Source organism: Pezoporus wallicus, unplaced genomic scaffold (genome assembly GCF_028554395.1).
Source record: "Pezoporus wallicus isolate ANWC-B61680 ecotype Strahan unplaced genomic scaffold, APGP_CSIRO_Pwel_v1 contig_2870, whole genome shotgun sequence".
NCBI lineage: Eukaryota > Metazoa > Chordata > Aves > Psittaciformes > Psittacidae > Pezoporus > Pezoporus wallicus.
The window spans coordinates 1,078,998-1,150,703 of NW_026636990.1; the positions used below are offsets into that span (position 1 = coordinate 1,078,998).

Here is a 71,706-nt window from a genome sequence, read left to right on the forward strand (position 1 = left end):
ACTTTCCCCGACACCTCGCCTCAACCCAGGTGCACCGTTGCGGCCGCTCAGCGCGCTGCCAGTGCCGCTGTCGACAGGGCCAGCGCCGCGCTAGGCCGCGCAGCTACACTGTTAATTACGGCGGCGGTGGCGGCAGCGCCGGGGACTCCCGCGGGCGGGGCGCGCTTGGGGGATTCCCAGCCTCCCGCGGAACGTTCGGGATCGTTCCGTGACGTCACGGCCGGGGGGCTCCCCGCGGCGGGGCGGTGTCGCGGCAGGCAGGCCCCGCCCCAGGGTCGTGCGGAGGCTCTCGCGAGGCCTGCGCGCGAGGCCTGCGCGCGAGGAGCACTGAGGCTCGGAGCGGCGCCATTTTAAGAGCGAGGCGAGCGGGGTGTGTGTGTGTGTGAACGCGTATGGTGTGTGCGCTGCGCTCTTGCGCCCGCGTGTTCTCCTCCTCCTCCGGTTCTCCGGGTGCCACAGCCGCCAGGCCCAGGGCACCACCCCCCCCCTCCCCGGGGGGCTCCGGTGGCGCCGAGCAGAGGGCGGCTGGGTGGGCACCGGCAGTGCCGTGCGGGGCGCCCCATCCCGTCCCCTTCCCTGCCGCGCGGCCAGGCCCGCCCCCGGGGCCCCGGTGAGGCAGGACGAGCGCGGGCCGACGAGTCCAGCTCACCCCCGCCCCATGCCCGTCGCGGCCCCGCCGCGGAGAGGCCGGGGGTAGCGGTGGAGCAGAGGGTCTGCCCGCGCATTGAGGAGGCGGGCCCCGCCGGGGCTTCCCCCGGGCGCGCTGGGGCTTCCCCAACGGCTCCCGCCGCTCCCTAGGCTCGTTCTGTGCTTCTGCTCAGTGTCCCTGGCGCAGGTCAGCGCCTCGCTCTCGGCTGCGTTGTATGGAGACGTCCATCCTTCCCAATAAAACGAGAAATGCCCTTTCCCCCGCGTCCCCTCCTGTCCTTCCTGTTTTCCTTCCCTTCTCTAGGGAGCTGGAGGCAGCGTTCCCCATGATCGTGATTGTTCCGTTCTCCGGGATGAATGAAGGTTTAACTGAGGCAGCTGTACCCCCGTTTGGCCCCCTGGTTGCATGTGTTTGCTTTGCTAGACTCAGGCATCTGTGTGTGTAACACCAGGTTTCAGAAGGAAGAGCTGATTGTTCTGGTTCTTTTTACCGTAGGCAGTTCGGATTACAGCTAGAGTCCTGGATTTTCGCAGCCTTTTGCTTCAGCTCCTGGGCAGGAAAAGAGGTGGAAACCGACCTGCTGCAATTGCGTCCTGTGAAAGGGGAGGAATACCGAACACTGCCCTGGGATAATTTGGCAAAGTGCTTCCTCCTGAAAAGGCTTCTGAAACAATCACCAGACATCTGGGAAGCGAATTGGAAGTTGAAGTCGTGAGGTTTTTCTTTCTAGCGGTGCTGAGCATTTCACCCATGGACACTGTTGTCCACATGGCATGGATGTATACCTAAACTCACTACGTGCTCCGTATTCCAGCTGCCAAAATAAAGTGCTTGCTTTCTTTTAAATACTTTTTTTCTTCTGGGCAGTATTTTGTCTTGAGTCATCGGTATAACCGGTTTTGGTAACTGGTTCCACATTAAATGCAGCCTGAGCCACTGTGTAGACAGTGCTGAGAAGTTTCATGGCAGATATTTTTATCCCTACCTTACTTTTCAGATTTTCTGACATAGCCTTCCATCATTTTGTAATGAGACCTATTTTCTAAATGAAGACTCTAATAGACGCTTGTTTATCATTTTTTCTTTTATATTTTATTTAGTATTTTTGTTAAAAAATGTTGCCAATAAGCAATATGGAGGTATCCAGATAGCTCCTGTTTACAAATGCCTGTTATGTGAAGCTAGAAAGTGTTCCACAGTTCAGATGTGAAATCTGGATTTTCAACTTCACAGGTTGTGTGTAAAAAGTGTATTTATTTCACCTGGAGCTCATGCTTCTTACAGTGATATGTACATGGAATAGACGAGAGAAGAAGCTGCCAGAGGAGAACAAAAAGCTTTTTAAAACAGAATTGGCAAATTTTGGAAATAGCCTTGCAGAATCTGTAAGCAGGAAGGATGGGTAGCTGATTTCTGTGAGGTCAAATCTATGTCAAACAGCTACGAATGTAGTATCAACGAGAACTGGGGATATTATCTCAAGGAAAACAAACTGGAAAAATATAAACCACGCAGTACTAACACCTTGTGTGGTCCTCTTGGGTTAGGTAAGTGGTGTGGTATTCATAAATAAGTTTACACTCGAATAAATATCACTAGGATGGTTAAACCAGTAACATTTACTGCCTAGAGGTTGTTGGTTTTTTTGAGAATCTTGAAATGTGCTTGCAGAATCTAAGTTTTACTTGCTGTTTTTAATAATTGACAGAATAATTCTTTAATATTTGATGAACACAGGTACAGGGAGAAATGTGTGGGTAGGAGTGTGGCTTTTCTGGGAGATTGAAAAATAGGTACATCAAGACTGTATCTGTAGGTAACAACCTTCATGCTAATATTGTGATCTCAGCAGTGAGCTATTATGCTTACTGAACAAGTCTGCTGGATGGCTTGCACATCTCAGTCTTCAAATTTGTATTAGATTTTTTTGCAGTATGATAGTACTAATGCAGATTTTGTTTCTCCCCTTTTCTGTACTTTGTCACTTATGGAAGCCAGGTATTTTTTACCATAAATTAGTTTACTGCCTATGCAAACTATTTTTTAATGTGTTGATACTCTAAGGTTAGGTTCAGAGTAATTTCCTATTCTGTAATGGGAGTGAATGAGTCTGGTCTGCAAGTATAATATTACGAAAAACCTCTACCTTTTTGGAAGGATTCAAAACAAAATCTAGTGGTGAAATAACTGAACTTGCATGCTGTTTTTAGATGTATTGCTGTTCCCTTCCTCCCGTAGTGTTTAAATGTTTCTGAAGATAGATACAGTTTAAATGTTGAAATTAATATGTTCACATTTGGTTTTCCTTGTAGATTTGTGTTCAGCTGAACTGCTGTTTCGAAGAAAATTAAGATGGACAGAGCAACGTAATTCAAAAGTTAGTGTTATTTTCCCTTGAGCTCTTTTCCCCTTACCCCACCTTGGTTATTCATAAAGCTTTAAATAATTAAAGCATTACTGGATAAACTTTAAACTATCTGGTGAAGATGACACATTTACCATAGTTGCCACCTCTTTAATTTTTTTTTTTTTCAGAGCTTCTGCAATACTGAATTATTACTAGTAGTGAGCTAGCAAAACAAAAATGTCCTTCTCTAAGGGCAGTGCAGAGGTACTTGGGAAGATGGCATATGTGAAAGCCTTGTAGAAAAAGTAAAGTTTTATGTGCTTATGTGAAGCTGTATCTAAAGATTACTGGGGTGTTTCCTCCCTGTAATTTGTTATTTTGACCGCAGATGAAAGACTTCCATATAAGTTTTACAAATTTTGAGGCTCACTGAAGTATTTCTGTGTCTTGTCTTGTCAGTGTCTAAAAGTTGATACAGCTTCAGTATTTTGCTTTCTTTGGGTAGCTCTGCTGTTTTGTTATGTAACTTCTGTTTCAGTTTTGATGTTTTGAAAACATGGGAAGTGTGGAATGTGAACAGGAGGTGGTTTCTGTACTCTCTTGTGTTTCTGGCTTTGTGGCTCTTCTGTATTGAGTTCAGTGTGGCTGGGGATTGACTGAATGAACTGAGCCACAGGTGAAGGAAGGAAACCAACAGAGAAGAATGATCTTCTCATTCCTTTGTCTGGGTTAATCTGTGTTTTGTTTGGAAGCATTTGGTAAATGGAAAGAGTTCAGTAAGTGGCCATTTCTTTCATTTTTTTTTTTTTTTATCTATTGTATAGTCACAATAGTAATACAAGTACTTGCTTCTTAACTCACAAAGTGATGTCTCGTTTTTCAAGCTATTGACTTTCAGTGCTGTGAGATACTTCTTCAGTAGAGGCTCTCAGTGAAATTAAGGAGCTGCATCCCCACTTACTATTTTGGGTGATATCTCTATCTGGACTCTTGTGGATATTGCAAAGAGTTCGCATTTTTGAGCTTCATTAAATTAACTTTGTCTTTACATCTCTGTTTGCTGGTAGGATCTTTTTTTTTTTTTCTTTTCACCAAGTTTGCACCTTGGGAAGTCCAGTTGTTCTTATTGTGTGCCTATTCATTCATGTTTTAAAGGTGTCCTTGTACTGTAAGTAAAATTCATACTTGGGTGAGTCCCTCTGAGCAGAAAATGCCTTGCATGCTAGGCCATTTTAATTCCTTCTTTAGGTTTTTATTTGTGTAGTGATGACAGTTTGTTAAGTGGTTTGCAGACAACTATGAAGATAAGGTCCTTGTCTCCAAGAGCTTATGCTTTAAGCCTGCATGTAAACATAGCTTTTGTACTGGAATAACTGTCAGCAGCTTCACTCTTTTACTGATGAGGTTATTCTGGTAGAAATCCTAAAAAGGTACATTTGTGTTGAGAAGTTCTCTTGAATGGTGTAGGCTGCTCTGCTGCGTGAAAAATGTGTTGGTGGAAGCTTGTAAGATTAAGCAGAGTTTACACTTACAGCAAAGCTTAAGTGGAATTACATGGTTAAAATGATACAGGGAGATCATGTAGATATTTAGGTTTGTTAGTACTTAACAAGTTAATGTATTTTAGGCTCCTTTGTTTTTCTCCTTTCTAATAAGATTCTTCTGATTAAAATATGTGGATAAAGCGATGTGACAGAGTTCATCAGTAAGTTTTGGGGAAGTAGCTTTTATTTATTTTTTTAGTACTAGGAATAGATTGTCTCTTGCAAGGAGAACTGTTTGCAGACCTTATTATAAATGAGCTTGAATGAGACTTGGCATGCTTTTTGTTTGGGTTTTTGTTACTGTGTGTGTTTCGGCAGTGGTATTACACAGAAAATGATGATAAAGCCCTGTGTGGTGCTAACAGCTCTTCCACAATTGCCTCCTTCCCTCCCTTCAGCTGTTTAGCTGAAATAGCGTTTTTCTGGTTTCTGTGCTCAGGATGTCAAACCTGCTACTATTTTCAACTACTTTTTCTTCAGATCCTTGTGAAGACCGCAAAGTGCAGAAGAATTCCTGGTGAATTTGTTACATGATGTGTGCTGAATGGGGTGGTGATGTTATTGCACCACCACTTCAGGTTTTTTGGACTTTGAGCCTTGTGAACAGCAAGCGATTAGCCTTTACCTAGCTTTCTGCTAAATGGTGCTGCAGGTGTGTTAGGTTTCAAGCAGAAGGAACCTGGTTGTAGTTTACCTTCCAGTATGAAGTCTCTCTGTGTTCCAAAATACATTTTATGTTTAAATTTACATTTTGGTACAGTGCAAGAAATAAAAAATAAAAGGCAACTTGTAGAACTGATGATTAAGTTATTTGAAGCACTCTCATTAACTTTGGCTGTTTCTAAAACACCTTGTAAAAGGTGTTTTGATTGTTGTTGTCGTCATTGTCCTGAACTCGGTATATATACGTCATTGTGACATTAATATATGTTTCACAAAGTGATGTAAACCCTGTTGCTTGTGGACCATATCTGTATACAGAAAGGAGAGTACATGATAAAGAACAGTGGTTGGGATTTTTAGAGCAGTGTCCACCTAGGCCCATTGGCATTCTTATGCAAAGCAAAGCATGGTTCTGTTTATTTTTCTCACATAAGGAGGTTGATCCCTAAGTAGAAATGAAGGTGGGTTTTTCTTGTTTGTTTGTTTGTTTTTTGCTAAGGCACTGCAAAGCTAGGTTTTAGGGCTGTGGCTGTACTGGAGAATGTGTTTTCTTTCAGTGGTTAAAAAATGGACTGTTACAGTGTGACTCTCTGCAGTCCTCGTACCTGGATGTTTCATCAGACTTCTGGAAGTGTTCAAATTTGAGAGAGGACCTTGTTCCTTCCTCGGTGTTCTTCAGGAAGCCCTGGTTCTCATACCTCATTTTAAAAGATGAGGCAAGAGGGTAAATGAAAAAAAAAAAAATCTGGATGTTTTATTTTATTTTTCCTTATTGTCCAGTGCTAGAACACTCATCAGAAGAGTTCTGTATTGGATGGTGAGGACAGCAAGGCTAAAACTGGAGATTTTACTTGCTCTTCAGTAGCAGCATTGAAAAAGAAGAGGTTTCACTGAGTTATCAAGATCTGTTTAGTATTTGTTGAAGCAGTGGGAGAGAAGACCTTTAAAGGTTCAGCTCCCTATCGTTTTATTGGAGGTGTGAGTCTGACAATAAATTTCAGAGAATCAAGGAACTTGAGAGAGTTACCATAACCAAACTTAACTTTGTGTGTAAATTATGTGTCTGTAAACAGTCTTCTGCACTGAAATGTGGTGGTGAGTGTGGCAGGCACACTTTCCTTTCAAAGTGTTAAAAAGTTCATTGTAAAGATTTAAGCTTATTCTGTTGTTGTGGCTATGCATTTACATAGAAAAGAAAGGAAATAATCATCAGTTGAAGTAGTTGTCATGTTTTTGCAGTGATACATGATCACTGGAAATGCTTCCATTTTTGCAAACTTAGTAAAGCTTATGTTAGGTTTTGAATATTAATTCCTGTTTTATTAACAGGAAAATTTTGGATAGCAGAAAAAACTCGGATTTAGCTTATTTTGCTTTGCTCAAACTAAATAAATCTCAGAGTTAGGAAGATCTCTGTGTTTAAAAGGGTAATGAAAATTGAGATTTATAGGCTTTAAACAAAAGTACTGTTTAAAGCTTACATTTAACAACTTCAAATTAGTGCTGCTCTTGACTCTTGGTAACAGGGAAGAATCTGTTATCACAACTTTTTTTTTTTCTCATTAAGTGAGTTGTGGCAGAAAGAAAAATGTTTGATGGACTGGATTATTTTAAAGGCCTGTTAAGTTTGAGAATAGCCCTCAACATTTCTGTTTATGAAGAAGAGGGACTATAGTCTATTTAGTCTATTGTTTTTAATTCTGATGACTTGCAGCCTTCTTTTATAGAATCATAGAATGGTTTGGGTTAGAAAGGACCTTAAAATCATCTAGTTTCAATCTCCTGCCATAGGCAGGGACGCCTCACACTAAACCATGTTGCCCAAGGCTCTGTCCAGCCTGGCCTTGAACACTGCCAGGGATGGAGCATTTACCATTTCTTTGGGCAACCTGTTCCAGTGCCTCACCACCCTCATAGTAAAGAACTTCCTTATATCTAACCTGAACTTCGCCTGTTTAAGTTTAAACCCATTACCCGTTGTCCTGTCACTACAATCCCTGATGAAGAGTCCCTCTCCAGCTTCCTTGTAGGCCCCCCTTCTGATTCTGGAAGGTGGCTCTGAGGTCTCCACACAGCCTTTGCCCCGTTTATAAATATTACACTAAAACTTCTGTGACAAGGAGAGGGTAGGTTGTCAAACAAGTGTGTAGCTGGAGCCAAGGTTCCCATGAGTATTTTGTGGTGTGCTGCACTTACGACAGTAATAATCTGTGAGGCATTAGGTAAAAGTTCGTGGGTATGTGACACTTAGATATGCACACATGCTAATCTCAGACTTTCCTGAAAATTATGAATGCGCATATATCCATGTGCTTTTAACATCCTGTTTGTGGGTTTCTCTATGCAAATCAATAGGCTGAATTTCTAAACTGGTCTTCAGGGAGCATCAAGAAATCTGAATCTGTATCTTACTTCTAACTTCAGGAATTTGTGGCTTGAAGCTCTTTTTCCCTGTTAATAATTCTGCAATTCCACTCTCAAGCTTCAAGTATTCCTAGCTGTTGCGTATTGCCTTTTATTTTAATTGCTTTCTGACAACCTCTTAATTACCCAGAGGCACAGAAACTACTTCCTGAAAAATAATGTAGGCTGTTGGGAGAGCGTGAGAAGTACAGAAGTTGAAAACGCAGAACTATTTTTCCTTGTCTTTAGCTTCTGGTGAGATGGGTTCAGCTGTTCTTGTTCCTCCCCATCTTCCCCCAGTTCTAGCATTTTTTTTTTTTTCCTCCCCGCTATAAAATTTTGGTTAGCTCCACTTAAATTTGATATATTTCTTAATTAGTTAAATTCACAAGATGGCCAAAAGCATGCGAATTAATACAAATACAAAGTAAATTAAGTTTTTAGATTGTAGGTGTTTTGTCTGTTTTACTGTTATAATGACCAGCTTTTTTCATACTGTAGTGATGTCACCATTTTTTATCTGTTTCTTCATGCTAGGACATTATGGAAAAGCAAAATTGTTTTTATTATTCTGGTACTTCAGACAAATAGGGCTACCAAAGGTATCTTGCCAACAGTAATGAAACCCGTCTTCAGTATTTAAGGCATCTTTCTAGGCTAGAAAAGTACTTTAATTTTGTACACTTGAAGAAACCTCTCTGAAGTTGGATCTCTTCCATACCAGTGGGACTGTCTTTCCTCTGGCAGCTAAATACTGGTTAGACAAGTTAAGCAACATGCCCTTAAAAATGGGTGGTGATGATCTCTGATCTCTGTGCTTTTTTTTCTCCACCCTCAGTGGAGAAAGGATCAGGTTAGGGAACACTTAAATAAGGTATACATAAATCTGTGGTCTTGACAGGATGCTCCCATGAGTGCAGCGGGAGCCAGCTGGTGTCATTGCAAGGCTGTTCCATATGATCTTTGAGAAGTCTTATGGTCACCCCACTGTGAGAGGTACTAGAAGACAGCAGATGTCAATCTTATCATCAGGAAGGATAAGAAGGAAGATCCAGGGAACTACAGGCCAATCAGCCTCACTTCAGTTCATGGGAAGGTGGTACAGCAACTTACCCTGGAAACACAAACACATGAAGGACAGGAAGGTGAGTGGAAGGGAAAACCATGCTAAACCAAGCTGGTAGTCCTCTACAATGAGGTGACTAGTTTGGGAGAGCAATTGATGGTGGTTGTCCTGACTTCAGTAAGGCTTTTGACATTGTCTTGCATGACATTCTTATGGAAAAGCTGACAAAGTATGTGTAGAAAAGTGAATGATGAGGTTTAGCAAAAACTGTCTTAATGGCTAGGCCCAAGTGTGCAGGATTGTGATCAGTGCCACAAAAGTCATTTGGAGGAAGCCATTATTGTATCCTGGGCTTCAGTACTAGAGGCTGAACTATGTAACATCTTCATAAAAGTCCTGAACAATGAGCAGAATTTACCCTCAGCAAGTTTGCAAATGATACAAAGTGGGGAGGAGTGGCTGATAGGCTTGATGTTTGTGCTGCTGTAAAGAGGAGCCTGGAAAGGCTCAAGAGCTGAACAGAGGATCCTCATGAAGCTCGGCAAAGGGAAAATGTGAAATCCTACCTCTGGGTAGGAGCAGTGGCATGTGCAAGTAAATGCTGGGGGCTGACTAGCTGCTAAGCAGCTCTGCAGAGAAGGACCTGGCAGTCCAGTTGGACAGCAAGCCAACTGTGAACCAGCAGTGCATCTTCATAATAAATATGCCTACGATCTCCCTGGTCTACATTAGAAAGACTGTTGCCAGCAGGTCGAGGGGAGTTAATAATCTTTCTCCTCTCCTCAGCCCTGTTGAGCCCACATTTGGAGTCCTGTTTCCTATTATAGGCTGCTGGTACAGGAAATATGTTGACTTAGTGGAGTGAGTTCTGCGAAGGACCACAAAGATAATTAAGGGACTAGAGCATCTTTTCTGTCTGGAGAAGCTGATACTCCATCCGATCCTTAAAGGAAGTGTGAGTTGGACCTCAGTCTTTTAGAACGTTCTTTGGACGTTTTATTTTTTTCAGAAGATAGTTTCCAGATTTTTAATTAGTAATCCATTAAACCAGTTTTTCTCATGTAAGGTTATGTGAAGGTGAAAATGGTGGGGGAGACTGTCTTTGTTAATGTTGTTGATGGGACTACAAACAGTTGGGACAGGAGCAGACAGTATGCCCTCAGAAGGATGTTACAAGTGTCATGGTTTAACCCGAGATGGTATCTAAGTGCCATGCAGCTGCTTGCTCATTTCCCCCCCTTAGTGCGATGGGGAGAAGAGTCAGAAAAACTGTAAACCCCCAGGGGTTGAGATAGCAGTTTAATAATGAAATAAAATAATAATAGAAAATGGAGAGAGAGGGGAAGGAATAAACCCTGCTCCCACTCCAAAAAACAAAACCCACAAGTGGTGCACAGTACAACTACTCACCAACCCCTGACAAGTGTCTAGCTTGTCCCAAAGCAGTGACCTGGCCTTCCCAGACATCTCCACCCAGTTTATATACTGAGCATGATGTTCCATGGTATGGAATATCCCTTTGCGTAGTGGGGCTCAGCTCTCCTGGCTGTGATCTCCGGGGTTCATGTGTCCCTTCCTCACTGGGAGAACACGAGAGACTGGAAAGCGCTCACCAGAGTTAGCACATTCCAGTAACTTTTGGGCAAGCTTTTTGTGAGCAGCCACTAAAATACCAGTGTGTATCAACGTTATTCTCAGATTAAAGCCAAAACACAGCGCTGCACCAAACAAAACAAACACAAGGTAACGCTGCCATGTTACAATGTCATAAAAAGTTGTAAATTCTGTCTGTCGTAAGTTGAAGAGTTGAGGCATTCCTGCTATCATCTGCAGTGGGTACAGACCTGTGAAAAGATAGGTTATGCATTTTACACTTAGTTCTTACGAGTAGCAGAATTGTTACAGAATTTATAGTTAAATACATTAAAATACAATACTGAATGCATTTGCTCTTGTTGGAACTACCTAAACCAAATAATGAAAATAGTCTTCCAATATCACAGCAGTTAAATGTGAATGCATATTACCTTGTATGCCATAGTCCTTTCAGGATTCTCCTTTCTGGATTCTGTACTTTAATAATAAGGCTAATTTTTTCTTATTTGGCCTGTTTATAGAAAGCAAAACATGGAACTAATACTCAGAATGCTTTGATTATATCTGCTTGCTCTGTTCTTTGCGCTTGCAATATCCCAGAAGATATTTTGTCCCTGTGACTGTGGGCTCTCATGTCCACCTTTGTAGCCAGTGCAGAGATACTCTTGAGATGTGTTTTCATGAGAGTCACTTTCCCAGCTCTAAGAATATTTTGCAGTTCCAGAGATGCTGTATTTTCATATTGTAGAAGTAGACAAGTAGAGAGAGGGTTTCTGTTGCTGGAAAGATTTTATGAACAGAAGTGAAGCTAGAATAATTCTGGATAAAGGATCAATCATCTTTATAAAGGAGTAGGAATGATCACTTACTTTTTTTTTTTTTTGTGTAACCAGTTTATTCCAGTGCTCAGTAGCCTTTGCTTTCTTGATACATTTAAGGTTAGGTTGAAGACATGTGTAAAGGAAATGACTGTTCCTCCATTGTGTTAGCGGGAGTAGTGCAGGAAATACGATTTTCTAGCATATGAAGGAAGTCAGGTTAGATTATAAGTGTTTGAGCTGGAGACTTTTGAAGTTTATTTTAAGGCTTTGTCAGGTGTAATTGTTTCCAGCATTTTACATATGCCTGGCATGGGGAATTAAAAAGTGAAAGTCTGTATCCTTGCCATACTCTTTTGCTCCATAACTTCTGGCAGCGCAACTGCTTCCTGGCTTAGCACTGCAGCAAAGTTGAGTTAATAAATCTACCCTATTCTGTCTGTAGTAACTCTACAGTTACGCTGTAATGAGTCTGATACGTGACTGCACTGTATTACTGTATTCCCATTTTTGATGTGCTGGACTAACAGATGGTAGGGTTCTGTGCTATGTTTAGCTGGTAATGCTCTCACACTTCGCTTACCTGTTAGAAGCTGCTGCCATGTATTGCCAGTCTGCCTACCTTTCAGCAGTGAAGGAGGGTGACATCTGTAAGTGCTGGTAGCGGTGGCAGAAGTCCCTCGTTTAGGTCAGACAGTGTAAGAATGAGAGCTACTTTGTAAATAGAGGGGGAAAAGAGTTTGGTGTTTTTTTTTTTATTAATAAGTTTTACTGGAAGAAATTACACAAATTTTATTAAAATGTGAGAAAAAAATACTGCTTACCTTTCTAGAATTGTGCAGCCTTGTTTCGGTAATAGGCAACCTGATAGTTAGCTTTTATGACACTTTTGTTAAATAATGGTGGGTCTATTTTGAGTTTGTGCTGGTAGGGAATGATGACTTAAACATTCAGTGTTAAATTTTGGGCCTACTCTTTTGTTACCAAGAGAGTTTCTGAAAGGGATGGAATCATGTTTGGATCTGTGGTTTTTATCTTGATAAGCTTTCTTCTGATAACATTATTAATGCAGGGAGTACATAGCTGGTTTATCAGTGTTAATGAATAGCAGTTGATCCTTTGTGTGGTGTGTACCTAAAAGAAGATTCGCTAGCAGACAAATGGGTTCTTCACATCTGTTATAATTAAAGCAGTTCCTTGTAAATGCTTGTGTGAGTGCATACTGACTACAATTCTGTTAAAGTACTTCAGATGTTTTTGGTTTTAATTTAGAAGTAGTTCTATGTTTCTGAAAGGCAGAAATGCTCTTCCAAAGTAAATTGCTGATCAGTGTTACCTCTTTGCCTTAGTGGGTCCTCAATTTCTGTAAAGGCAGCTCTTGTTTGATCTAGCTCTTGTCAAGCTAGAAGGATGTATCAGTAAATTCCTAGAGAAGTCTCTCCAGTATTTTTATTGATAACTTCAGTTATGAAATAGAGTGGTTGCTTATTAAATTTATAGATAGTACAAATCTGCATAGAGGTTGCAAGTGCTTTGGTGGACACGGAATGCAGAAAGTCTCTGACTGCTGAGGGCAGCTTAGGTAATGGACCTAAATAGCAGGAAAAAAGACCTGGTAGAAGGAACTTCCTAGTGGGGTGACGTGTTGCAGAATAATGTGGTAGTTTCAGTTGTTGGTCTAACTTATGTTGGAAAGCAAGCAAGGAAGGAACAAACTGGTATTTGGCAACCAAGCTGATAATGAAGTGTTCAAGCATAGTAAATCCCGCCTGTGGCAGTGGAGCAGTCTTGCTGGCATCCTGTTCTCACTTTCTGTGATCTGTTTTCAATTTACCAAGAATATCTTCCGGAGAAGGAAGAGTATCTTAGAGCTGTCAGTCATCAAAACAGAGCTCATGCTTGTAATTAAAATGTTTTTATATTAAAATACATTCTAGGACAAACTCATTGGCAACATGAGAAAGGAGCATCTGTAAGCATTTGTATGGAACATGGAACCAGCAACTTAAAGCTGGGAGGGCTATGTACTCTAAGATAAGAGTTTTAAAAAAAATGCTATTATTTGTCCTTTCCTGATCTGCTGACTGTTTTCCAACTTAATTGTGGCTAGGGTGTTTCTCCTTATTAGTAAGGTTGAATAGTGAAAATAGTTGATTTTCCCATGTCCAATTGCCAGACCAATAATATGTACAATCAGATGGGAGAAAGTGTTTTTTTTTTTACTTCTGTGGTGTGGAGATCAGTATCCTCAATGGTTGTTTTTTTTTGCTAATCTTTAGCTGTAGACCTGTGAAATTGGTCAGATTTCTAAAAATACATCTGTGCTTTTATTACCACTGCTCTTTTATCATAATCAGTTGGAAGAATTAGGCCTAAAAGACTTTTTGTTTTATGCCCTTACTGAAATTTACAGATATTCTGCTACTGCCTTTATGCTCTGAGTATTGTGCAGTTTTTCCCCAGGCCCCTGTCTTTACCACTTCATTATATGGCGTTGTAGGAAAGGGATTGACTCACATGATAGAGCAGCACCATTAAAAACCTTTTCTAGAGTTTTTAGCTGAAGAACTGAGAACATGACAAAGACTTGACTCTGCTTCTAGAATAATTTTTGCAGTAAGAAATATACACCCAATATCAGTGGGCTGTGGACAAAGCTCAGTTGAAAACAACTTTCCAGTCCTCAGATGCTTGGTGATCACCAAATCTTGCCTGAGCCTGTGATTTGTAAGGAAAAGGTAAAAGGTAGGAGTGTTAATGAGTAAGAATAAGCTCTCTTCATGGCAGTTGGATATATAGTGGAAGCTTGAATAGTTTTCTAAAAACAGTAATGACTGTAATGACCAGTGGATATATTTGGAAGCTTGACTAGTTTTCTAAAAACAGTAAGTTGAGTTTATTAAGAAATAACATTGTTGGTGCCTTTTTTGTCTCGTACATAATGGCCAATTCACCAATAACTTGGTGAACTTATATCCTTCGTTTTGTTCTTATTTGGTATAAACCCAATCTCTCCCCTTGTTTTTCAGACTGTAAGTACTTTGGAATGAAGGTTCTGTTCTTGTTATGCTTATCTTCCAGTGTTAATACCTGTCTTGATCCTTTCTAAAGATTTCATGATTCTCCTGCTTAATACCTGTCTTGATCCTTTCTAAAGATTTCATGATTCTCCTGCTTGGATAGGAGGACTGTATCGGAGGGAAGGAGAAAAAAGTTATGAGTTGCATTCTGCTCACATTTAATTTGCTGTTTCTTAATGTAGCATCTCTTGTGTTCATTCATCTGTAAACACACACCCATTTCTGCTTATATACTACTGTTGAAGATGAAAGTGAACTGGGCTCCTGTTAGAAAGACAAGCCATTTTTTGTGTTGGTTCTGTGACTAGATCTTTTCTTCATTTGTGTTTTAGTAGTCTGACACAGTTGCATTCTTTAGAAAATTTCTCTGAAATTTTTGTTGAGATTAATTTAGAAGAGAGTGTTGGATGATTTCACAAGAATAATTTGAAATGTTATTTGGGTGAGATACCTTTACACTTGTGTCTGTTTTGTACATCTCACCTTACGGTTTAACTCTGGTATTAAGAGACACCTAAAAAACCTATGTATGAGCTCACAGCATAAAGAAGAACTGGCAGCTCAAGTAAATGCAGTTTAATGCTTACAGATGTGTTAGGCTTCCATTTAGAAGCTGGAACATTCTCATCTGTCACTGGAAATCTGCATTAGCCTGGTTCATGCCAGAATACAACAGTTATGAGTTACCAAGTTCAGATTACACAGCTCATGCTAATACGTTACAGCAGCCTTAAAGTGAACTATGTTAGTTCTCACTTAACAGATATGTACTCTTGAGCAGAGATGTGGAATACGTGTTTATTTGGGTTTCCCTATGAAATGCATGTGGGTGTTCGTTATGTTTTTATTAGCTGTATTTCAAGTAGTATGTATATCATACTTAAAATATTTTTGCATCATTGGCAATATTTCAGTCTCCAGCAGGCAGTGTTTCATCCATTTCTTTCCTTTCTGTGCTATAGCTCAGCTTCAGGTAATACAGTTCATATTATCTTGCATTCTCTTGCTTATTGAGAGATGTTTTCCTACCTGTGGGGTAAGCGTGGGGTAGAAAAAGTATTCTTATGTTTTAATCTTAAGCCATTGCTTCCTCTTGCCCATTTTCAAACTAGAGAATTTTACTGGATTTGACAGTGTTTTTTTGACACATAGACTGTTTCTGTTGATTCCAGAGATAATACGGGATTTGTGGTGGCCCTGAGCATCTATTTTTTTCATAAGGAAACTTAATATAGCCTTTAAGACTAACTTTCAGGGGCTAGTTACATCAGCTTCTTCTAGTAAACTGATTAAATACCTCCTGAAATCCATTCTAGATAGTACCAGAAAGTATTTCAACAAGGTAGTTCTGCCACAGTTTTCTGGATCAGACCTTACACAAGACGTTCCATTCCATTTATAAGAGGAAATAAAGGATTAAATGTTACAGCTGTATTTTCATGATACCTATGATATATTTCATTAGTGTGACACTTTGGTAGTAAAAGCACAAATGTGGTGCAATAAATGAGATGAGGATACTTAGATTCTAAACCAGATCTGTGTGAGAAAATCGTAACAGAAAGCAGAACGGAAATAATAATTGAAACACCACAAGTGTAATCCTTTTGTAACATAAGCATCTGAAGAGTATTTATTTCTTGTTTGTACAACTACAGGAACTTGCCATGAGGTGTTGAAGCCTTGTTTCATTGATTCGAAGAGACTGGACCTAAATGGCGCAGCATGACTTTGCTCCAGCCTGGCTTAATTTTCCTACTCCACCATCATCAACAAAGGTATGTTCTCCATTGCTCTTTTCAAGAGGCACTCTCATTATTAGAGAGGTCTAAGTGTCATAACCTCAATCATAGTGAAAAATGCAAATTTCCTTGTGAATAGGATGACAACAGATATTACTTGGCAAGTCTTCTTGTTGGGATTTAAGTAGCTGTGCTGTGCTTGTAAAGCTCATACTCAGAGATTTTTGCTTGAGCAGCTGAATGGAAAGAACTGTGTGCCTGGCTGTATTATCAAAGCTGTTACTGAATTAAGATTGCCTTCATTAGGACTTTAAAATTAATTATTTTGTGCTAGAAGTACCAAGGCAGAGACATGTGCTTGATGTTCTTGCTTCTGATTTTGCTCTGTGTCCTAAAGTTTTACAGATGTGTTATCCTGTCATCTAAGTGACTAAAAAACCAGCTTTTGAAATAGACCATGACCTTCTGAAATGGCTTCTCATTTGCTGGTGGGATGCTTCTTACTGCAGGTGGAGTGTAGAGCTTAAAACTAGTTATGTATCTTCACTCCGGTTGTTTCATCTAGATTACTGTTTCGTTATACAATGGGACAGTTAGTTTGGAAAGAGGAAATAGCAATCTCTGAATCTTTAGGATTTGTAAATATTCTAGGATGTCATCAGTATATCTTATCTCATAAATGTTTTTTTTTTTTCTGGCCTATCCTGATCTTTCTTAATTTGTGTGAATGCAGAAGGAGAAGGCAGCACTGGATATTCAAACTGTCATCTATTTCCTTGTTTGTAGACCTTTTTTCATTGTAATCTTTTGAATCTAATATCCATACCTGCAGCTATGAAGGTGGCGTTGCCTTACTTTAATGTATTCATACAAGTTTCTTTCTGTCTTTCATGTTCATGGGAAAAGTTCAGCTTTTATAAATTTACAGAAATAGGCTTCTTGTGCTATTGTTAATTGCACAGTTAGCTGTGTTACTTCAGTTAGCTATCAGTATTACTTATGATCCCATTGCTTTGCTTACGTATGTCTACACACATGTGCGTACGTGTGTGCATTTTCTTTAGTCAGGTCGTTGAATGTCCTTATTCATATTGCTCTACTTACATTTCTTCTACACTGACCTAGTTAGCTTCTTGCAGCTTTCCTGTAGTCTGTCAGCAACCCAGTTGCTGTTCTGGGAATATTGAGCCCATCTCGTTACAATTGGTTCCTGTGATCTGTTTTTGTTCCACTTGATTTCTGATATGTTCAGCTATTGTGGTTGGCTTTTTACAACTTAATACATTTTCAACTGGAAAAGTAATCAGAGCTTAGTTAAATATGGTGTCACAGTTACAAAGCAATCTTCACCATGTATCTTAAGAGTCTGCTGGAAAAGCATAACCTGCATGCTTAAAGTGTAAATACAGCCGGAAAAAGTTCCAGAGCTACTCCAGTACCTCTCAACTGTATCTGAGTTATGGGTTGTATTTGACACCTCATTCCTGAATTGTGTGAAATACCATTGAAAGCATATGTTGTGTATCCTTTTCCATGACACTTCAGCTCAAGAAATTCAGATAGATTTTCTTTAACCTCTTCCAAAATCTCGAGTTTTATGCTTTCTCCATTATATTCTTTGTACTTCACCTGTTTGAAATGCAGCTTATTTGCCTGTGTCACTGCCTTACTTAGTGACCAGCATTCTGTGGTACGCAGCATGTTTGGCTATTAAATGCTTGCTGTCTTTTGGTCCTACCCATTGTGTAGCCACTCTTAGTTTACAGAATAAAGCATTTCCTGTCATTCCTCTACCAGACAGGTCTTAAATATTGTGGCCCCTTCTCCTCTCCATTTCCTAAAACAGATGTTTATTTCTATTTCCCATACATATCAACAAAGCATCTGAAGAACAGATAATAGGGATGGAGATGAAGAGGAAAAATGGGGTGAGGAAGGCAAGGTGTTTCATGTTTCATGCAGAATGGAGCTGGGGTGAGGCTGTGGTATCAATGATGTTCAGACTTGAGAAATGAAACTGCTCTGTCAGTTTTTATTTCTCTGAAGAGGCACTTAGAGAAATTGCATCTTTAGGAGTTTGGTTTCCCCCTCAATCCTGGATAGCTGGGGCTTTTCCTTACATAGGTAAAAGCTAGCATTAGAAAAAATGTGATGCCAGGAAGCTGGGATTGTGAATGAGCTTTCTTAATGTGACAGGTACAGATTACAGCTTGACTGAAATCCATCTCGCCTATTGCTAATGATTTCCTTTTAAGGATAAGCTTTTATAATGTCATCTCCCCAACACTTACATAACAAAGTCCACTTACAGCTGGGTATCCATTGCTAAGTAGCTTTTGTTCAGGTCTGGAACTATTTGTGTCCGTGCAGTATTGCAGTTGGGCAGAGGTAAATGGGAAGGCGTTGTGAATAGTGAAACCACCGTGGGACACAGACAAAGCTTTTCAGAGAGGACTGCTGTAAGATATGTATGGGAAGATTGTAGATGGACTGGTAAACTCGTTTTTTGCAAACTTCTACTATATGTTCAGCAATAAGAAGACTACTTTTTTATATTTCAGGAATGTGTGTTGCTTGTTTACTTCCTTGTCTGACTGAAACTAGATAATTTCTCAACTTCCAGAAACTGCCAGTAGGTTGGGTTCCTGTTGGTGACAAAGTGTATGGTAATCTCTGCCACAAGAGGCTTGATAGGCTAATACCTCCACCGTGTGGGGAAAGTGCAAACTGCACTGTCTTTGCGCAAAATGCAGAGACTTCAGATTCGTTATGTCTTGTGCAACACAAACACTACGTATAAAATGCTGTCAGTTATACTTCGGGAAAATTTGATCGTTCTTCAGAGTTCATAAAAAATATCTGAACTACAAAGGCAGTGTTAGAAGGTTGTTGCATGTAAACAAACACATGAAGTTATCTTCAAAAATGCCATCATGATCAAGAGATCTGGAGCTTTCTGAAACTTTGGGAAAGCTTATTCAAAACATATTATAAGGATTTTTTTCTTTTTTTTTTACATAAATATTTGAGATTCATTGTCATAATTTTTCAACTACTTAGATCTTTTGATAGTTTCTTGTGGTTTTCTGTTTTTTGTCTCTCTTGAAGTTTGTCAAGGAAATAATTTGCTTCCCAGGTCTCAAATTGAGAGGGCAGCCCCTCATTTGAGCAGTGAATTTTGAATAGCACCTTGAGCTCTGGTAGGGCATTGTCGTGGTTTAAACCCAGTCAGGTAACTTGTTCACTCACTCCCAGAGAGTGGTGCCGAGCTGACAACAATCGAGGTCCGTGTCCCCCCCCCCCCCCCCGGGGTTCTCCCCTTCCCCGCTCCCTGAGGAACAAGGAGGAGGATCAAAAAAAGTGCAACTCCCACGGGTTGAGACAAGAACAGTCCAGCAACCAGTGTACACAAATCACCACCGCTACTATCAACTACAACAATGATATGGGAAAATAACAAGGGAAGAGAATACGATACCACCGGCCAAGAAAACGAGTTCCACCCGGAAGCCCGTGTCCTTCAGGGTAACTCCCAGTCACCCCCCACCCCGGCCATGACGTGCTGTGGTATGGAATACCTCCCTGGCTAGCTCGGGTCAGGCGCCCCGCGTCTGTGTTTCCTCCCGGCTTCCCCTCCCTGGCAGAGCATGAGCCTCACAAAGTCCTTGGTCAGGGTAAACATCACTTAGCAACAACTGAAAACATCGACTTCACCAACACTGTTCTCAGGCTGGAAGTCAAAACACAGCACTGTACCAGCTACCACAAAGGAAAAAAAAAACATGACTGCCACTGCTGAACCCAGGACAGGCATTGTCAGTAGAACTTGGCTATCTTTTTTAATTTGACTGAATATTTTTCCCAAAGTAATTCAACTTACTAATGTGATTTCCTTCCTCACTCCCCTTTCCCCCTCACTGTGATCAGTGCAGTACTTCAGATATTAGTAAAGCTCAATTAGATGTTAATGGATAATAACTGTTGAAATAAAGTTGGGGCTTATATTCTCAGGCATATACCATTACTGCTATACTTTTTGTCCTGAGTGTTATTTAGTCTGGAAAGGGAGTGAGCTTCAGGCAGTGAAGTTGATACTTTGAGTGCAGTGAAGTTCATACTTCTTCATTAAGCTTAATTTGCTGACACAGTACATTTCCACAAAGCTGTGTGTTTATGCATTTGTATCCCTTAATGCCCTGGATTGTGTTGATCCCGTGTGCATGTTGACATACATGTGCATGGTGAGTCTGCTTGGAAGGAAGGGGGCTTTGCTTCATGTTCACCGAAGGCTGGCTGCGTGGCAGGGAGATGCCGGATAACACAGCCCTCCGCTGTCACTCACTGGGAGATGTGTTGTGTGAACAGCAGTAAGACTAAGCACTGCTTTTGCAGAATGAAAATATTTTCTTGAATTTTTAAGATGGAACAGGGAAAGAGATACATTACAGTATTAAAGGAATAAAGCCAGAAGTAGCAGGGAGCACAGCTGCCATAAGACATGGTCTTTTTTGGTTTAATCCTCTCAGGTATGAGTTTGAATCAGGATGTGTCAGTGCTGTTCTCAATATAAGGTTTTTTAAGTTTCCAAAGTACTTCCTACCGATGTATTAAATACTTTAAATTTCTACCATGCCTACTTACAAGCTGATAATTTGAAGTATACTTGTATACTTTAATTTGATCAGCATGCTGCTGACTCTAGGTTTTATTTGTATTTCATAACTAGTTGCATGTGCCTTATTAAGTTATAATGACAAGATTAATAAATTGGGCCTTTTTTGGGTGGAAGTGACTTCTTGCTTTCTGTGGAACGCATATGTGTAGCCTCTGACCAAAATTATGATCTCAGACTTCTTTTCTGCTCTCCAAGCTGTGATGTGCTCTCCTTTCTTACCTTTTTTTTTTTTTTTATTATTTTTTCTCTGCTGCAGCACATATCAGTTGTGCTCTGTCCTGCTGCCAAAACAAAACAGACACTTGGATTTTTTACCTTGTGTCAGAAGCGTGGTCCTTGACGCTGTGTCAGTGTCCTGGGGCAGAAGGTACAGCTTCCACTTTCTGGTGTGGGAGATGTTGACATAGCTCTGAACATAGGTATCCCTTATGGCTGCTGCACTGCCTGTCATTAAAGGTCATTTTAAAAATGAATTGCATGTATACTATGAGTAATGTGCATGTTATGGTTCTGATAGTTCAGTTTTGTTATTAATCAGATGTCTCAGGTCTACTGCTTGTGCTCCTTTACAGTCAACACTGAATTTTGAGAAACATTCTGAAAATTTTTCGTGCACAGAGAATCGTTATGAAGCAAATCGCAGAAGACACAACTCTTCAGATGGGTTCGATCCTAACGTTGGACGGGCTAGTGGAGGTATAATTTAGTTTTCATGGAACTTTTTGAATACTTAATATTGCTTTGTAGCAACTTTAGACAGAAAAAAATCTGATGACGAGGTTGTACAAGGACAAATATAAGATTTTGCAGCTCTGTAAACACAATCCAGGGGTGCAGCACAGGCTGGGATTTACCTGTCTGGGGAACAGCACTGTGGAAAGGGACCTGAGGTTCTTCATGGGCAGTTAAGGGCAATGTAAGCGTACAGTGTACTGCTGTGGCAAAGAAAACCAACAGGATGCTAGTTTGTATCAACAAGGGGATCACCAGCAGAGGTAGATGACATTATCCCACTCTACTCTGCACTTGTCCGGTCACACCTGGAATACTGTGTTCAGTTTTGGTCCCTGCTATACAAAACATATGTGGACAGGCTGGAGAGGATCCAAAGGGCCGCCGAGATGATCCAAGGACTGGGAAGCCTGGCGTATGAGGACAGACTGAGAGAAGTGGGTTTGTTCAGCCTTGAGAAAAGAAATCTCAGGGGAGACCTTACCACCATATTCCAGTATTTAAAGGGTGTCTGCAAAAAAGATGGAGACTCCCTTTTTACAAGGAGTCACATGGCAAAGACAAGGGATAATGGGTACAAGATACTCTTGAGAAGATTCTGACTCGACAGGAGGAAATTTTTTCACAGTGAGGACAATCAGCCACTGGAATAATCTTCCTAGGGAGGTAGTGGGTTCCCCAGCGTTGGACACTGTTAAGATTCAACTGGACGGGGTGCTGGGCTGTCTTATCTAAACGGTGCTTTTGCTGAGAAAGGTTGGACCAGATGATCCTTGAGATGGATTCCAACCGGGTATTCTGTGATTCTGTGATAGCTCTCCTATGCTAAATTATTATTCTGTAGTATAATAGAGGTAATGGGAAGACTGATCTTTTGGGGGAGGATGTGAGGACTAGGGCTGGTTAAAAGTAGTGCGCTTCCACGTGTATTTCTCTCTTAAGAAGAAAAGTATCAAGTTAATACTCTAGCCACCAGTATGTGAACGAACAGCTATCACTCATCAAGGAGAATGACTTGGTTTGCAATTGAATTACTGTTTTCTTTCTCTGGAACTGTTTTGTAAGATTTTTCCCTGCTGCTCATAAGAATATCTCATCCCAGAGTACACAGCTGCTGACTTAGCTTCTTTAATAATTTTGGAAGAGTAGAATATTATTCTGAATTGTTTGTAATTACATTTCTATAAAATCTAAGGTTATTTTGGAAGAAAAGAGAAGACTGGTTGGCGTTCACAAGGCAGAAATTTTACTGAAAATTTAAACCATCACGGAGGGTACTATGGTGGAAGTTCCCGGGCTTGTACCAGCGCTTTCCACTGTGGCAAAGGCCAAGGACTGCATGAGAACAATGTACCTGATAACAAAACTGGAAAAAAGGAAGACAGAGGAGTACCCAAGCAGTTTGAGCCTGAGGATTTTGTAAGTTAATTGTAATTATAATTTTAATTTTAATAAACAAGGTTTCATTGTTTCTGCAAGTGCCATTTTGTCCATTACAAGCTGTTTCTTGAGATTTAACCAGTTTCAGATCATCATACAAGGGATCACCCTACCCATAGGTGGGAGGGTGCTAGTCATTTGTCCGTTAACTTGTTCGTCCTTTTATATCCAGCTTTTATCATATGCTTTTTATTGTCACTTAAGTGTTCAAGTGAAACTACAGTAGGGTTCCACTTTACTGTGGTATGTGTATGTATTAAATGCTACACAGTTACCTTACTGGAAATCTGAAGTACTAACAAAGTGATGTTTCTGCCAGGGGCTATTTGAGATGCCGTGCTTCAATGTAAAATTGTAGAATGTAAGAGGAACATGAACCTCCTCTTTGAAGTACATCACTGTTTTTTGCTTTCTCTAGGCAGTTCATGTAATGGTATTGACTGCTGCCTGAGATGTTTTGTTGGGGATGAGAAATAAGTGAGCACTGACCTATTTGGATCACAGGGAGAAGTGTCTAGTCTGTTTCCATTTAAAAATCTTTGACAGCAGAGGTCATACTGCTGTTATCATTGTGATTCTTTATTTCATTGGTCCCAGAATTCAGTACTTATTTAATAATGATAACTTTCTTTCAGCCATCTTTGAACCCTAAATATGAGAGGGAACCAAACCAGAATAAATCTTTTGCAGCAGGTGTATGGGGTGAGTATTTTTTATGTTTTTAAATATAAAAATGTAGTGGAAATGTGAAGTTGTTTTATTTGAAACAGGATTTTTTTTTTCTTAAAATTATAAAGTTACAGCTTTAAATTACAAAGCTATAGGTTGAATTTGAGGAAACATCTATATTATTACAGTGTAAGTATCTTTTAGTATGTTAGAGGTAACAGTTCTATTTGGATGTCAGTCTGTTGGTGTGTAGATGCAGCCACAGCTAGGATTCTTTCCCAGGACAAGTATACATCTTTTTTTGTAAAGCTGTCAAGAGTTTTTTCTTCACTTTGTTTTCAAGAGGAAATGCAGTGAAGGTGGGTTACCTAAAGTAGTGATGTGATTGTAGTTGAAGACTGTGAAAGAATGCTTCATGACCGATTAGAGCTGTTGAAAGAGTTTGGAGAGGAACCTGGGAGGTTTGGGAAAAGCATGTTAGCTTGCAGAGATTTAAAGTCACTTCCTGAAAGTAAGTATCTTAAGCTGTTGGTTGTGCTTATGAATTACTTGTACAAATCCAGTCCTGAGAACTGAAGTGTAGTCTGGATTGCCTTCTCATTTCACTTGATTAAGTTTGCTACCACTTTACAATTCTGTGGGCTTAATGTAGTTTATTTTTCATTCTTCAGAAGGTGGCAGCTTAAACTGCACAGATTTTAAAGTAATAAACCTACTGAAAATAAGCAGCTTTTTCTTTAGGAAGAAATAACTTTAATTAAACAAAAAAGCTACTACCTAAACTGTTGCCAATGCTGAGATCTTAAATGATACTTTTGTTTGCTGATTCTTTTTCTCATACTTCTCCAGTATGTTTTGCACTCTTAGATAGTACTAGGTGTAGATCAGCCCCTCAATATAAATATCTAACTGCTAAGAACTTTTTCTGAAGCCTGAAAATTGGACTGATTTCCAGTTCTGTGTGTTTAGCAGTTTTCTTGTGAAAACTGGGGAGGACAGCTACCCCTTTAAAAAAGAGCGACAATGACTAAATTGTTTCCTAACCAAGTTGGGAATAATTACAGACCAATTTGAGAGGTTTGCAACCTTTGCAGCACTCTGGCTGTGCTGCTGCATGATGTGGCATAGCTTGACCTGCAGGAGGGCAAGCTTTCCAAGCTTTTTGGATCTCACTGTTCACAAGCAAAGGAAGGAACATTTCTGTTAGCTAAATAAAATAAAGAGAATGGTTTACTTCGAAAGGCACCTTTAAGGACCATACAGTCGAACCTGTAAGCTACAGTGCGGTGCTTTGTTACGTCTTAGAGCTTGGTATCTTGCTATATTACAGCTCTGCGATTGCAAATCTTGTTTTGTAATTGAAAAACTTAAGGCTACTATTCCCTTTTAAAGGCAGCAGTAGGACAGGAGAGATGTTAACATCCCCTTCTAATACCTGTTAAAAATGTGTGCTTCTATTAGATTTCATTTTACATTGTATATATGTGATGGCAGCATGCAAGTATTATGGAAAATGCTCCATTTAACATGGAAATGTAAGCTTCACATGTTCTGTTTCATTTATCTGAGGTGTGGAGATAGAGAAACTGGTCATTACTGTCGTCTACAGTAGTGCACATACTTATCTCTCATTTATGGAGCCTCAGAGGGGAGCATTTGGCTCTAAACTGACCTGTTAATATTTAAGTAATGTTTCTTGTAGTAACCTTAAAGAGCAATATGAAAACCATAATCTCTTTTAAATACTGTATAACTAGCAACAAATAGTAGTATTTGGATTTTAGATTTGCAAACAAGAACTGTGTAGCTGGCTACTGTGAAGAATATCTTTACTTTCTGAAAGTCAAATTGCAGCCTTGCTAAGTAAAATATTTTAGAAGTATGATTTAGCGTAAGGTGTCCCTGCCTACGGCAGGGGGGTTGGAACTAGATGATCTTAAGGTCCTTTCCAAGCCTAACTGTTTTATGATTCTATGAAATGCTGGTTGTAGAAAACGGAACAGAATCTGCCTTTATCCTGGTTTGCAGAGTGTGTCATTTGTGGAACTAATACTGGACTACGTTCTTGATTTATGTCTGTTTCCTTTGGACCATATGGCTACAGTACCTAATGAAGTAGAAATTTAAAACCATATACAGAAGCATGCACACACATGCAAACATATATATATATATATATATATATATATATTTTTTTTTTTCCAGAATACCCTTTGAATCCTAAATCTAGATGTCAGAGAATGCTGGTCATTAAAAAGGGCACTACAAAAGAAGTGCAGATAACTGGATTCCCAGTAGTAGGAAATCTTCATTCACAACCAGTAAAAAATGGAACTGGCACAAGTGTTTACAAAGGATTAGTCCCTAAGCCTGTCACTCCAGCTGTAAAGGTGAGTCTTGGATATATGGATACATTCATGGATACATGAACAGCATACTGAAACAAATGATTCTTTAGTTCCGAATGTGCTTATTTCACCCTAAGAGTACTGTTCCGGAGTACTATGCTTCTGGCTCTTGGTAAGTTCAGCACACCCTAAAAGTGAACGGAAACAACTTTTTGTCACTTCTCTTTTTAAACTTTACTGTACTTTGCTCTTTCTTTGTTTCTCATTTACCTTTTTTGAGAAGTGCAAAAGCTGTACAAGTGAGAGCGAAAAGGCTGTTTTTAATTTATGGAATAGCAATGTCTTTCATTTATACAATTTTTAACAGAATAGACAGTTACTGGAAAGAGATAGCCAGCATAAAAATATCTTCAGAATTTTAATTTATCCCAATTATTGATAGATATATTGCAACCTGTTAGTGTCATTCTGGTCCCTTGCTAAATGCAACTTTCCATGTTCATCTTTAGATTGTTTCAGGAATTTTTCTGTGCTCCTGAGAGCGTATAGAATCATAAGAGTCATAGAATAGTTAGGGTTGGAAAGGACCTTAAGATCATCTAGTTCCAACCCCCCTGACATGGGCAGGGACACCTCACACTAAAACATATCACCCAAGGCCTCGTCCAGCCTGGTCTTGAACTCTGCCAGGGATGGAGCAGTCACAACCTCCTTGGGCAACCTATTCCAGTACCTCACCACCCTAGCAGGAAAAAATTTCCTCCTTATATCCAATCTAAACTTCCCCTGTTTAAGTTTTAACCCGTTACCCCTTGTCCTGTCATTACAGTCCCTAATGAAGAGTCCCTCCCCAGCATCCCTATAGGCCCCCTTCAGATACTGGAAGGCTGCTATGAGGTCTCCATGCAGCCTTCTCTTCTCCAGGCTGAACAGCCCCAACTTCCTCAACCTATCTTCATATGAGAGGTGCTCCAGTCCCCTGATCATCCTCGTGGCCCTCCTCTGGACTTGTTCCAACAGTTCCATGTCCTTTTTATGTTGAGGACACCAGAACTGCACACAATACTCCAGATGAGGTCTCACGAGAGCAGAGTAAAGGGGCAGGATCACCTCCTTCCACCTGCTGGTCATGCTCCTTTTGATGCAGCCCAGGATACAGTTGGCTTTCTGGGCTGCAAGTGCACGCTGCCTGCTCATGTTCATTTTCTCATTGACCAACACCCCCAAGTCCTTCTCTGCAGGGCTGCTCTGAATCTCTTCTCTGCCCAACCTGTAGCTGTGCCTGGGGTTGCTCCCACCCAGGTGTAGGACCTTGCACTTGGCATGGTTAAACTTCATGAGGTTGGCATCAGCCCACCTCACAAGCATGTCAAGGTCCCTCTGGATGGCATTCCTTCCCTCCAGCATATCAACTGAACCACACAGCTTGGTGTCATCGGCAAACTTGCTGAGGGCGCACTCAATCCCACTGTCCATGTCAGCGACAAAGATGTTAAACAAGACCGGTCCCAACACTGATCCCTGAGGGACACCACTCGTTACTGGTCTCCAGCCGGACATTGAGCCATGGACCACAACTCTTTGCGTGCGGCCATCCAGCCAGTTCTTTATCCACTGAGTGGTCCATCCATCAAATTGATGTCGCTCCAATTTAGAGACAAGGATGTCATGTGGGACAGTGTCGAACGCTTTGCACAAGTCCAGGTAGATGACATCAACTGCTCCACCCCTGTCCATCAGTTCAGGATTTCCCCTTAGTGAAGCCATGCTGGCTGTCACCAAGCACCTTGTTGTTTTTCATGTGCCTTAGCATGCCTTCCAGGAGAATCTGCCCCAAGATTTTGCCAGGCACAGAGGTGAGACTGACTGGTCTGTAACTCCCCAGGTCATCCATTTTCCCCTTCTTGAAAATGGGGGTTATATTTCCCTTTTTCCAGTCATCGGGAACTTCACCTGACTGCCATGATTTCTCAAATATGGTGGCCAGTGGCTTAGCAACTTCATTCGCCAGCTCCTTCAGGACTCGCAGATGGATTTCATCAGGACCCATGGACTTGTGCACATTCAGATTTTTAAGATGGTCTCGAACCAGTTCCTGTCCTACAGTGGGCTCAAGGTCTTCATTCTCACAGTCCCTGTGTCTGCCTTCCAATACTTGGGTAGTTTGGGCAGAGCATTTGCCAGTGAAGACTGAGGCAAAGACGTCATTCAGAACATCAGCCTTCTCCAAATCCTGTGTAGCCAGTTCTCCCGAGAGCTTTCTGAGGGGGCCTGTATTCTCCCTAGTCTGTTTTTTATTTGATATGTACCTGTAGAACCCCTTCCTGTTATCCTTAACATCCGTAGCCAAGTTTAATTCTGACTGGGTCTTAGCTTTCCTAACCTGGTCCCTACCTTCTTGGACAACATCCCTGTACTCTTCCCAGGCCTCCTGTCCTTGCTTCCAGTTTCTATAAGCCTCTTTTTCCATTTGAATTTTTCTCAGGAGCTCCTTATCCATCCAAGGAGGTCTCCTGGCCCTCCTGCTGCACTTCCTTCTAGTTGGGATGCAGCACTCCTGAGCTTGTAGCAGGTGATCCTTGAATATCAACCAACAGTCTTGGGTCCCCCTGCCCTCTAGGGCTATATCCCATGGAACCTTACTAAGCAGGTTCCTGAAGAGACCAAAGTCTGCTCTCCTGAAGTCCAGGGCAGTGAGCTTGCTGCACGCTCTTCTCACTGTCCTGAGGATCTCAAATTCGACCATCTCACGATCGCTGCATCCAAGGCTGCCTTGGAGAGTCACATTTCCAGCGAGCCCTTCCCTGTTGGTGAGCACGAGGTCAAGCATGGCACCTCTCCTTGTCGGCTCCTCTATTACTTGCAGAAGGAAGTTGTCTTCCACACAATCGAGGAACCTCCTGGATTGCTTGTGCCGGGCCGTACCGTCCTTCCAACATATGTCAGGGTGGTTGAAGTCACCCATGAGAACAAGGGCCTGCGAGCATGAGGCTTTTCCTGTCTGTCTATAGAGTGCTTCATCCGCAGGTTCTCCTTGATCAGGTGGTCTGTAATAGACCCCCACAGTAATGTCTCCCATAGCTATATTCCCTTTAACCCTGACCCACAAACTCTCTGTTAACTGCTCACCTGTCCCCAGACAGTTCCATACTCTCCAGCCTATCCCTAACATAAAGGGCAAGTCCCCCTCCCCGCCTGCCAGGCCTGTCTTTTCTAAAGAGCCTGTAACCTTCCATTCCAACACTCCAGTCATAGGAACCATCCCACCATGTTTCTGCAATGCCTGTTATATCATACCCCCATAGATGTGCACACATCTCTATATGATGGAGTAGTTCCTAACTCTCTAACATTCTACATTAAAAACAGTTTTCTTCTGTTGAAGACATACGTTCATTCTTAATAGTTCAGATATGAGGGTCTTAATTGTTTTTAAATTTTAGTCTTTATATAAAATTTAAACAGTATTTGTGAGTGTGAAGTTGCTCATAAATCCTGTTGTAGTTAATGACTCTTTAAATTCCTGTTTAAATTTTGTTTAGCCTACACAGTGGAAAAGCCAAGCAAAAGAAAATAAACTTGGAAATCTATTTCCTCATGAATCTGCATATGGTGTTTGCAGTTCCAGTCCTATCAAATCAATTGCCAAGGGGTTTACTGTATCACAGAATTCAGTGAAAGAGGTAAAGCAATGCCTGTAGTTTTTATGAAATCTATAAAATGTTTCATTTGGTTAGATAAGGAGATCAATAGATTTTATGCAGAATTGTATTTCATAACTTTTTTCAGAAGGTGTATCACTGGCCTTTAAGTACTGCACAATTTGCTTTGTAAGTTTGATTTGGAGTAAAAATGGTGCGTTAGGACGTATGTCCTGTCTTCAGCAATAGCAGTCATTTTTGTCCTGCTTAGTAGCTGGTGCAGTGCTGTGTTTTTGCCTTTCAGCCTGGGAACAATTCTGATAACGCCAATGTTTGTAGTTGTGGCTCAGTAATGTTTACTCTGACCAAGGACTTTCTGAGTCTCATGCTCCGCCAGGGAGTAGGGGAAGCCAGGAGGAAGCAGAGACAGGACACCTGACCCAAGCTAGCCAAAGGGGTATTCTGTAGCACAGCACGTCATGCCCACTATATAAAGTGGGGGCAGTTGCCCGGAAGGGTTAGATCACTGCTTGGGTGGGACTTCATGTCTGTCCGCTGGTGAGTGTTTGTATTCTCTTCCCTTGCTATTTTGCTTATTGTTATTATTATTGGTGGCAGCAGTAGTGGTTTGTGTTATACTTTAGTTACTGGACTGTTCTTATCTCAACCCGTGGGAGTTACATTCTTTTGGTTCTCCTCCCCATCCCTCCAGGAGCTGAGGGAGGAAGAAGGGGGGGGTGTGAGCGGGCAGCTGCATGATTCTGAGTTACGAGCCGGGCTTAAACCACGACAAATGTGATGATTTTAAACTTCAAAGCTGCTAATAGTATGAAACACTTCAGAAGGCGCACTGTTTGTTAGCAGTGCTCCATAAACCTGCGTTTCTAGGTTTACATGTAAGAACTACATATCCTGAAATACAGGTATCTTTCATCTGCTTTTGGCTGTGGATATATGTAAAATGTGAAGCTGCAGGGACCAGGGAGTCTTTTTGTCTTTCATTCAGAATTTTCTAAATGAACCTAAATTTTCTAACATTCTTTCTTTTTCTGACTCCCTGTATTAGTATAATCGGTCAAATTCTTCATCCCCTGTTGACAAAGTTAGTCAGCCTCGTTTAACGAAATTGACGAGAATGCAGGCAGATAAGAAGAGTGAATTTTTGAAAACATTGAAACAAGATAGAGTGGAAGAGGAACATGAAAATGCAAATGATGCTGCACAAAATAAGGTAGGTTTTCATACCTATTTATTGTATGTATATCTTGTACTACAGCAGTACTTTTCATATGGACCATATACTGGTTTTTATTTTGCTCTAAACAGTTAAGTCATGTTCTGGGATCTCTAAATGAAGGAAAAGAGTTACATTTTGATGAATTTGAAGTTCTTCGAAGTACTGTTCTTCCTCCAGTGCTTGTTTATAGTTTTTTTTATCTTCTGCAGTATCTGTTCATACATGTTAATAGCTCAGGTACATCTGCATCTATAGCAACAATAAAAAGAATAAATTAAGCTTAGTACACTAACATAATCATAGAATTGTTTAGGTTGGAAAAGACCTTTAAAATTGAGTCCAGCCATTAACCTGGAACTGCCAAGTCCACCACTAAACCATGTCTCTAAATGCCACATCTGCACATCTTTTAAATACCTCCAGGGATGGTGACTCAACCACTTCCCTGGGCAGTGTGGTCCAATGACTTCTGATTTCAGAGAAGAAGTTTTTCCTAATATCCAGTCTAAATCTCCACTAGCACAGCTTGAGGCCATTTTCTCTCCTGTAGCTTATTGCCTGGGGGAAGAGACTGACCTGCACCTCACTACAGCCTCCTTTCAGGTAGTTGTAGAAAGTGATCAGGTCCCCCCTGAGCCTTCTCCTCTCCAGACTAAACAACCCCAGGTTCCTCAAACATTCCTTGTGCTCCAGATCCTTCACCAGCTCTGTTGCCTTTTGCTGGAGCTGCTCCAGGACCTCAGCGTTTCTCTTGTAGTGAGGGGCCCAGAACTGAACACAGGATTTGAGGTGCATCCTCAAGTGCCCAGTACAGGGGATGGGCACTTCCTTAGTCCTGCTGGCCGCACTATTTTTGATATAGGCCAGGATGTTGCTGGTTGCCTTGGGTGGTGGATCCCATCTAGCCCCCTCATGGAGGGCAGTATTCCATACCTTGGCTGTTAGTTATCCTACAAAACATTCAGTTGGAAACTTTGGTTCTACTTCTTGAACCGTTTCCTTTCTAGTTAAGAGTGTTTAGGTAGCCAGAAATTCTCCTATCTTGGTCTAATCATAGGAGCAGTTGTTCAATTTCTGCATGTATAAGTAACCTGGGTTTATTTACTAATTGAGAACTCGGGAGGCCTGTTCTGTCAGTATATAATATTTGTCAGGTTTCTTTCAATCTGGATCTCTTTATTGGGTACTCAGCTGTCAGCAGAGAATATTTGTATCAGTGCTACCAGCCACTAACAAGCTGTAAGCATAGTTATCAGACTAGCAGGTGTGGAAAGATGTTAAGTCAGTCATCTGATAGTTGTCCTACTTTCAACATTCATTTTCATGATCGTCAGTAGAAGACAGTGTGCAACTGAGTGGATAACAGTCTTACGTCATCTTCTTGATAGAATTTTAAGGCCTGCAGTAACAGATTTCACCTCTGAAATAAGGCAAATCATAATCAGTAGCTGAATCATGCTTGGAAGAAGCTATTTTTTGCCCTATGTGCATTGAAATTGTTTATAATTTTTGTAAGTTTTGTTTGAGAATCTGAGATCCATTCTTCAGGCATGTGATTTAACAGCTGAATATATGTCTATTGTGATACTTGTTCTTAAGAATTTCTTGCTGAGGATTCTAGAATTTCTGGAGTGGGAAAGAAATGTTAGTGATGGTGTTGATCCTGAATTCTGAAGTATGCTTTCTTGCAAGTGCAGAACTGGCTGACTGAGTGATTGCCACCTTCTGTGGATAGTGCTGTCATATGCCCACGTTAGGGATTTTGTTGTCAAAAAGATGTTAACTAGGTAATCATTATACTCTCCTTTCTGTTTTTATAGTTGGTAGGACTTATGAGGCTATTTGGCTCATTGCATTAAATAAGAATTACAGGTTGCTGAATGAGTAGAATTAAAAGAATCATCACTGGTTTATAGGATTAAAGAGCTTTTAATATTTGAGTGAACCTGAACAATCTGTTTTCTGAACAATCTGTTTCTAAATAAACTTTCTTAATAATTCTTATTTTGTGGCTACTAAGTAACAGTTGCTGTAACTGGGAAGCTGTGGTGAATACATGTGTGTAGGGGAAGTTGTCTGAATTTAAGGAGCAGTACCCTGTCTTCCTGAATGTGTGGCAGGTGAATTTGCTGATTGAATGACTGTCACCTGTCCTATACACTAAGTAGGTTTCACAACTTTAATGCTTTCAAACTCCTCCTGACACACATTTCTGATACCTAATTAGGAACATTGTTTGCAAGTTCACAGATAGATAGCCTGTTATTTTGGTGAGTATGAAAGGCAGCTTAAATAAGTTTGAATTTTAAGATACATTTGAAACTTAATGGAAAAAAAATTGAGGCAGAGCATGGGAGTTACTTTCCATGTTACTTTTTCAGTGGAATAACTTCAGATTTATGTTGTATTCAGGTATTGCAAACTGTAAAAGTATGAACAGGATTACCACAGAGGTAGTATAGAGTGTCTCCATTTAAACTGAACTTAAATGGAATCACTGAATTGCAGCACTTGCAGATGTTAACTTGTGAACAGAATTTCCTTTAAAATTTGCAATATGTAATTATTTTTTGACAGAATGATGAGTCCTTTGACTTGCATAACAGCAACAGTCCTCCTCATGAAAGAGATATAAACAGAAACTTTGGAAATGAAATTCCAGAGGAGAATGCCAGCGCTTCAGTTACATCTCAACAGATCATTCAGTCTTCAGCTTTCCCTCAGGCAGATGCTCTTTCAAGCTCACTTGAGGCAGAGCATAGGTATGTACTTTATATAATATGGAGAGCATAGGTATGTACTTTATATAAGATGGAGAGTTCCTTCATGGTAAGTGAGCATGTCATAAATTCTTACTCGTTAAGTCAGAATCTGAAAACTGAGAACACATAAAATATTTAATGAGCACTGCCAAAGTTTAATTTTTAGACATGTACTAATGTAATGTGCAATATACTTCATTTCCACTAGACTTGAGTGCTGATTTAAACTTGCTTTACTAAAAATTCAGTGTATTTCCTTATAAAGAGATAAACTGCATAGTGAGTTCATCCCTCTGATTTTGGTCTGCATGTCTATGAGGAGCAATGCATGTAACTGCTATTTATATTAATAATCTTTCAATGGCTGCATCTGATGTAAAAAAGAAACTTCAGTGAGTTTTTCCTTGTTAATCATTTCTGTAGCTGACTAGCTGGCAGTGATACACAATATAATGTACTGGAAAAGGAGAAAGTAACTTCAAAAAGGGATTGAAGTAGTTCTGGTATCTCAGAAAAGTAACTGCAGTAGCAGCTGGTGGAGATGACTAGCTTGGAAATCACAGCTCAGTCTGGAGATAATGCTTGTTATGAGCTCTGTCAGATTCCTGCTCTTTCTGGCAACTACAGAATTGCAGTTATTTTGTTTGTTTATAGTGATATAGGTCTACATTGGACTAGAGAACTTTCATATTTTCAGTACCTGCAGAGGAACATTTCATGACCTCTTATCCCTCATGAGTATGGAAAATGAAACGCACCTTGTTTTGTTCCTATTTTCCACCATTGGCTGTGGGAACAGAAATCTTTGACCACTAGAGGCTGCTGCTGCTGACTTTTTTACTAGAAGATAGGAATCCAGTCTAACTCTCATTTTTCAATTCAGGTTATTTGAACGGCCTTCATAGGGTTTCCGTGCACGTCTGTCTTTTGTGGTATACCAGAAAGGGTGTATCTCTGTAATGTCCCAGCCCTTTGGCTGTGACTTCTGCATACATGTAGACAGATGTTACGTGGTAAGCCTTTTTGTAGTAAATTTAACTTGAAGTGGCCAGGTTAACTCAACGGGATACTTGTGCATACCTAGTAACAGTATTGGTGTGTCTTGTACAAAATATATCTTGGGCTTTCCTTCTGCTGGGGAAGTTGCCACAATGCAGCCATCCTGTTGGTGTCAAATTTGCTAATCTGAAGTTTAATTTTTTCATGTAGTTCACCCTTTTAACCATTCTAGAAGTCTTGTATTGTTTTAAAAGAACAGTGGCCCTGCTAACTTTAGACAGCATTGCTTAAATGTTAATTAGCCATTGCCTTAAGTTTAATTTACATTAACAGCAGCTCTGTGGCTGTTCACTTTATTTTACATAATATTTTTAACATTTTATCTTGCTCCAGTAAAATTTTCTAAATCAAATTGCTGTTGCCAAAAAGTAAGTATCATTGAACTGAATTTGGCATTGTGAGTCTTTTTCTGTATGTCTACACAAATGCGTGCATTCACTTGAAAGAGAGTTTTGGATGACTTGCATATTATTTCTGCTGCTTCCTGAGGATTTAGTTGCTCCTGGCTGTCACATTGTCCAATTTGGCCCAAATACTACAGAGAATATAATTTCCATTTCTGTACTTTTTTTCTTGTTTGGTTTGTTTTTTTCGTTTAACAGAGTAATGTTTTTTTCTGTTTCTCCCTTCTACAGTTCCAGACTTTTACTATGAAACATCTTTATTTTCTATGAAATAGCTTTAATTTCTCTCACCATATAAGGTCAAAGGTGCATGGCTTGCCTGAAAAATGTGCTGATCCTTTTTGCAAAAACTTTGCAGCAAGAGAACTTACTGTCTTTGTTGTTAAATGTCATGGTGTCTTCATTCTCATATAACCCCTATTTTTACAGCTGCTTCACATGTAAAACCACTCTCTTCCTGTTCAGATACTGCTGTCGCACTTTGGCACTAGCTAAACCATGTTGATTGTTGCACCTTTGGATATCTTAAAACTTAGTTGTGAGAGGAATCTGTCTCTTCTTTCTTTTCATCGTGTCATGGTTTAAACCCATTTGGTAACTAAGTGTCATGTAGCCACTTGCTCCACCAGAGCAGTTATACAAAGCAAATGCATTCTTAATTTTCCACCTGACACAGATCTCTGCTTGGGAATAAAAGTACAGTTTTTACCCCTTGTAGTGGTAAAGCAGGGTGGTCTGTGAAAGACCTGAGAATTTCTCAACTTTTATGCCTTATTTATCTTTCGTAAGCTTTTTGACCTATCTTTAAGTAAGCATTTGTTCAAAAAACGCTATGGACTGATTAATCCATTTATTACAGATCTTCACACAGATATGTAGGCGCAGCTTGAAATGTCCAAGTGTGTGTAGCAGGTTCCTCACTTTTCCTTTTTAATTTAAAGGTTGTTAAAGGAGATGGGCTGGCAGGAAGACGGTGAAAATGATGAAGCATATGCTCCGCTAACAGAGGATGAGATGAGAGAGTTCCGTGTCATTAGTGAACAGGTAACAGTAATGTTCCCTTATAAACTTGTAATTGGCTACCCTAAATTCCTGTCTTTGAGGAGGATCTGCAGTAATTTTGATGGTTACGGATGTTGCTGTTTCAGTATTGTCCTTTTGGAAGAGTAATTGCTTTAAAAAGATAGGGGACCAGTGCTTATTGTCGGTAAGGCCTATTCTCTGAGTATGAGGGAAAGGAGGGTAAAGGAGCATTGCTTCCGAGTAGTTTCAGAATTGGAGCTGATAGAGTAGCTCAGGCTTTCTAGCTCCTCAGCTTAGCCTGAGGAGAGGGAATTTTCTTCCCAGGTTTTTATGCCATGTCCTTGGGTCTCCAAATCTGAATTGTCTCTGGAAATCAGACATTTAATTCAGTAGTAACAAAGTCTGAAAAGGCAGCCTAGACTTGATTTTTTGTTTTATTTTAGTTAGGAGTGTTGTATATACCTGAATGAGTAAGTCAGGAGGAGCTGGAAGAGGGAACCTTACGTGGTATTAAATAAGAATAGTTGATATTTCTGTAAGTCTACCACAGACTTATTAATTAGAGCATTTGGAATGTTGAAATGCAGCAGGTTGTTGTGTTTAGCTTTTTCTTTCTCTGTACACAACTTGTTTTCTCATTTCAGTTACGAAAAAATGGTCTTCGGAAAACTGGCATTTTGAAAAATAGTCTCATCCGTGATTTTAAATTTAGTCCCTGGAAAACCAGCACTTTCAAACCTGCTCTGGAGAATGAGGATTCAGAGACGAGCAGCAGTGATACATCAGATGATGATGATATGTGAAGATTTCTGTAACATCTGCAGAAGCTGGTTTTGATCTCATGAAAGTTTGGGGTTATATTGTCCAGAAAGATTTTCTGATTTATAATACACACTAGAGAAAAATTGTTGTAACTTTTCTCTGAAGAAAGCAAGAAATGTTGGGTTGGGAACATTACTGTAATTTCTTTGTAAGCAAATGCTGTAGATTGAGGGCTTGGATTGAGCCAGTATTGACCTTCATCACTGAAGCATTTCTGACTAGCTGTGTGACAATGTAACAAAGCAGACTTTTACGTTTAATAATAAAACTTAAGAGCTGTGCAATGTCTTGCAAAGCTTTTGTTTCAAATTTTCAAGTCTGTAAGAAAAAAAGGGCAGCTTGACGCAGCGTTTTGCTTGCCAGGTCATTTCTTTGTTACAATGGAAATCCTTGCGTCCACTTTGTATTCAAAAAGGCAATGTAGCGTGTTGGGTAAAAATGAGCAAAGTGCACTAAATCTCTTTTTCCTAATTGAGCTGTTGTACTGTACTTCTTCTTCCACCCACTTTTCCACCCATAACTGCGCTTTAGCCATTTGTAGTGTAGTAGTTATTAATGGCAAAACCCTATGTTTCAGTTCAAAGTTTCTAGAACAAACCTTTAAACTGAAGGCTTTATGGGGGTATTGTAAAACCCAGAATTCTCACACCAAACACATTTCTTAATGGGAAAATAAACCCTTTGATTTTACTATTCACATACAGGAAAATAATTGTACTGGCTGGATTTGTCTACTACATGGAAAACAAACTGTTTTACGGAGTATTGTCTCAGTGCATAGCAACAAAGGTATTGTTTTTAAATCTGGTAAGTTTTGTTTGCATTTATATTGAATGTACTCTAGCAGCATTGACTGCATTTCAGAATGAGGTAAAAATATTTTCATCTCCATATCTTGCTTTTATAGCAGCAGAAGTATATCTATGCAATAAGCACCTGTTTTGCATATTTGGTGTCAGATTTTTTCTTCATAATTACACATTTTAAAAACAATATTGTATTATTCATAGGTTTATTTGGTTCATTTTAGTTCTTTAAATGTTTTCCACAGGGTTGAACAAACCATTGCATTAATTCATAAGAACAATTGCTCATGGTGATGTCACATACACTTACAGCTAATGCATACATATAGACATTCCCCCTTCAAGATATTTTTGAATTGTAGTATTTCTTATAGTAAGTAAAACTCTAAAGCAAAAATATTTAAAGCTTTGGTTTTATCCATATTTGACTTTTTAAGGAAAAGGCATATATAGGTGGTACCTATCAATTTTTGGCCAAAGGTGGTATGCTTCTTTTCTAAATTATTAATTTAAATAGAGATTTCAAGAGGTCAGTTTTTGTCCTGGAACAGGCATACAAATGTTGATATAGGTAATTGTGGCAAAATGTATTGAAATCACCATTTTCATGTCCAAATAAGAATTTTTTTTTTTAAAGAGATTGCTGCTATATCAGTAATGAGGTCTTTCCTACCAGTTTGCATTTTTTTTTTTTTTGTTTATTTAACCAACATTGACACCTTGCTGTGGTCTGTTCACATCCTAGCAACAGGATCTTTTGCCTATCCAAAGTACTTAGTGGTATGTGGATCACTATTTTTATTACTAAGTGAAAACTTTTTTGCTTTGGTATTTCTCAAAGTGACATGTAGACTTTTTCCCCTCTTTATTTGGTTCATTAACAAATGCCACCTCTATAATTAACCCTTTGGGAAGATACTATAATTGTAGAAGAATTGTGTTACAGTAAGTGTATAAATTCAGGTAATTTCTGAGTTATAATTGAGAAAATTCTCTTCAGAGAAAGTAGAAAAAATAGTTTTATGTGGTACATCTGTTTCACTACTTTATAGCCTGAAACTGGCCATGGAAGCAGTGGTTACAATGAACTGTGAGAAAGGAGGTAACAGGACTTGAGCAGTGGTTTTGCTTTGTAGAGTGAAACACCTTTATGTTATGTAACTTCTTTTCTGTAAGTGTGCGGCTTTTCTTGTGTCTGCTGTGTTGTCCGTCCTGACTCTGTGCACGATATAATTCCTCTATACTCCTTCTACACCATATTTGTGTTTCTGAAATCTGACATGTTTGGCTCACGATTCTATGATACTTGATTTGGTATTGTGCAGAACTTCACTTACTCATTGTGGATTCAGTTGTAGTTCTATAAAGTGATTCGTTCTGCCAGGTTAGAGACATGCCAGAACTCTGCATTGCCTCTATCTTAAATGTTATCTGCCTCCTCTTTTACTTCGTCCTTCACCGCAGTATGGAAGTGGGGAAGCTTTGATGTTTCCAGTGAGAAGCTGGATTGCCTTATGTTATACTTACATTAATCCTCTTTTTTGCCACCTTAAGAAACGCATCTTTTAGTCGCTCAGGGAAGAACTCTGTTTTTCACTTCTGTTTTCCTGGGAAATGTCACTTGAAACAAAGTTTAGTTCTTACGTTTTGCTTCTGTAAAATGAAAGCATCCTTTTATGCTGTCCCCGTCCCTTTTGTTCAGTGATGAGGATGTAAAGCAGAAGGAAATCTGATTCTGTAGTATGTAACAATGCAACTTTTTACATCTTTGACTTTGTTCCTAACCCAGGACAATTTTAGTTGTTCATTGGCCTTTCTCTTCTATTGCTTGTAATCCATGCCCAGGATACATCCTCTTGTTTTTCTGCTTGAGCAGGTTAAGTATGAGCAAGGAAGTCTACCTTAAAGACTTAAGAAGTTGGTGGACTACACTTGCACATTCCCTTAGTAGGTTCTAGTAAGCTTTGGATGTTAAGGAATGTCTGCTGGAGATATTTTGTGAGTGCTGAATGTTGAAAGACCCACCACAGCAGGAGAGACACTAGAGGTAAGTATGGCAGCCAAACCTGCACCAAAGATAGCAACAGTGAAACTAGGAAAAAGTGATGAGTGATAGTGGTAGGTGACTCAGAGAGTTGTGGTCAGTGGGTCAATGTCCAAGTGAAGACTGGTGACTACTGCACCCCCAGCAAGTTTGCCAGTGACACCAAGCTCTGTGGTGCTTTAGACATGCTGGAGGGAAGGGATAGGTTCCAGAGGGACCTGGAGAAGTGGGACAGTGCCAGCCTTACAAAGTTCAACAAGGCCAAATGTAAGGTCCTACACTAGGTTGAGGCAGTCCCAGGCACAAACAGAGGCTGGGCAGAGACTGGATTGAAAGCAGCCTTGAGGAGACAGGTCAGGTGTATGGGTTGATGAGAAGCTCAATGTGACACGGCAGTGTGCGCATTCAGCCCAGAAACCAGCCGTGTCCTGTGCCGCATCAAAAGGAGCATGACCAGCAGGTTGAAGGAAGTGATTCTTCCCCTCTACTCTCTGTTCAGCTCTGGTGTCCCCAACATAAGGACATGGACCTGTTGAAGTGAGTCCAGATGAAGCCACAAAGCTGATCAGAGAGCTGGAGCACCTCTCCTATGGAGACAGGCTGAGAGAGCTGGGCTTGTTCAGCTTGGAGAAGAGAAGGCTCAGGGGACACCTTAGAGCAGCTTCCAGTGCCTAAAGGGGCGAAACAGAAATCTGGAGAGGGACTTTGCAAGGGCAGTTAGGCATAGGACAAGAGGGAATAGCTTTAAACTGGGAGAAGGGAGATTTAGCTGAGGTATTAGGAGGAAACTCTCCCCTGTGAGGGTGGTGATGCCCTGGCACAGGTTTCCCAAAGAAGCTGGGAAAGCTGGGAAGGCTGGTCCATCCCTGGCAGTGTTCAAGGCCAGCCTGAATGGGGCTTGGAGAAGCCCGGTGTAAGTGAAGGTGTCCCTGCCGAAGGCAGGGGAGTTGGAGCTGGATGACTTTTAAGGTTCCTTCCAACCCAAACCATTTCTTGATTATATCATTCTATGGCCTCAAGTTAGGCAGTTGCCCTGAAAAAAAAAGCAAAAACTCTATATGCTTTGTGTAGAGGTTTGGTGTGATTCTCTTATTTCTTGCCTCCATTTTTTACATTTTTTTTTTCTTTGTGTTGAGAGAACATAAAGCTGGTCAGAACATGCCAAGTTTAACAATAAGCCAGCGAGATGGATGGACTGCTCGGTGGATAAAGAACTGGCTGGATGGCCGCACACAAAGAGTTGTGGTCAGTGGCTCAGTGTCCAGCTGGAGGCCAGTAACGAGTGGTGTCCCTCAGGGATCGGTGTTGGGACCGGTCTTGTTTAACATCTTCGTCGCTGACATGGACAGCGGGATTGAGTGCGCCCTCAGCAAGTTTGCCGATGACACCAAGCTGTGTGGTTCGGTTGATACGCTGGAGGGAAGGAATGCCATCCAGAGGGACCTTGACACGCTTGTGAGGTGGGCTGATGCCAACCTCATGAAGTTTAACCATGCCAAGTGCAAGGTCCTACACCTGGGTGGGAGCAATCCCAGGCACAGCTACAGGTTGGGCAGAGAAGAGATTCAGAGCAGCCCTGCAGAGAAGGACTTGGGGGTGTTGGTCAATGAGAAAATGAACATGAGCAGGCAGCGTGCACTTGCAGCCCAGAAAGCCAACTGTATCCTGGGCTGCATCAAAAGGAGCATGACCAGCAGGTGGAAGGAGGTGATCCTGCCCCTCTACTCTGCTCTCGTGAGACCTCATCTGGAGTATTGTGTGCAGTTCTGGTGTCCTCAACATAAAAAGGACATGGAACTGTTGGAACAAGTCCAGAGGAGGGCCACGAGGATGATCAGGGGACTGGAGCACCTCCCGTATGAAGACAGGCTGAGAAAGTTGGGGCTGTTCAGCCTGGAGAAGAGAAGGCTGCATGGAGATCTCATGGCAGCCTTCCAGTATCTGAAGGGGGCCTATAGGGATGCTGGGGAGGGACTCTTCATTAGGGACTGTAGTGACAGGACAAGGGGTAAGGGGTTAAAACTTAAACAGGGGAAGTTTAGATTGGATATAAGGAGGAAATTCTTTCCTGTGAGGGTGGTGAGGCACTGGAATAGGTTGCCCAAGGAGGTTGTGACTGCTCCGTCCCTGGCAGAGTTCAAGACCAGGCTGGATGAGGCCTTGGGTGATACGGTTTAGTGTGAGGTGTCTCTGCCCATGGCAGGGGGTTGGAACTAGATGATCTTAAGGTCCTTTCCAATCCTAACTGTTCTCTGATCTGTGATTCTAAGATGTTGACTTTAGTAGATATTTCTGAAAAATTTTATCTTGGTAATCTGTTTACTTGGAGAAAATGAATACCGTGGGCTAACCACAAGGATATGAAGGCAAGTTAACGTTAGTGAAGGACTTAGTGTGAAAGTACTAGAGGCATGCTTATGAGGAGGGGAGTAGTTCTCTATTTCATGCACTAAATGCGTGTGTGGACGATGTGTGACGTAGGTAAAAACAAAATAGTAAGGCAGGTGTCCTGCCAGGTGGATGGTTTGTGCTCATGCAATTAAAAGCTAACAAGTAATGCATGCCTTAAAGGGCTGGCAGGTTGCACAGGCTTGTGTTTTCTGGACTTCAGTCAGGTTCTGTCTTTCTCACCTCCCAAGTGCCTGACCTTGATTTTCTTTAAATACCTTTCTTTTGCTGCTTAATGGAGGGGGTCCTGATGTTGGAAGAGTTTTTAAGAATAGGAAAATTAAGATTGAATATGGGATTAGGAAAAAAGTGGGTCTTCTGTAAAATCCTGGAGGGCTTTTTAGAAGCAGGCACAGTCCTGTGTGTAAGGATGAGAGCATCCTCCGAGTAACTTGGAGTGTAGAATTGCCCTTACATAAAGAGTGCATCACTGCTTGAGTAGGGCAGGAATGGGGAAAGGCCAGAGCTCTGCAAGGAGGTGAGGCTGGTACTGGACTGAAATGAAATCAAAAGAAGTATGTGTAACCTGGCTTAACCCATGCATTGATCAAAACCGGCAGATACAGCTTAGGTTAAATCTGCAATTTTCTTCAGCATTTTCTTTTGCCTGGATACTGTTAAGCCATCAGAATGGCAGATGGCCTTACCTTTGCATTTTTGACAGGAAGCAATTACAGCTGGAGTGGGCTTCAAGGAGCAAGGTGGAAAGATAAGGCTGGAGCAGAAACTGCTCTAATAAAGAGTGGAAAGTGATTTGTAAAGTAATAGAGCAAAGAGCGAAGAGGACTATACAGAGGCATGGCTTGTGGGGTGGGTGGTGGAAGAGCTATTCAGCAGAAAGCATATGAGCAGCACTGTACAGCAGAGACATCTGAGTGAAATGAAAGATGGGCACCTTGGCTCTGCTGAGCATAGGGGCTTTAGCAGTGCTGCAGCTGTGGAGCAGAAGCTGCTTGTTACCTAGCTGGTAGGCCTGAGCTCTGGTGACTGCAGAGAGAAAAGACCCTGGTGTGGCCAGACAGAACAGAGATGATTGTTTTTGAAGTATCTGATCCCCAAGAGAAAGAAACTGCTCAATGTTGTGTGGCCCAGACCTCAGAGCTATTAACACCAGTGACCTAAAATACCAGTGTGACAGGAAGAAAAGTGAATGGCTCCACACGGTTCAGAAGCAGTATGGCTTAGCCAAGAGAACAAACTTTCCAATCAATGACTTTGTTTATATTTTCTTACTTTTAAATGGTATCTTCTGACCATTCCATTCTTCACTTCCGTTCCTAATTATTAATTTATCTCATGTCTCTCTCCATCTTTGACAGTCTGTGAGTTCTCATATCCATCTCTGGCTGTTGCAGATTTTCACTGTATAACATCTCTAAGGTATATCTTACTCTGCCTCTGTACCTCAAGATTCTTCACTGGGGCTATCTGCCCAGCTCTTGAGTCAGCAGTGTCATCTCTGGCCTCAGCACCATCTTGCCCCCCACCTGCCGCAGGGTGATGCTGCACAGGTTGTTCTCCCATCTTTGATCCTCTCTGGCTCCTTACATTTATCTCCTGGTCCTGATTACATTAAACATACTTTTTAGCCCTCTGTGATGTAGGCACTCCCATTAAATGGGTCACTTTTCTCTTGACTTCAGGAGGATGGCATCTGCCTTTGGCGGTGATGCTGGATTGTGTCATCCATGTGGTCAGGTTTGAAAAGGGAATCCTTATACTTTCTTCCATGCTATCTTTGGAGGTTACAGAAATGTCATTGTTACCTTTTCATAGATGTTGTTTGAAAGGTGTCTCTAACCCATGAAGTGAAATAAAGCAAAATGAGGAACCTTGACAACTCAGGATACTCTGATCTTTGCCTGGCTCTTGGACCATACCACATGTGAGGTGTCTCTGCTCTCCACCCATTTCTTGTAAGCCATTTTCAACAGTGTCTCTACGTTGTCCAGTACACTAAGATTCTGGCCCTTGCTTTATGATTTCCAGCAAATGCAATAACACAACTAATGTATGCTAAGACTCATAGGAACAACATAGCAAGAGCTGAAACTTCCTGAAATTTTCAGAACAATAGAATATCATCTATTGTTCACTGTAGTGCTGCTGAGGGCACTGCATGCTGTTAGCTTGCATCTGGATGCCCGTTAACTGCATCTATCGATGTCCCTTGAGCAGGATGGTTTCTAGCTGCGATCGTGCCTGTCGCCCCAGGAGCCAGAAGAGGGTGCTGGAGATCTACGGCTGGCTCTGGTCTCTGCTCCAGCTCTACTCGCGGATTTTGTACAACTGTTACTAGTTAATCTGACTCCGTTTTTCTGAACTAGTGGAACTAAGTATTCTTGGCTTTGTGGATATCTTACCAGCACCTAAATGCAGAGATAATTATTAATAGAACTGCTCTATTTTGGTATAATTTATGACTCTGCTTGTGAAATGACTGAAATAACTGCCTGTTGCAGGTCGGAGTTTGGATAGAGATGTTTTTAGGCAGAACAGCCTGCATGTACAGGTATATTGTAAATCAAGGAGGGAAACACAGTTCCATTATGTTTTTAGCTACACAAACTCTCTGCATTCAAAAACCTTGTATTTTTAAAGAAAAGCTGGGAGCAAAATCAGTTGTGTTCTGTCGTGATTTATCCCTGAGGGAAATTTCCTGTTTGAAGATTGCTGGTTGTGTTGATATGATCCACTGACGCTGTCTGAAACTTTGCAGTTGGGTTTGGGGAAGGCTAATGTTTTTCATTCAAAAATTGGCCTCTTGTCAGAGGTGTTTCTACTAGTGCTCACAATAGCAGAGATATTTCTTTGCTTAAGAAAAACCCAACCAAAACCAATTAAAACAGACAACAGAAAAAAGCTGATTGTGATTTTGTTCATCTCAGAAAGCTGACACTAGAGAACGGAAAAGATACAGTTGAGATGTGCTGTCATTTATGAGAGCTAGACTGCTTCTCAGAGTTGGAATGTGAAGGCTTTTTGCAGTCTGCACGTTGCAACTCAGAGTTTTGTTTTCCACTAGGTTTTTGTGAGAAGATTTCGTTTCTCTCCTGCATTGCAATTCTGATGTGGATGCTTGCTTGCTGGAAATGAGCTGCGAGCACTTCTAACAAGTTTTTATGGCTTCTGGTCAAAACCTTCAAATCTAGGTAGCTAGTGGGAAGCACCTTTATTTTGACATGTGGTTGCTTCATTTTTCAAAGATGGAGAGGAACCCCCTTTCCTCCTCACAAGTGGGATTAACAGATTCTCACTGTGACTGAAAATAAGACATCACAACTGGGTTTTAGACTTTTAATTAAAACCAATTTTAACTATGCCAACCTAAGGGAGTTAGGGAATGAGGTGTATTAATGTTCCAGCCTGTCTCTAGGATGTGAGGTGATGCTCTGCCTCTTGCTCTGGGAGGAAGACAACAGTTCTCACTAGTTTCTCGTCACACTAATTGGGTAAGGGATGCTGCAGGTGTTTGCATACTGGGTTAAATGCCCTCTAGTTCTGTGGTCACGTTTGCAGATGTTGGCCCATCCTGTTGCAGGGAACAGAGATGTGTGGGGCCTGAAAGCTGCTGAAGTACTTTTATAAGTAAAAGGCCACGTGTGTACGTACATAGTACAAAGTTCTTTTATAATAAGACTTTGGGGATTTATGGAGTCTACCACTGGAGGAGAAGCTAGCTTTTATCCTGGGAGTGGTCCAAGCAAAATAAAGCTCCCTGCTGCTGTCTCCAGCTCCTTGGAAATGTTCATTCAAGAGAGGAGAAATAAATCTACCGGACTCGTTCTTGCTAGTTCTGCAGTGGAGGAATTATTCTGCCATCTGCTTATGCCTCAACTTGAGTTACGGTGATACTCAAGAGTTTTTGCTATACCTCTCATACAAACCTTCAAATTGCCACCATTTGAATCAGGGCCTAGTTTTTCACTCCTTTAAAAAAACTAAAAACAATCCCTCCTTCCACCCCCCCAACTCATACCTACAAAAAGTCACCTCTGCCCCCATCTTTTTGAAGCATTTGTCAGTTGTTTTTTTTGCCTTGTAGGAAGAGCTTGGGCATTTCGGTTCTGCCTCCATTCGGCAGGACTATCACACAGTGTTTCAAATCTAAGGAGTTCTCCTCATCATGGCAGAGGCAGAGCAGATTCCATCTTTCACACACTGATGATTACTGCAGTGCTGCACAAGTTGGGACTCGCATGGTGCATCATGCTACTGTAAGCAGTAGCACCGCTGTGTCAGTGCTCAAGTCAGGGATGTGCAGCAGAAGAAAGACTAAGAGAAAGTCCTATGAGATTATTTCTATTGCCTATAACACAGGCCAAATCATTAATTTTTCTAGGTAAGAACATTTTGTACCCTATCTTGCTCTACAGGTAAAAGCAGAATATGTAAATCAGACTGATACGTGAGGGATGAGGCTGCCAGGGCAGTAGGAGTTTGAGTGAAGACACTGGTCATACTCACTACTCTTTTCTAGAGGAACTGAACAATAAACCAAGGTGGAATATAGGAGAACTGAGCAACCATTTCTTTTTACTGTATGATGTGATGTAGGATGCAGTACATTCAGGAGATGAGACTTTTAAGTAGGAAATGTACTTCAGCTGAAGAGTTGAGGGTGTTTTTTTTTTCTTGTTGCATCTTCTGGAACTTTCTGCTGGATATGGAAATCTATTAAAGAATAAAAAACATACATTGTGGGTTTGCTGATTTTTAACCCCACAGAAAATTCTTTAAAGCCCATGGATAAGCATATGCATATAACTTTTAAGCTCTGTGAGGACTCCAAGAAAAGATCCTGTTTTAGTCCTTAGTTTTTTTTAAAACCATGTCATTTTCTGTGGGGTGTTTCATTGCTTCTGCCTTCCCTGTTAAAGGACACACTGCTCAGAAGTTTAAAACTGCTGTTGCAGCTATCCAGTGGCACATTGGTTGCTGCAGTGATCAGAAATGCAACTTTTGCTGAAGGTGCCTGATTTGAAGATACATAAGGGTGCTCAGAGGAGCACCCAGCTGCACCATGTACTGCTTTGTGTAAGCAGAATATGCCCTGAACCTCCCTCCAGGTTGGGGCTACCTCCCAGGAGTCACAAGTTAGTGTCTGTGTTTGTTACTGATTAAAACCCTGCCTTGGGGAAGCAGAATATAAACTCTTTGCTGAGGCTTGAGTGCTCACAGGTTATTTTCAAGTATGGTAGGTATGGACTGAGTAAGTCTGAGTGAGGATCTGAAAGAATGATTAAGAGTAATGGTGCTGTCTCCTTCCTTGGACTGCTTATTTAATAACCCACAGGTGGCATCTATGCCAGTGTAATACCTACAGATCTTCCTAAAAACATCTTGGTGATCCTTCCTGTGCTAGGCATGATGATTTTTTAGGATGTACTAAGCCCTGTGGTAACTTCTGAACATGGCAAGTGTTTCTGTGCAAAGTGAGGAGCTGGTCTGTCCCTCTGCCATGCTCTGCCCAGTTGTGAGGAGCACCGCAGAGCACAAGGCTGTCACTGGGCATCACTTCTGGGGTCGCTGCTGCCCCCGAGTGCAGGACAAATGGTTCCACTTTTCAGGGCTTTTCACAAAAGTTATATTTTTTTCCCCTTGAAGTTTGTGATTTACTCTCATGTTTGAGCCCTAAACTGGCTTACTTCACAGGAAAGTTGGAGGCAGAATTCCAAAGGTTATTTACTGTATGCTTAAAAACCACAGTGTGTAACTGAGGAACAGAAAGCTCTTCTCACGCAGTGTTTGTACATACAGGTTAATATATTCTGGGGTAAAAGCAAACACTTGGTTCAGTGAACTCATCATGTCTGTTGGTTTTTATAGACCTTACAACATGTATGGGTTTACATTTGGGAAACAAAAGCAGCAATCAGCAGCTCTTGGCTTTTGTCTATCAGATATTCCCTAAATGCGCTGCAAATATGCTTTTGTAATATTTAGCTTTGTGTTGACATTATTTTTTAAACTCTTTCTGTCGCTGCTGGTCACATCAATGAAATAAAAAGGTACAGGCAAACTTTTTTTTAACTGTGTTGCTGTAGCTCATTACCTGCAGGTTTTGAAACTGTGTTTTCTTCCTGTTTATTGAGCAATAAAAGTGACTCACTTCATGTCTTACTGATTTTTAGAATTTTCACGTCCATACCGATTTGAGCGATTTTCAGTTGTCTTTCTGGATGTCTCTTGGCAAGTTACATAAACTGAAGAACTCTCGTCACTGGAATGGTGTTTGATTTGCAGCCATGCAGAGACAGATTGCTTAAGCCATTTTTCTACTCCTCAAGAAAATATTTCAATTCTAACTGGTCTCTTTCTAAAACCATGTTGATACAGAAAATCAAGATTTTCTTGGACCTAACACCAGCTGGCAGTGTTCATCTGAGTATGCTGATTTGCATTGTATGGGTTTTCAGATATCGTTTTCTGGTTCTACAATCCTCAATAAGCCACCATGGACAGTGCAAGATGCTGGATTCGGCTGCTGCTCTGAACAGAGCTGCAGCAGCGCTGAGAAAGGGTTTGTCCCTAATTCTGGGTTGTATGGATGTGCCCAACCCTGACGAGCCTTTTGTGCTTGCAGGTGTTAAATAGCTACTAACAGCAGAGAGCTGCCTGTGTTCACTGCTATCAGTCCTCTGTTTATCACCAGCGTAAAAGCACAAAGAACAAAGCAAGGGAAGCAAACTGGAAGCAAAATGGATAGGAAGACAGAGGATCAGGCTTTTCTTTGTTTTGTGGGCAAAGCTTTAAAATAACTGAATAACTGGCATTTGTCCACCTCAGAGGTGGTCCTTTTGCAGATGAAATTGCTCTCCAGGTCTAGATATCAGATTGTACTCTGTTGTCAAGAGTGCAAGAATGAGTCGTTAAGGAGGGGAAGAGAGGGAGAAGTGGTCTTTGGAAAGAGCTGCTTAACCTATGGTATGTATAACCTGGCAGAGTGGTACCAGCTCCCAGTGTGATCAGTTTGAGATTATGAAGAAAAAGGTGGATGTCTCTTGGGTTCCTTCAGGCTCTTGAAAATTTAACTGTGAACACAGGAATGTTTTTGCCAAGACAAGCAAGTGGATATTTAGGAAAGCAAAATGAAAAACTTCTGGAGAAAAACTTACAAATGGTTGGAACCAGCAGCAGGTGAAAAGCTTGTGTGTTACTGGTAGTGCCTAACAATCTGGTAATGTCAAATGCTCCATCAAAACAGAGTCAGCTTTATCATATTCAAAGTGAGACGGTAGGTACTTCCCACCATCTATATGCAGGCATGGGAAACTGAAGCCAAGTGACTGCACATGCATGCACTGCTGGTGATACTGGAGATGGAGGCTTTTCTCCTGGCATTCTCTGCAGACAGGGCTCCATCCGTGCTGTGGGTCTGTGGTACTATTAGCTGACGCTGAGGAACATTTCCAGGTAAATGGGCCTGGGTAGTTCTGTGTATTAATCATTCCCATTGTTCCTGTTCCATTGGCCTTTGTCTTGCTTAATTAATGCAGGCGTTTTAGCTAGCTGCCTCATGGTTTCCAGCATAACTCTGGCCAACTCTCCTGTCATAATTTCGTTCCATACCCCAGGCTTACAAAGCTTATGATCCTCCCTTTGCACAGTGCAGGTAAAATCATTATTAAATCTTTCTGCTTATTAAAATATAAAATTGAGCTATTTTTACATTTTTCTGAGCAGTCTTTAATATTAACCATTGTACAGTGTTGCTTTTCATATTGTTAGAAGATGGCTCCATTTTATCTAGCAGTGGAACGGAGTAGAGCATTGGCAGAGAGTTATTTCCCCAGCCGTACTGTCCTCCCTGCCCCATGTTGTGCACTCTTTGGAAACAGAGCAGACTGGATAGAATTGCACAGAACTGTTGGTACTAATTAGGGTAGCAAGAAAAGGAGAGATCTGAGTTTTAGGAGTTCAGGTATAGAAGAGAAATGAAAAAAAAAGTGGCAATTCTTCTGATAGACATGTATTTGGTGCTCTGAGCACTGTGTAGGGGAACCAGTGCCCTGCATAACTCTGCCGGCTTGCTTCCATCATGTTCAATCAGATGTGCATGCAAATTAATGAGCCCTTTTTCAAACAAGTCCTTAATCAGGAGCTGGTGCTATAATAATTACATCCTAGTTCCTTGAGGGCTTGTTGAAGTAGTTACTGATTTAAAGACATCTTTGGCTTGTAAGTGTGTATGTTAGGGAGTATTTGGAATGTAGTAAGTAGCTCTAACCTTCTCAGAGGCCATGTTTATTTGAATGTAATATAAATCATGTCACACTGTAAGGTCAGACTCTTCCAACAGCTGGGGAAGGTTGTTCCTTGTGTGTATTCTAGTAGAGGTGAGCTAAGTTTAACGTTTGAAGAGGATACACCTTGGAAGGGTTTGCCATATTTAAGAGTTGTCAGCTTCTAGATCAGTAGTTTATGTGGGGGGTTGTGCACAGATTTCATAAAGTGTGCTCCTGCAGAGACTGCTTGCACATGTAGTTTTACTTTCACAGGGAAGCCACACCATAAAAAACTGTACAAAATACATGCAAAAGGTAAAGCTCAGTGTTTGGGTGGAAGATGAGATTTCAGGCAAATGCTGAGCATGAAGAAATTGTAGCTCATCAGAAACTGATGAGCTTCTGCTGTGCTGGATGTTGTGTTCTAAGCCTTAGTGCTAAAGTTAAATGGCTGATCCTGCAGGCCATCTGCTGTATAATAGAAGGGTGCTTTAGATTATTTGTTCATCTGTAATTATTTATCCAAACAATGACAGAGCTTCCCTCAGCCTCATTGAACAGAGGCCAATAATGCTCAGGGGGATTTCTTGTTCCTTCACCTTGCAAGTCTGGCAGTGCTGGTTTGGGGATCTGTGAGAGGTGGTGTATTGCCAGTGTCCACCAGAAGGTAGAGTTTGCGAGGCAGATTGCATTTGCCATACTCAAAGACAATCAACTTTCTTTTGAAATATGGGGAGTGTTTTCCATACCTTAAATTAAAGGAGTTCCATTTACGTCAAACTCTCAATTTCCAGGAAAGATGAAGATGTTCAACAGGATTATATCAACACTGGATTTTTTTAACCTAAACACTATCTGACTAAATTCAAAAGCCTTAGCAGAAACTGCTGACCTTTTGCATGATTACAGCTTCTGCCCTGCTGAAGAACTGTAAATGAATCATCCTGCAGTGAAATGTAAACAGGATGCTGCCCTTCCATTGCAGCTCTGTTTACCAACATGTGCTCATCTGAACTGCAATGATACTAAATTAGGTGACAACAGCAGTTTGTGGCAACACAGGGATCCAGGGTCAGAACTGTGGGAGTGGGTATTACTCCCCTTCTCCACCCCACTCTTCTAAGCAGAGACTAAAGTGGAGTTCTGATCCTCTTCTACAAGGTCTGAATAGTCTTATTTTGAGATTGGTTAGGATAAAAGTTAGCAGTGATGTCTGAAGTGTAAGATCTGAGGATCTTTCCCTGTTGTTCATGTTTCACTTGGAACCACAAAACCCAACCACGTCTCACAGCAAAACGGGAGTTGTTGTCTCTCTTCTCTTGCCAGGTTTCTTGCCCACATGAAAGTGAAGCAGCAAGATGCCAAAGTAAGTTCCTAAAGTTCAAAGAACATGAAACAGGGTAGCCAATATAACTATGTTGGTTTGATTTGCATCCATGCAGGTTGACTGTGCCTTCAGTGTGCTTCCCCATGCTGCTTTTTTTCCTGCTCAGTGTGGGTGAAGCCAGGGAAGTCCAGCTTTGCCCTCTGTCCTCTGTAGTAGCAATAGGAATCAATTTGATGGTGGATTGAAGCAAAGTAAGTAACAGCTGAGCCAAAAGATCTTAAGAAGGCCTTGGACAATTTAATGAGAATAGATTGAATACCCAAACTCTGATTCAGGGAGGCCTGTAGGTACAGAAGTTTGTAAGCTGAGGTAATGTCATAAGGAATGATCACTGTGGTGCCATTCTGCTTGCACCCATACTTCTGTGCTGGCTACTGGGGGAGACAGAGTACTCAGTGGACTTAGTCCAAATGTGAAATTACTCTCATGGGTTGATTTGGTGAGGTGTGGATTCATAACAACAACTTCAGTTTTCTCTGCCTAGTTGACCTTATGATATTTTTGGAAGCTATCATGTTGTGATTAGGGTTATTAGTCTTTAGATGGGGGCACTGATTTTTATGCTAGGCACATCCTGCCACTATTTCAAAGTCTGAGGTTCTTAAAACAGTTTGCTTGGTATGAAAACCAGCATCAACGCATAGCAAAATGGTAGTACAGTCTGAAAGCAAATAAAGAGAGACCAGTGAAGTCTATGGATGAAACTTATTTGGAGATGCTTTAGGGACTGAAGAGTAAAAAAGTGCAAGGATATGTTGTTTTTTGTAAAAACTGACTTCTCAAATTCAGTTGTAGAAACTCCTGGGAGTTGCTCTGTGCCTTTTGCTCCCAGTTTACTCCTTTTTGGACAGTCTTGTGATATATCTCTTTTCATAAGAGAAGATGACTGAAAGGGGATTGGAATCTGGTTGTGGGTCCCAACCCACAGGACAACAAAATAATTCAAAGGTTATTAATGAATCAAAATAGGTCATGATTTTTTTGTTTGTTTGTTTTTTTTTTTATTTTTATTTTTAATATTAATTGGATAATCCTGGAGATAGTGCTTTAGGATGTTCAAGTTTGTTTTCACCTTGATACTTTCCTCCTTGAAACAAATTTGGCTACAAAGGGAAGTGCCTCTGCTTTCCAAACTAAGCATAGAATTGAAAGGGATGGCAGGAACTGGATGCAGGAGTCTGAAATGAGTCTGAAACACAGCGTTAGGCCAGCTCATGTGAGCCAGTGACACGTGCTGATGAGTCCGTCCCTAGTCCTGCCTGGTCACGTGTATTTGTTTAGTTTGATTGGACTTCAGTTTGGTTGTTACAGCAGGCACACTGACATCTGTCTGGTCTCTAATCACATAAACAGCCAGAAATTCTGGCTGTAGAGTTGTTGCTTGCTCAGGAGACAGAAAACATGAGAGCAGAGCACAGAAATTTATCTTTTCTGCACTAGATTTATAAAAATAAACAAATCTCCACAGGAAATTCAAGGTTATATTTTTTTTTGTTTGTCATCCTCTTTGGGATGGTGGGCTGGAGAAGTTCTGTTCGTTTATTTATTTATTTATTCATCTGACACGTAGGTGTATTCTATGAACCACATTGGGTTCTTTGCAAAACATGATCTATGATGAGGCCTGTTTACTATCTGCAGGATGACAGGAATGAATCTGAAGAGCTTTCACTCAAATTAGGTTTTTTTTTCTTCTGTATTAGTTTTCAAAGTTCTCATGTTCATATGAACATGTATATGATGTACACTCCTGCTAGCAAAAGATGCTCTTGCCATTCATGAGAAGGAAAATAATGTTCCAAAAAAGCTGTTTATGTGACTTACAATGTTCAGTTGTAATGCACACTTCAACCATGAAGAAATAAGGTCAAGTCTCATGTGCCTGTAAAAAGATAATTTTCACATTTTGGATTATAAAGGTTTAATATCTTGTCATAGGCTTACCAGTGAGTCCTAATTTCTGCATCTGGGGAAGGAGAGTTCCACCTCATGCAGCTACAAAGACAAATTCAATTGCAGTTATAAAGTGACCTTGTTTCTGTTATGTCAGGTTGAGAATTCATAGTGTAATTTTTCCCCAGACAGGTGCTATTTTGCACATCCAATGCCAGTTTCTGTCACTGTGATTCCTGATGTTTTTACTCTAGGCCTTTTATACCAGAAAACAGTAAAATGACCCTGGTTTAAACCATGTGTTATAAAGGGCTATACGGATTTGCAGACTGATGCTGGTGATCATAGAATCACAAAATTATTTCGACTGGAAGCAACCTTAAAGCTCATCCAGTTCCAATCCCCTGCCGTGGGCAGGGACACCTTCCACTAGACCAGGTTGTTCCAAGCCCCATCCAACCTGGCATTGAACACTGCCAGGGATGGGGCAGTCACAGCTCATCTGGGCACCCTGTGCCAGTGCCTCACCACTCTCAGAGAGAAGAACTTTTTCCTAATTTCTAATCTCAGTCACCCCTCTCCCAGTTTAAAGCCATTCCCCCTTGTTCTTTCACTACATGTCCTTCTAAAAATCTCCATATTTCTTGTCAGCCCTTTTAGGCACCTGAAGCTGCTCTAAGGTCTCCCTGGAGCCTTCTCTTCTCCAGGCTGAACAGCCCTAACTTTCTCTTCCTGTCTCCTTAGGAGAGGCTCTCCTGCCCCCTGATCATCTTCCCGGCCTCCTCTGGACTTGTTCCAACAGTTCCATGTCCTTTTTATGTTGAGGACACCAGAACTGCACACAATACTCCAGGTGAGGTCTCACAAGAGCATAGTAGAGGGGCAGGATCACCTCCTTCAGCCTGCTGGTCACGCTCCTTTTGATGCAGCCCAGGATACGGTTGGCTTTCTGGGCTGCAAGGTAACACTGCCAGCTCATGTTCATTTTCTCATCGACCAGCACCCCCAAGTCCTTCTGCACAAGGCTGCTCTGAATCTCTTCTCTGCCCAACCTGTAGCTGTGCCTGGGATTGCTCTGACCCAGGTGCAGGACCTTGCACTTGTCATGGTTAAACTTCATGAGGTTGGCATCAGCCCACCTCACAAGCGTGTCAAGGTCCCTCTGGATGGCATTCCTTCCCTCCAGCATATCAACCGAACCACACAGCTTGGTGTCATCAGCAAACTTGCTGAGGGCGCACTCAATCCCACTGTCCATGTCAGCGACAAAGATATTGAACAAGACTGGTCCCAGCACCGACCCCTGAGGGACGCCACTCATTACTGGTCTCCAGATGCACTTCGGGCCACTGACCACAACTCTCTGTGTGCTGCCATCCAGCCGATTCCTCATCCCCCAGCTGTCCATCCAGCACACTTATTTCTTTCCAGATGAGAGACAAGGATGTCTGTAGTTTCCTGGGTATTCCATTTTATAGAATCATAGAATCATAGAATAGTTAGGGTTGGAAAGGACCTTAAGATTATCTAGTTCCAACCCCCCTGGCATGGGCAGGGACACCTCACTCTAAACCATATCACCCAAGGCTCTGTCCAACCTGACCTTGAACACTGCCAGGGACGGAGCATTCACAACCTCCCTGGGCAACCCATTCCAGTGCCTCACCACCCTAACAGGAAAGAATTTCCTCCTTATATCCAATCTAAACTTTCCCTGTTCAAGTTTTAACCCATTACCCCTTCTCCTGTCACTACAGTCCCTAATGAAGAGTCCCTCCCCAGTATCCTTATAAGCTCCTCTTCAGACACTAAAAGGCTGCTATGAGGTCTCCACGCAGCCTTCTCTTCTCCAGGCTGAACAGCCCCAACTTTCTCAGCCTATTCTCAGCCTGTCTTCATACAGGAGGTGCTCCAGTCCCCTGATCATCCTCGTGGCCCTTCTCTGGACTTGTTCCAACAGTTCCATGTCCTTTTCGTGGTGGGGACACCAGAACAGAATTTTCCCCTTCTTGAAAATAGGAGTTACATTTCCCTTTTTCCAGTCACCAGAAACTTCACCTGACTGTCATGAACTGTGTCTTCTGCTGACTGTGAGCTGTTTTCTTGGCCCATCTTGTAAAATGTCTCCCTGGCTTTTAGACAATCTGTTTACATGCAACTAATGCCCCCTCCTGCAGCTGAAACTCTTCCAAGTGCTTTCACGTTAGCATGACACATAAGTGTAGCATCTCATAAATCACCAACGTGATCTGAAACTGACTGAGCCAGAAGGAATCACACCAGGTGCATACAAATAGTATGTTGTTTGGAAATTGCATGGTTGATGGAAATAAAATGGTCTTTAATGGCATCTGATCCTGGCAAAGCTCGTTGCTTGTTTGTTTTCTGCTGGTTTGAGCTAATGGGTTTAAACCCAGACTTTTTCATGTTATGCAATGAAGTAGTTAAAAAAGCATTAAGCAAAGCAAAGATAGTTTAACTGTTTTGATATACTTTGCTTTTCCTCTAAATCAGTCAGAGTCCCTTGCAATTTGTGCAAACAGGGTTATTAGGAAAAGTATGTGATGTGAAAGTAGAAGACGGAAGGACAGCATAGGGCAATTTTTTTAAATGCAACAACTGTGTTTGTGGAGAGGGAGCAAATGCAGCTGAGAGCTCTCATACTTCTATGTTTGCTAGATATTATTCAACCTCTGATTTTCCATAGCTTCTTTATCAGTTACCTAGCTCAGCCTGTTTCTGTGGCGTGTCAAGGTATGGTTTGATCCCCTTTTGACCTGCTCAAACCTCACAGCACCCATGGCTGATCTAATGCTGTGCTGATCAGGATGGGCAACTGGTTGAGGACATGCAGGAGTGAGTGCTAGAAGCAGGCTCTTTTCTGGATATGGGACCTGAGTCCTGCTCTCCTGGAGACTGGTCCTCCATAGAGAAGAGCACTGACTTGCAAGACTTTGGGCTCAGGAGTGAAAATGAAGTTTTCTTCATTGGACGTGGTGTTTTCTAAAGGTTTACCTTGTTTTGTAAATACTGCTTGTGCTCATCTCTTACTTTGCCCTGGTTCTCGTGCAGAGTGCTTATCCTGCTTTAAAGCTTGCACCCTGCTGTGTCTCTACAGTCTCATGTTTTTTTTTTTTCTCTTTTAACAGACTTCTTACCATGTCTTTGCTACATTTGAACTTCAGTGTTTTGTATCTGAGGCCTTAAACTGTCAACAGTAACTTCTGCCACTATTAGATGGCCCTTACTGCACAACTGTACACTGGAAATGACCTTCAAGCCTGATTCCAGGTGAAGTGACTATGAGTTTCAGGTTTTTGGTAGATATATCAGGGTGTCAGGATTCCTTGGCACATTTTTATTTGCCAATAGTTGTTGATCTTGCTCATGAAGAAAAGATCAAGTTTATCATTTAGAGATGATGAACTGCTTAGTTCATCACATGTGCTTCTAATACCCTCCTAAGGTGGAAAGAAAGGTGTGGGAATGCACTCTTCTGTGGATGCTTAGCATTTTCTGTGTATTTATCAGCACACAACTACGCAGCTCTTTAATTAAATCGGATAACAACTAATAGCCCACAGTAGTTATTTTTCTTATCTATCACCCCCTAGGACACCTTTTAATGAATATAGCAGCAAGTTTTGAAGCTGCCGGAGCAGTCTTGTCTCCTAGCTAGCACTGGATCACCAGCCATGCTGCACTGCACGGCTGCTGTATTCCCAGATGAGGGTGGCTGATACCAGTTTAGCCCTTGCCAGATTGCAGAGCTTCCTCCTAATCCTTGTGTGCGGCCATAATGTTTTGGCAGGTGTTTGCAAGCTGCTACCTGAGTCTCTGCGGACTGCCAGGGATGCCCTCTGGCTCTAGGCTTTTTTGGTGCCCAACAGGAAGGGACCCTCAGAGCCGCTTCAGGCATTGCGTAGCTTTTGTGGCATCAGCCATAGGAAAATGAGAGCTTTCAATGTGAGCAGCTCTTCTTCACCTTCGCTACTGTGTGCTACTTCTGGGTGTCATTAACTATTATGCTAAAAAATCCTGTGACAGTATGTCAGGTGACTTGGCAGCAAATGTACAAATTTATTTATGTGTTCCCCTCACTTTCTGTTTCACATTTGAAAATGTGTGAGTCCTCCATGTGGGAGGACTATCTTGCCTGTGCCACACACCAGGAGAGGTGTGTGGCATATCCCTTTCCCTTGGGCAAACCCAGTCAATTCAGAATATGACAATGTTGGTGGACAGGAGTGCAGGAGGTCTTTCTGGTTCTGCCTGACGTGTGTCCGCTTCCTACAGTAATTCCCCTTTCCACAACACAGCATGATTTCCAGCTGCTGAACCTGTAAGCAGGTTTTGAAATACACAGTCTTTGACCTACCCAGGGCCATTGCTTTAAATAATGCATCTCTGGAGTCCATGCCACCAATAACCTCTGCCTATGATGCTTATTTGCTTTATAGACTCACTTTTTAAATGAGAAGGAAATCTCTCTGGGATAAAATCTAAGTTATATTTATAAGATCCATGAACTAATAATAAATAGAAGTGTTGACATCACTTGCTGTGGTTTCTTGGATAACTGAGCTTGCCTTTGCAATGGCACAATGAGTTTCTCCTCCATAGAAAAGGACAGTCAGTCAGGCCATGATCTGTTTTAATGAGACCTGGCATTTGCATAAAATGTGGGAAGGAACAGAAGAGACTAAGGGAGTGGGCAAAGGCACAAGAGGCAGGTAGGGGAAGAGAGGTAAAAGCTGGAAAAATGCCCTCTAAGAAGGGGAGTCAGGATTATGTTGTACGAAACCTGTCTCCTCCAGCAGCAAGAAGTACATTATTTATTAAGGCTGCTTAATGCTTTCCTTCAGAAGATGTTTTAGTTTCTTATTACTTTGACAGACTAGAAGTGCATTGGCTGATATTATGGGTGCCAGAAGTTTGTCTCAAGCTGACTTCTGTATGTGTTTATTTTTGGAAAAGCATTGGTGGAACATGGAGAAGTTTTTGCCCATGGCTCTCTGTGAGCTGCAGGCACGGAATGCCAGATGGAGAGATGAGTGCCTGGGGACAGCAAACCCAGCTAGTAAAACCCTGGGACGGGAAATAAAAATACCCAGGTGATCAGCAGAGAGAAGTAAACCAGTGGCTATAAAATGGTGCTAAAGGAGAAGATTTACCTGGGGCAAGAATATGTTGTGTGTGGTGGAGAAGAGGGTGTCATAGTTGAACAATGTCAGGCAGAAGGGTCCAAGATATTCCTGGGGAGCCTGGGAAGGGACACTGTGGATGAGGAAAGCCACAGCAAAGCTCAGTGGGAGAGTAACAATTATGCTCTTTCAGAGCAGTTTGAATAGTGGGCGGTAAATGAGATATAAACATATGTCCTCCATGGGGAGAATCAGAAATGCTGATCAAGCAAAAATATTTGTGGGGAAGGGGCTGGTTTAACAGCAGCATCCAGTAAGATAGTTCTGGGTAAAAACATCGAAATTGGCCAGAAGGCTCCATTTCCTCCTTCCCCCCTTTCATTTAGAGACAATTTATTTTTACGTGCCAAACAGTTTTTCACCATAAATATTTAGTTTGCATCAAATAATTTATAAAATTAAAAGGCAAAATCAGAACAAATGTTCTGAAAATGTTAAAATAACCCAATTGCTAAGGCAATAGTAATTTTCAGAGTGTGATCTTTGTCCCTAAAATCGAGCTGAGAAGCAATTCCAAAACATTAGATTGGTCTTGGAAAAAACCTTTGTGTCCTACCTGATGCGATTCTAATTTCTGGTGTTTTTTACCTTGCACGTACTGTTTTTTCAGCCTTACTAACAGTTTTCTGCCACAGTTTGAGTATGAGCTGGAAACATTCTGTTCAGGTGGTGGTCTGGGGGCCGTAATTCTGGCTGTGTTGAAATTGCAGGCAGCTCCTTGCAGGTTTTGCTCTCCTTCTCTCTGCTCATTGCCGTGCTTGGTTGCCTTGAGCTTTTCACAGTAAAGGTCTGCTTACCTCTTTTGTCAATGGAGGAGTGAAACAGAATGGAAATATGGAGTAGTGGAAAACACTGTGTGCGAACCTCTCATCCAGGCAGATGGTAGATAAAAAAGACTTGGCCCTGATGCTTGGCTAGCAAGTTCTTCCTTGAAGAGGGACCTGTGAGACTTCCATGTGGTGCTTGCAGCACAAGATGGATGGGCAGGAGACTATTCAGGTATACCTAAGGACTTTGGTGTTGCCAACATTGCTTTACAGTAATAACTGGTAGCAAAAGCAGTTTCACCTGAGCAGAGGCCAATAACTGTATACAGGCCAGTGTTCAACTTGCATTGCGTATTTTCATGAAATGCCTTCCCAGGCTGCCAAACTATTCCCCTTTATTAATAAGGTCTAAAACAGTAGGCCTGTGGCTTCTTATATAAGCCTATGTTTATATTTGTTCTCCTGAGAGGACCTACTTTTGACTTATTTAATTAAGTGGTGAGAACCCAGAATAAAGGCCTGCAGGTCTGAAGGATACATCAGCTCTTCAGGTGTAACTAGCAAATATTTGATCTCAGAAACTGTGGTTATTTCTGGTTTAGGTAATATTTTAGTGTATATGCTTTGATCTGCTGGGCTGCAGTTCCAGGAAGCTCTGATTGGCCATGCAATTTGTAAATCCTTATGTATAATAATTGATTTTTGCTTACTTGTGATGCATTATTTACTTGCTTGAAGTTTCATGTGTCTTGTGCCTGTGCTGTATAGCTGCTTTATATAATATGCATAGAAATCACCACACCTTGTTGATAGTCATGCTTGTAGTTGTGCACAGCAGCTGCTTAACCTCATGCAGTAACAATAGATTTCAAATTTTCATCTTAAAGGAAGAAAAGTGATGTAATTTAAGGAATATTTCTAAAGCAGGATATGATAAATTTGTATCTTGTGTCGTTCTAATGCCTCTTGGGAAGTAAGTTTTAGTTAAGAAAAGGATTTTGTTTGCTTTGTGGTCTTTCTATTAAATGGAGTACATCTAGGATAAAGCTGCTGAGATGCTATAAACCCAAACCATAAACAGTCAACTTTTATGGAGTCACTTTTCAAGCTAGGGCCACATCTCTGAGAATAGTCTGTTGAAATTCATATTTACTCAATACATCTGGCAGTACTGCCATATGTTGTGGTAACTTTCATTGGACTTTGTTGTGAAATGTTTACTTTATTCTTTTTCTCCTTGTTTCCACACATTCCTTCCTAGCTCCTGCTCCCCCACCCCAGCCTCAGAACAAAGAAATTAACCAGTCTCCACCACAAGTGTTCTGGAACAAATAGGAAGGACACGTTTTTGTTTGTGAGAAGACAAGGTTGGTGATGATACTTGGCTCTGATTCTGCAAGTGCAGATGAATGTGGTTGGTTTCCAGGGCTTTTAGTATGTATGAAGTTAAAAGAGCTACTCATGTGAGTAAAATTAAATGCATGCCTCAGTTTACAGAATTGAGGCTATGCTATCAGACATTAGAATGTTTGTTTGCATTCAACAATTAATTAAAAGTGGTGGAAAACTGCTTTTAATGTGCCACTAGGCAGAAAGTCATTAGAATTGGTAATCTATAAAAGGCATTTAGGTCACGGATAATTTCCAAACTGAAATTAATTCTGCAGCATTTTAATGACTGTGTTCCCAGTGTGCATTCTGGCAATTCCACTCATTCTATCAGGCTGTCCTTGCTTCCTTGTCTTGCTGCTGCTCTTTCTGAAAAGAGCTTCCAGGGCAATTACAAGTAGTGCCAATGTGGACAGAGCTCTACTGACATGCACTGTAGGTCACTAAGGTAACAGATGGCAAATGTACTTTATTTCCAATAATGGAATAATAAGCATGAGAACAAATAATTCCTACTCAGTAGCCTTGCATTTAGCAGACACTCTATCATCGTTTTATGCTAAAGATTTCTCTTTAACCAAGGCAGCCTGTTAAAGCCAGGGGAGGCATGGTAAGATAAAAAGATCTTGTTCCACTGGCCTGCTACAGAAGGGCAAAAACTTGGAGTGTTCCAGACTGCATGTGATAACAACTGAATGCACTGGACTGTAACCTGGAGAAGATACCATCGTAGCATATGGCTCAGATGAGAGCTCCGCTACAGCACTTTCGTATCTGTGGTTGCATAGCTTCTGTATCTGCCTGTAACACAGTGGCAAGAGCAGATGCACACACACTGCCGAATAATGTCACTCGCATATATGCCTTGCCCGCAAGAAACAAGAACGTACAGCTGCCCTGCTACCTTTATGCCATTAAGCACTCCTCTTACAGCAGGAAGCACTCTTCCTGTTTGTAGTTAAAAAGTTACATAGTTAAAAACTGTTAAATAGTTTTGGGTGTTTTTTTTAATTTAAAAACTCTCTCAGTGATGAGCTGAGGCCCAGTGAGAAGTGACTCTTTTTGCACTTATCAGTATTCATACTAGTGTAGAAGCTGCAGAGGTACAAAATGTTGAGCAACAGGTTCCAGTTGCTTATGCAGTGAGCTGCAGGAGCATCTTTCAATGTGGATGTTGTGCTTTAGGAAAAAATAACATATGTAGTTAAAAGTGAAGCAAGTCTTAATTTGAAGGACCAGAACATTTGAACATTTGCAGCTTGTATATATCCAGAGCTGTATTTTTGGATGAGGCCCCAGAACTCATGGGAATGGGTAGCTTTTGTGTTTCCACAAAGTATATAAAAAGTGGCTTAGAAGAGGGCTTCATGCTTCTTTTGAGAGTAGATGAAAGGATAAACTGTGCTACAAAGGTGCATTTATGTCTTTGCTTTTGTCTGTTAGCAACTGCAGTGATTTTCTTTCTGTGATTCCATGTGTTGTGGTGTACGGAGCGACGTCCCAGTGCACCAGAAAGGCAGAAATTACTGTGGGCATGCAATAGCAATCTGTCCTAAAGAACTGAAGCTCTATAGGCAGAGACATCTTTGTCAGTGCTCCCATTCCCATCTCAACTAATTCTGGGCTTCAGCCAGTACATGGATACTGTTAGGACAGAACAACAACTGACATGTGTTGTGCTCTGTGAACAAAAAAGCAATCAAGTCATTAGGAAAAATGGAAAGGTTTAAGAGACTTCAATACTGGCCTTGAAAGAGACATTTTCTTGCCAGATATATAGTCTTGAGGATGCCAAATAACCTGAAGAAGGATGGACACACCCAGAAATTTGTCATCTGTTACCCAACTAGTGTTAGATTTAATGAGACATTATCTCTCCCTGGAGATATTAGTTGGTCAAATTACTCCTTCAATGATTGATGCTACAGTGGGCTTCCTGGACAGTCAGCCCCCCGTTGCCTTTTCTACGTTGCCTGCCAGATGTTGTGCCCGTGTCCCTGTAAGGTGTTGTGCTTTTGTGGACCTCTATAATTTTCTTCCTCAGTTGTTTCTTTTTCAGGCTGAGGAGTCTGAAACAACAACAAATACAGTTTTTGTTTCTTAATGGGAAATAACCTACATGTTTGAGCATCTTTGCTGTCCCTTCTCTGAACCCTTCCCAATTCTATTATGTCCTGCTGAAGATGAGAGTAGTGGAACTGCAGACAGTGGATAATTTGTGGATAAACCCTGGACTGGCACAGGGACATAATAATGTTCTTGGTTTTATTCTCTATTCCTCTTCCAATAATTCTTAATACCCAGTTTTCTTTTTTGACTGCTACCAAGCAGTAAGCTGATGTATTTATGGAACTATTTCTCAAAACCTCAACATTTTCTCTTGAACAGTAATGGTCAGCTTGGAGACCATCATCTGACATCTGAAATCAGGAACTTTTTTTTTCCTTTGGGGCTCACTTTATGATTATCTGCATGGGTTTCACCTCTGTGTTATTATCCAGCTAGTCAGTCTCATGCAATTGTTGAAGATTGCCCTTTTCAACTACCCTGAATAAATAAACATCAGCAAACCTTGTCACCACTTTGCTGTTTCCAGATCACTCTCAATTTGCTGAAAATGACAAGTCCCAGTGCAGACCCTTAGAGAACACTGCTTGTCACTGTTCTCCATGGCATTGACTGCCTTATGGCTGCTGAGTTTCCTTAGGAGTCTTTGGTGGATGACCTGCCACATGGAAGTGTTAGAAATTCAGAGATATTACCTGTCAATCATACATCCTCCTCCACACACTTGCTGATCCCTCCAAACAACTAAAAAGAGGTTAGTGGAGGAGGAATTGCCTTTCCAAAACTCTGCCAACACTTTCCAAGTCTACCTCTCTTTGCCATATTTGTACCCCCATCCTGCTTGATTCCAGCTGTCTAGCTGGGCACCCTCTTTGGGATGCTTTCCTGATTCACAAAAGAAGAAGGCTGTGAGGCCAAGGAAATGCCGAGCTGAAAGGGTCAGCTTTGGTGTGGGAGGATCAGTGGTTTGGTTAATCAGCCTCTGAGACTTCCTGCTTCTTGAAGCATATTGTGCTGCTTCTCTCTTCCTACTCCTCAGGTTCGTATTGATAGATTTAACCAGTGGACTCCTATATCCTGTACCCCAAGGCCATTAATAAGAAAATGAAATAACATGGATGCCCTAAGACAAATTTCAGGGCACTGTCCCTCCAGAGTGACAGTTCACAGAATCATGGAATCATAGAATGGTTAGAGTTGGAAAGGACCTTAAGATCATCTGGTTCTAACCCCCTGCCATGGGCAGGGACACCTCACACTAAACCATACCACCCAAGGCTCTGTCCAAGCTGGCCTTGAACACTGCCAGGGATGGAGCATTCACAGCTTCCCTGGGCAACCCATTCCAGTGCCTCACCACCCTAACAGGAAAGAATTTCCTCCTTATATTCAAGCTGTTCTTACAGCACTGCTTGCCGTCAGCTCTCCTGTAGCTCTTGCATTCCTTCTTAGCAGTTCTTGTAATAATTCCTTCTCTGATTGAGCAATAATCTTCCACAAGATGCTAGCTGGTGTTTATCACAGTCTGTGTCTTCACTTGCTTTTTAAGAAGCCTGTTTTTCTTCCTATGGCCTGGCTTTGCCTTTGGTACACTTCCATTCTCCAGTTTCTGTTTCACTCTGTCTTTCATTAGGCTGCATTTCTTAATTTGCTTTAAATCTTTAAATGTCATTGAGGTTTGGCTAACATAGATCATTTTGTGCAGTTCACTTCATCTCTCTAATTCATTGGATATGGATATTAATTTCTTATTATCCACTCATACTGTGTCTTCACTAATTAGAGAATTTTATGGAAAATATTTGCTACCAAAGATGAGGTTTCACAGAAGAGATGGAATTTTTGAGATGGAATTTGTCTGGTTGCTTAAATGAAGAATGCACAAAACCTTTCAGTTCTGCTTTCACTTTGTTTGAGGTAATTTTCATTTTCATACCCTTACTCCCATCTTCCCTTTGCCCCCTGTACTAACATTTTCCTCAATCAGTATTTTACTTCTGATTTCAACTAGCTTTAGGTCCTATCTATTCTTTTTTTGTGGTATTAGAGCTGTTCTGACTTATGTAGCTGGATGTAGCCAATTGTTTAATTTCTGATACACAGTTACACTCATCTTAATTCTCAAAAGTTTTTGCATTATCTCTGTGCTTCTTTACTCCTAAAATATTGCTTCCTCTTCAATCTTTCTTGCCAGCTTCTTTGACTAACTGTGAAATTATTGATACATAACTCATTATTTTGTACATGCAAGTGCACGTTTGGGTGTATGCTGACTCCTGCCCAGTGCAATACTTTATTACGTGTTAACATGGTCCAGTAATAGTTGCACAGAATTCAGTATTTGGTAATGCCTCATGTTAATTTGTAGAAGTTCAGCCTTGAATAATACACTTACTCAGCCTTTGGAGTATGTAAACATTTCCCTTCAGTGTAACTCTGTGAGCCTCTGGTGGATGGTGAAATTACACAGAGAAATGCGTGGTTTTGATCTTCCCTCTAAAAGGACTTAGACTGTATATAGGTCTTACAGGATGTGAACTGAAATTTTGTCTTGTTTTTTTCATCTGGGTATAGGGATGCTGGAGAGGGACTCTTCATTAGAGACTGTAGTGACAGGACAAGGGGTAACGGGTTAAAACTTCAACAGGGGAAGTTTAGATTGGATATAAGGAGGAAATTCTTTCCTGTTAGGGTAGTGAGGCCCTGGAATGGGTTGCCCAGGGAGGTTGTGAATGCTGCATCCCTGGCAGTGTTCAAGACCAGGTTGGACGAGGCCTTGGGTGATACGGTTTAGTGTAGGGTATCCCTGCCCATGGCAGGGGGTTGGAACTAGATCATCTTAAGGTCCTTTCCAACCCTAACGATTCTATGATTCTATGTTTGTATGATCGAACATGCAGGAAGGTCAGTGTGCTCTTGACTGAAAGAGTTACCTGGAGTTGCAGTAGCAGAAAATAACTTGTCAGTGAAGCTGTCTGCGGTTTCTACTGGGTGTAATAGATAAAGACGACACAGCATTGCTATGGGAGGGCTCCTTCTGCTGCGTGGATAATACACAGCCAAGCCTGGAAACTCAGCATGCTGCTTGCTAGGAGTGCAGGGGCTCATGCGCAGCTTTCACTTTGAGCTTAAGGCACCATCTTTCTGTGGTGGCACGAGACAGTGAAGGTCACAACCGATACACAAGCAAAGCACTGTTGTCAGTGCCTGCTACAGAAAGCACTAGACAGGCGTCAAAACATTAAAGGGTGGTCTCTGAGATAAGGAGTCCTGGGTTCAGCCGGGGCTGCCAGGGACCAGGATAAGATTGCACTATTTCCTCTTATTCAAGGCTAAAGATAAATTATTGTTGTTTTTATCTACAGAATATAAGATCTACTTAGCTGTGTGCAGTGCTTTGTTTCTGTAAGAAAGTAAATAGTGCTTTGTGCCCATGTAGAAGCATGGCAGGGGGACTGTGTTGCATACCTCCCTGACACGCATGTCCTCCACCCGTCTTGAGTGGTACCTGGATCTTTTACCTGCAAAGGTAAAGGTCCCATTGACATTGGCAGCATCCATGTTTCATCCCCAAGGACCACATTTGGAAAGGTTCTCAGGGTTTGTGGACCTTTTCCACACACCTTCTTCACCCTTTTTAAGATTTTTTTGCTATTTGCTTTTTTAAAATATATTTTGTTCTAAATCATGGGTAGGTATAGAATTGCTAGAAATATAGAATTGATAGTATAACAATCATTTGCTCTGTGTGTGTATTGTGCGTGTATGCGTGTGTGTACAATAAGTTCCCAGTCCTGACATTCTAGCAAGTATTGTTACAGCATACTGGTCCAGACAGGATCATTTTGAGCACTGTATAAAATATGTTCCCTTCTAGATCTAGTACATATGTTACATTTATTACTATTAAAATAATGAGTTATTAAGACAGTGCAAGAATTTGGGTTAATTGCTCTCCACCTCTAACTTGGAAAAAAAAAGACTTTCATTTTTCCCATCAGATCATACAAATCAACCCCATGATGTCAAACAAGATACTGATTTGATGCCTTTTACCTCAGACTGATTTAATGTACAAAGCAAAATTATTTGACGTAAGCAGTACCCTAGCTGGTACAATGTTTAGACTCAGGCATGAAAAGAACAAGTAGAGAGCAGAACACTGAGAAGCGTCTGACAGCTGGTATCACTTTAATGGATTCAGAGGATTATACAAAATTAAGCCAGGCAGAGGAAATCTTTTCAAACTGCTGCTTTAGTGGGTGTGCTCAGTTCTGCTCAGGGGTGATCTGACTGAATGACACACTAATAATTTTCAAACAAAAAGGTCTAATCTCTTCTGCTGCCTTTGCCTAATAATGAAAGCCTCTGTGCTTTCATAGCACTAAGCTTAGGAGCAGAACCTGTCCTCTGTCCATGCTTTACAGATTACAGCCAACCCCCCAGTGTTAAAGTTCCTGGCATCCCTGCTAGGGAAATGACAACCTCATATTTCTTAGGTAATTAATGCTTTGCTAATAGTTTCCAGCTTCTCCTTGAGTCACTGACTCTTACTCAGTCACCCATTCTCCAGGGAATGCCATTGACCTCTGTTATTATTGCTTAAATATTAGCAGATTGACTGATTTTCTGTTTTATTTATACATAATAGTGCACTGACACGGTTGCAAGGTTAAGTATTTGTAGCATAAGGAATGCCAAAATGGCAGTTTTGAGCAGCCTTATTTAGCATATGCATTACAACATTATCTCTAATTACAAGACGATGTATTCTGCTTCTGGCACAGGACCTCTGCCTTATCCACTGCTGAGAGCAAAGCTGCTTTGAAGCCTCACTGGAGCTGAAGAGCCGATGAGGCTCCTTTTTCTTGGAACAGCCTTATTTACATTGTTTTTGCAGGTGTCTAACAAGCATGCCAGGGAAGAGTCCTGACAAAGCAGGGCAGAGTCCCTGTCCCAGTCAGGTCTCCTGCTTCTCATCTGATGGGGGGGGTCTCACCAGCTTGTCCAAACCCCACTTCTTCAAGGCCATGAAAAGATCAGCAAGGAGGTCCCTTGGTGACCCCTGTGTGTGGTGCTTAGCACCTGTCCCCATCGCCCAACGCTTGAGTGCCCAGTTCACTGGACGGCAGAAGCAATGCCCCATCTCTGAAGGCTGCAGAGAGGCTCAGCTGCTTCTGGGGCACCTGCTGGAGCTCTGAGCAGCAGAAACACGTGCAGCAAGCCTCTGGAGTGTAAGGTGACTCAGACTGGACAGATTTTTGTGGGAATTGCAATGACATTTTCACTGGCTAAGGTTGATTATCCCTTCCTTGTCCCTTGGCTCTGATCATAAGTGTTTTTTAACAAGGATTCACAGACTTCAAGTTATTTTTTCCTGTCTTTCTTCTTGAACAAATGCAACTGGTTTTGCTGAAAAATGTCAGAAGAATTGTCTGAAACAGATATCCAGAATGGAGGACTTCAGCCAGAGCAGTCTGCCTAGGAAAGCTGAAATAAGGAGTGAAATGCTTTAGTTGCATAAGCATGTATGGTTTTCTAGATGGTGGTTAGTAAGCTAATTAAGCACACTGGTATGCTGGTAGTCTTCTGTGATGTCTTCTAAGAAGAAGAATGGCAGCTGATAGAATATTGGGATTGCTTTATAAACAGTGGTGATGCATTGTTGCCATTCACATAAGGATTTTTCTAACACCTCATTAATTTATTAAAACCAGATATCAAATCTTGAATAAAATAATGGCAATGATCCCAGAATAATTAACCACAGATGGTGAAGTCTGCTTAGTTTAAAAACACGCACACAAAACAGGGTACCATTTATTGTGACTCTTGCTGTCATGTTTGAATGTGCATGTTGACTTCCTAATGATTTTGGGGCACATTGAATGGTTGTATCTTCCTGTTATAATTACTATTTGTTTTCAGCAGCTGTTGAAACTTGTTTTGTGATACTGAATAAATTGTTTTATCTACAAGAAATATTAACTGTGAACCATCTGTTTTGGGATACATTAAGATCTCATTTAAGATAATGTTTGAATAATCACTTTCTCATTTTGAACTCTCCAAAAAGAACTTAGTTTTTCAACCAGTGATGGCTTATGTTAATGTTTTGTGATATTTTCCTTACAGAATCCATAGTGTTTCTTTGTAAAAGAAAAGTATTCTGCCACTTTGATGTTTTGCAAACTTTCAGCCCTCCCTAAATCGTATTTATTCCTCCAATCCCTGTAACATGAAGTAATATCCTTAGAGGGATTGTGATGTGCAGGTGAATACATTTTTTTTAAGTATCCTTATAATCCTAATACTTTAAAGAAAATTTGATAAACTAGTTGTAAAAATGTAATGCATGCTTTTATAGGCCAGATGTTCCCCTTCTTTAAGAGGTAGGATAAATCCCAAACTTTCCTTCTTATCCAGGCTTGTTCTTCAACAGATGAAGCCAATGGGAGTTTCTCCATTACTGCAGGGTTGTCACAGATCCAAAGCCCCTGAAAGCCGCTCTGTGCAGATATTAGAGCTGGGAGATCTTTATATAGCATGCGTGTCCTGTGCAGCAGCATGCCTGAATGTACTGATAATATGTAAACTGATGCCTGGTAGGCTTTAGGTACTTCAGAAGGATGTGTGTGCCCTGCGATTCTAAAGAAACCAAGTGGCAAGCAAATTGCAGAGATTAAGGCACAACACACAGGATTCAACTGAAAGTTAACTTTTTAGCCTATGCAGATCATCTTAGGTTCACTTTGTTGCCAGTAAACAAAACCACAATATGGTGGTTACTTAGTCTGAAGTAATACCGAAGCTCTGGCTGTGACCAGATTTTAGTGGGCCCACTGTCTTGGGCAGGTGGGGATAACATCATTGGCTTTGTCCTGTGATATTCCTCAGGGGTCAGTACTGGGACTGGCTCTGTTTAACATCTTTGCTGGTGACATGGCCGGTAGGATTGATGAGCCCAGCAATTTTGCAGATGACTCCAAGCTGTGTGGTCCGGCTGATACGCTGGAGGGAAGGGGCCATTCAGAGGAACCTTGACACGCTTGTGAGGTGGGCTGATGCCAACTTTATGAAGTTTAACCATGACAAGTGCAAGGTCCCACACCGGGGCTGGGGAAATAGCACAAATACAGGGTGGGTGGAGAACGGACTTATCTTCCTGGCCACAAGGGCGCACTGCTGGCTCACAGTCAATTTATCATCTACCGATACTCCCAGGTCCTTCTCATCTGATCAACTGTCTCGTAGGTCAGCCCCCAACCTGTACTGGTACTTGGGGTTCTTCCTCCCAGGTGCAGTACCTTACACGTGCCCTTGTTGAACCTCATTGTGTTTCTCTCCACCCAGTTCTCCAGCCCATCAAGGTCCTGCTGAATGGCTGCAGCTCCTTCAGGTGCATCAGTCACTCCCCCCAGCTCCGCATCATCAGCAAACGTGCTGAGGGTACATTCTAGCCCTTCATCCAGGTCATTGATGAACAAGTTGAATAGGACCAGACCCAATATTGGTCCCTGGGGAACACCACTGACTACAGGCCTCCAACTGGATTCCACTTTGCTGATCACAACCCTCTGAAATCTGCCATTCAGATAGTTCTCAATCCACTGTCCAGTGTCCACTGTCAGAGGAGAGAGCTGAAGCTGCACCAAAACTTTTCTTTAAAATGCCAACGAACTCTTCATTAAAACAGTACATTTTCAAGCTGAAAAGATTAAGTAAATTCTTATTGGACTTTTTAATCATGAAATACTGTTGAATACATAGTGAATAAACAGGTTTATTCACATTAGACTTCTGTGAATGAATGTTATGGGAAAAAAAAAGTTATTTATACTTCCCCCCCCCCCCCCCCCCCCCCCCCCCCCAGTATCTTTTGATAAATGCAGTTTTGGAATTTAAAATCATGTATTCTTCCAGTCAGAAAGACAATGGGGTTTTAGTAAATGAAAGATATAGGACTTTTAGAAGGCCCGTAGTATACATATTTTAAGAAACTGATGCTGGAAATCACATAGCTGCAAGTTCAAAATATGGAAGATTTACTTGACTCAGAATATAAATAAAGATGAAAGTTTGGCCAATGAATGCAGATATGAAGAAAACTGTGCTACTGCATAGTGATCTAATCGGTATGGGAGACTGTGGCACAGACCCCAGTGTTCCATGACAGGCTGTCTTTAGAAATAAAATTATCAGTCTTACAATTACAGATTGTTCAACATTTTATTCAAAAGTGATCCACAAAATCATAAGATGTTTTTAAGCTTTGCACATGCAAGCCAAAACCGGAACGTGGTTATTGACAAGTGCCTTCATATCAGAACACATACAGTGCCAGAGAAGTCTGATAAGCCTTTTTATGTCTCTTCAGTCTTTGTTGTCATATTTTTTCACTTTTTCTTCCATCAGGTTTTCTGTGAGATTTTTGAAAAGGGTAATTTTCTTAAGACTGTTACTTTGTTATTCAGTTCAATTGTTACACCTGAACATTTTCTATAAGTGGAAAAAGATTTTGTCTTTGCAGTGAGAGTTAATTGTATGCAATTTTCTCTGTCTTGTGCTTATAATGTATACAGCTTGGGAAAGTTTCACTTTGGAGAAAGAAGAGACTTTTTAACTATCAGACAAGACAAACTCCCCTCCAACTGAACATTATCTTGGAGCAAACAAAAAGAAAAGGGTAAAGTTTTCCAGATAAAACAAGTTGCCAAAGCTTGGAAAAGCTGTCAGTTTGTCTTTTTTTTTCT

General features: G+C 41.2%; 1 protein-coding gene across 5 annotated transcripts; it reads left to right on the forward strand.

Annotated features, from left to right (window-relative positions):
- Positions 1-345: 345 nt before the first annotated feature.
- Positions 346-37,015, forward strand: GPBP1 (GC-rich promoter binding protein 1). 5 transcript variants are annotated; one of them, XM_057402678.1, is made up of 13 exons: positions 346-370; positions 1,149-2,196; positions 2,962-3,032; positions 15,825-15,944; positions 21,156-21,279; positions 22,511-22,734; positions 23,391-23,457; positions 25,630-25,814; positions 29,315-29,455; positions 30,480-30,644; positions 33,228-33,412; positions 35,817-35,919; positions 36,543-37,015. In XM_057402678.1, the coding sequence occupies exons 4-13, from the start codon at positions 15,882-15,884 to the stop codon at positions 36,699-36,701; spliced, it is 1,416 nt and encodes a 471-aa protein (XP_057258661.1). In that variant the 5' UTR covers positions 346-370; positions 1,149-2,196; positions 2,962-3,032; positions 15,825-15,881; the 3' UTR covers positions 36,702-37,015. The 5 variants fall into 5 exon arrangements, with proteins under 5 accessions (XP_057258661.1, XP_057258662.1, XP_057258663.1 ...); XM_057402679.1 differs by having other exon boundaries at positions 354-372; positions 1,145-2,196; positions 2,962-3,026; XM_057402677.1 differs by having other exon boundaries at positions 355-372; positions 1,145-2,196.
- The last annotated feature ends 34,691 nt before the right edge of the window (positions 37,016-71,706 follow it).

What these genes read in the sequence shown, in the direction of transcription:
- GPBP1 (XM_057402678.1), top strand. Translation starts at nt 15,882, where the DNA reads ATGGCGCAGCATGACTTTGCTCCAGCCTGGCTTAATTTTCCTACTCCA. An exon ending in AGTTTGAGCCTGAGGATTTT is followed by an intron (nt 22,735 to 23,390) that starts GTAAGTTAATTG and finishes ACTTTCTTTCAG; the next exon opens with CCATCTTTGAACCCTAAATA. An exon ending in TTTTGCAGCAGGTGTATGGG is followed by an intron (nt 23,458 to 25,629) that starts GTGAGTATTTTT and finishes TTTTTTTTCCAG; the next exon opens with AATACCCTTTGAATCCTAAA.